The sequence below is a fragment of the Necator americanus genome, chromosome I (genome assembly GCF_031761385.1).
Source record: "Necator americanus strain Aroian chromosome I, whole genome shotgun sequence".
In the NCBI taxonomy this organism is placed as follows: Eukaryota; Metazoa; Nematoda; class Chromadorea; order Rhabditida; family Ancylostomatidae; genus Necator; species Necator americanus.
Genome location: NC_087371.1, coordinates 25,152,591 through 25,215,445, shown reverse-complemented (window position 1 = coordinate 25,215,445; position 62,855 = coordinate 25,152,591). Strand labels below are relative to the sequence as shown.

The 62,855-nt window shown below is 40.9% G+C and overlaps 7 protein-coding genes across 14 annotated transcripts; 4 read left to right on the top strand and 3 right to left on the bottom strand.

Moving 5' to 3' along the window:
• Positions 1 to 5,099: 5,099 nt before the first annotated feature.
• RB195_006796 (uncharacterized protein) lies at positions 5,100 to 14,451 on the top strand (the record flags this gene model as incomplete). Of its 2 annotated transcripts, XM_064180088.1 has the most annotated exons (10): positions 5,100 to 5,246; positions 5,327 to 5,428; positions 5,556 to 5,630; positions 6,221 to 6,263; positions 6,924 to 7,013; positions 7,304 to 7,414; positions 8,238 to 8,389; positions 11,074 to 11,214; positions 12,083 to 12,174; positions 14,364 to 14,451. In XM_064180088.1, the coding sequence occupies 10 exons, from the start codon at positions 5,100 to 5,102 to the stop codon at positions 14,449 to 14,451; spliced, it is 1,041 nt and encodes a 346-aa protein (XP_064036989.1). The 2 variants fall into 2 exon arrangements, with proteins under 2 accessions (XP_064036989.1, XP_064036990.1); XM_064180089.1 differs by lacking the exon at positions 14,364 to 14,451 and having other exon boundaries at positions 12,083 to 12,178.
• Positions 14,452 to 15,417: 966 nt separating this feature from the next.
• Positions 15,418 to 18,390, bottom strand: RB195_006795 (uncharacterized protein; the record flags this gene model as incomplete). Of its 2 annotated transcripts, none has more annotated exons than XM_064180086.1 (1): positions 15,418 to 18,390. In XM_064180086.1, the coding sequence occupies one exon, from the start codon at positions 18,388 to 18,390 to the stop codon at positions 15,418 to 15,420; it is 2,973 nt and encodes a 990-aa protein (XP_064036987.1). The 2 variants fall into 2 exon arrangements, with proteins under 2 accessions (XP_064036987.1, XP_064036988.1); XM_064180087.1 differs by having other exon boundaries at positions 15,418 to 18,318.
• Positions 18,391 to 18,552: 162 nt separating this feature from the next.
• On the top strand, positions 18,553 to 28,124 carry RB195_006794 (uncharacterized protein; the record flags this gene model as incomplete). 3 transcript variants are annotated; one of them, XM_064180083.1, is made up of 7 exons in its annotated part: positions 18,553 to 18,575; positions 18,908 to 19,044; positions 24,900 to 24,985; positions 25,662 to 25,798; positions 27,099 to 27,194; positions 27,486 to 27,627; positions 28,077 to 28,124. In XM_064180083.1, 7 exons carry the CDS (start codon positions 18,553 to 18,555, stop codon positions 28,122 to 28,124), a joined length of 669 nt encoding a protein of 222 aa, XP_064036984.1. The 3 variants fall into 3 exon arrangements, with proteins under 3 accessions (XP_064036984.1, XP_064036986.1, XP_064036985.1); XM_064180085.1 differs by lacking the exons at positions 18,553 to 18,575; positions 27,486 to 27,627; positions 28,077 to 28,124 and adding an exon at positions 25,051 to 25,157 and having other exon boundaries at positions 18,936 to 19,044; positions 24,900 to 24,995; positions 27,099 to 27,198; XM_064180084.1 differs by lacking the exons at positions 18,553 to 18,575; positions 27,486 to 27,627; positions 28,077 to 28,124 and having other exon boundaries at positions 18,936 to 19,044; positions 27,099 to 27,198.
• RB195_006793 (uncharacterized protein) lies at positions 27,491 to 29,217 on the bottom strand (the record flags this gene model as incomplete). Its single annotated transcript, XM_064180082.1, has 3 exons — positions 27,491 to 27,685; positions 28,693 to 28,795; positions 28,859 to 29,217. 3 exons carry the CDS (start codon positions 29,215 to 29,217, stop codon positions 27,491 to 27,493), a joined length of 657 nt encoding a protein of 218 aa, XP_064036983.1.
• A 189-nt stretch (positions 29,218 to 29,406) lies between these two features.
• On the bottom strand, positions 29,407 to 31,855 carry RB195_006792 (uncharacterized protein; the record flags this gene model as incomplete). 4 transcript variants are annotated; one of them, XM_064180081.1, is made up of 4 exons in its annotated part: positions 29,407 to 30,051; positions 30,333 to 30,381; positions 30,483 to 30,968; positions 31,049 to 31,305. In XM_064180081.1, the coding sequence occupies 4 exons, from the start codon at positions 31,303 to 31,305 to the stop codon at positions 29,407 to 29,409; spliced, it is 1,437 nt and encodes a 478-aa protein (XP_064036981.1). The 4 variants fall into 4 exon arrangements, with proteins under 4 accessions (XP_064036981.1, XP_064036982.1, XP_064036979.1 ...); XM_064180078.1 differs by lacking the exons at positions 29,407 to 30,051; positions 30,333 to 30,381; positions 31,049 to 31,305 and adding an exon at positions 31,553 to 31,855 and having other exon boundaries at positions 30,479 to 30,961; XM_064180079.1 differs by lacking the exons at positions 30,333 to 30,381; positions 30,483 to 30,968; positions 31,049 to 31,305 and having other exon boundaries at positions 29,407 to 29,907.
• Positions 31,856 to 32,402: 547 nt separating this feature from the next.
• Positions 32,403 to 33,901, top strand: RB195_006791 (uncharacterized protein; the record flags this gene model as incomplete). The annotated part of the gene is made up of 2 exons (XM_064180077.1): positions 32,403 to 32,605; positions 33,727 to 33,901. The coding sequence occupies 2 exons, from the start codon at positions 32,403 to 32,405 to the stop codon at positions 33,899 to 33,901; spliced, it is 378 nt and encodes a 125-aa protein (XP_064036978.1).
• Positions 33,902 to 56,653: 22,752 nt separating this feature from the next.
• On the top strand, positions 56,654 to 61,364 carry RB195_006790 (uncharacterized protein; the record flags this gene model as incomplete). Its single annotated transcript, XM_064180075.1, has 7 exons — positions 56,654 to 56,757; positions 57,188 to 57,263; positions 58,686 to 58,754; positions 59,714 to 59,871; positions 59,939 to 60,083; positions 61,109 to 61,237; positions 61,296 to 61,364. The coding sequence occupies 7 exons, from the start codon at positions 56,654 to 56,656 to the stop codon at positions 61,362 to 61,364; spliced, it is 750 nt and encodes a 249-aa protein (XP_064036977.1).
• Positions 61,365 to 62,855: the final 1,491 nt, after the last annotated feature.

The window sequence follows — 62,855 nt, the reverse complement described above, 5'->3', positions numbered from 1 at the left end:
ATTGTGTTGATTCGTGTTTTTGAGCTCAGAGTTTTATTCTTTCCTTTATTTTTTTGTTATCCTTTCGTGAATTCTGCCATTTCCATTCGCCAAAATGATTTTTAGAAGTTACCCCGTTAATTGGTTTCTGTGCTCTTGTTTTAGTGGCTCGTCGTTCAATAATAGCAAAAATTGGTGGACCCTCCCGTTTTCCCTCCCTAGAATTTTTGGTTGTGTATTACCTCACTTGACATTTGTGTGATAAAGATTCTGACGATCATACATCCAAGGAATTCAGTGTTGGGAGCATTTTATTCCTCATTTTAATTATGCACCACATTTCCTCCAACTTCCAGTTGAAGAAAAGCACACATTCTTCTTTTGTTCTTCTTCAATATATGATAAATAGTCGACCTGAACGCCATCTTTCTCCGAGGTCAAAATTCTCGTCTTGGTGCAAGACGAATAAATGTTACTTACTTTGGAGTACTGATATATAGTATTTTAAGCTTCAAGCGATAAAGCAAAAAAAGAGGAAACACCTATTAAGCACCTGTTCAGTTCAGATACTTCCGAACAGGAGAATAACAATTAAGCAAGACTGAGTGGGTCGCAAAGCGTAAGAGACCTCCACCCGCATTCTGGTGCCGGGCAAAATCTGTATTATTCGAAAAACGGGAAGGACACAATACTTACGGAAATGCATTGGTTCATGACGGGAATCTCTTCTATGCGTTAGGTTGCTTGCCCAAATCAAACTGGTTGCCACGTGGTTTGACCAACAAGAATAACCCTCAAGCTTGGGTTATTAAACATTTATATATACTAACTAAATTATTACATGTACAATGCAAGAAGAATGCTAAAGCTATACGTTTGAAGTCAGCAACGCGATCTAAGGAAAAATTGGTACAATCACGTGAATGATTGCTTCAAAGCGATTGAGGTACCATTATCATGAGCGATCTAAGGATAGCTGTAGCTAAGCGAGAATGAGCGATCCACATAATGTAAATAGTATGCGAATTCAAAGGAAAGACATTAGACGTGAAAATACACGCACTTCAGACGAACAACCAGAGGCAAAGCAGATCGAGGCCGTGAAAGCCCCCATCTAACAGGTGTGCACTATTCGCGTCGACTATATAAGGACTGACTCTATAAGGAATGCATTTGGTGTCTTTGCAAAAACGTTGCATCTGCTCCCTTCCAAGCGATGATTCCAATCAGCACTGAACATTTGTTACAGATTCTTAATTATTCATGTTGCAAATTTGCAGCATAAAACGATTTAGAACACTAATACTATCGAACAAGACACATCGACATTTGTCATTAGCAGTTCCTCTTATTGTGGGAGCAGTTTTAAAGGTTGAACTCTAGTCTCGTGCAAAGCCATAGGAATATCTTCTCTAACTTGCCACAGCATTTTCCCTCATGTAGGGACACTTTGCTTAGTCAAGGTGATTCAAAGCTGTAGGATCCATCCCACCTCACTCCGTCACAATCTAGCGCCGGCTCACAAAGCGAACTCCTTGGGACCCGCCCACCCCATTTTACCGTTTTCTAACTTCGAGGCACTGATATGAAGCCGAGGGTCACCCATGTTGCTACCCCATTTTACAGATTTCTGCGACGCACCACTTCGACGCAGTTGGACCCGTCAGTTGCTTTCCGGAATTTCGTGACTAACACACACGTGACAGAATGCGCCCGCTATTATATAGCATGACTACATATGTAGCATAATGTTTGTTATATCCTCCAAAACTTGCGAACTGACTATCTTGTGGAGGGAGCAGGAAAAATTTTTGGTGAAAAGAGAGGAACATGGGCGGGATTGCTCCACTTTTTGTTTTTCCGCAGTTTTACATGACATTGAGGAACTGGTTGGGAAAGTTTCAAAAGAAACATACTCCGGTGCTGTAATTCCCTTTGTAGTTGGACGTTCTCCGACAATTCTCGTAGGAGTCGTGTCATCATAGTTTAATCGCAGAAACAGTTCTAAAATACTCAGAAATTCGTCGAATTCGTGCTTTCGTGCGTTTTTACGTTTTAACTGTTTGCTTCTCAACATTTCCATTCCTCTGCTAAGTAATTCAATTTTACTAACAACTTGATTGACGAAGATGTCATTCCTTTCTGCTGAATCTTTTTTTGCGAATACCTTTCCCAATTTTAACAAATCAACATACTGTCACATGCCACATTTATTTGCTATTTAAGTGAATGTCATATGACAAGTGTACCTATTTGAACTCCTAATATAATCAGCCATCTGTAGAAAAATAAAGTCTTAAGTTCATGAGTTTTCCGCTGTTTTTAAGAACAGGATCTTTTCCTATCAAATGTTCCAGTGGTCTTATATAGTACTTCTCTTTTCTTAAATGTATTCCATGTTCCGCTTCTTTAAAAGGATCACAAGTGACTGAAAGTTCGACCTTACCGTTCAACTCGCGGAAAGACGCTGTTAAAAGGTGTCTAAGCGGAAGTATGATGAAAAACTTTTGCAAGCGGAATTTCTTTGCTTCTTGCTTTTTTTCTTTAAAAAAAAGACTGTTGTAGGATTTTGTGGGTAGTCATCCATTGATTTTCCGTAGTTTGCCCTCCAATTATTCCGCCAACAGACATGAAGGGGCAAAACCGGCTGTGGCCATATGAGTTTGAATCCCACATCGCTAGACTATTACTTTCTCATTTTCGACATTTCGAAGGTTCAAAACAAAAAATGCAGATTACCGAGTACCGAGTATTTTGCTCAATCGGCATGTTGGAAAAGCAAAATGACAGCCGGGGTGCATATGTCACGTCAGATTCGTGGTACGCTGCCTCTAATCATCTATATGGTTATTTGTCCTCATATAGGGTTTAATCGTTAGATTAACAAACAGAGACGTTAGAATAATTACACATTCGAAGGTAGCATCAGTTTGTTTAGTACGAGAAGATCTGTGCAAAAAAAGAACCCAAAAACGTATAGATAACGATCGGCATCTGCACAGTAGGACTACATCAATCCTCGCTCTTCACACCTTCTCCCCGATCTTTAACCCCTAATTTTTATCCAGCTCCATTAATACATAGGAGAATTTTCCGGACTGACACAGAAGGTTCGGTAAAATCTGCAACTGCTGGTCGCAATTTTCAGTTGCTTACCATATCAATACTCACAGGGGTGCAACACCGAGAATCACTTCATACAAAAATCCAGAGCGTTGTAGTATTCTCCTCCCATCTACAACGAGCTTTCTGGGAAAACAAAAAAATCTAACTCTAAAAAGGTAATACTTGCCATTATATATAATTTTGCGCATATTTTATACACATATTCGTGATCTGTATTCATAATTAACTTCATGTGCAAAACATTGTCCAACTCCGGAAATACCTATGGCGTTCATATTCAGAGTCGAGAATGCGAAAATGCAAAAAGAACGCAAGATGATCCGTGTTCCTTTGTCGTTCTTAGCCAATTTTCAGGAATAGAAATTCGGAAACTGTTCGTTCTCTTGAAACAACTGTTATATTAGCTGCGTTGGCTGAGATAGTGTTCTACGGACGGCAAGTTCCTTCCAAAACGAGGACGGAAAATTTGCGGCCATCCTTCAACAGTATGATTTTGCTTCAGCCACTGTTAATTTACGCGCGAATACGTTTTTCTTGATATAATAGAGTACGAAGAAAATGCGAACAGCTCGTGCAGCCTTCATAACATCCCTAGAACTAAAGATTCGTCGATTTCTATATTTACGCTCTGTTCGCGAAAGCCACTTCTTTCTAATATGAAGGGTCTCGTTTATACACGCAATTTTCACAACATCACTTTATATTCTGAATGGCTCGCAAAAACTTAAACGGACACCTCCGTTGGTTTGTGTAGTTATGAGTTCTCGAACCAAATTCTTAGAGTAGAAAGTTTCAGAAATCCTGAAATGAACGAAAAAGCGAATATCCGAAAATACTTCCTTGTATTAGATTTTACCACTGACAATTGTTTCTACTCATAGTTCCAACCATCACCGGCTATCTAGAGAGCTGAGGTACCAGTTTTTGCCTCTTTAGGCCTTCGGAACTTCATAAGTGAAAGAATTGAAAATTCCTGGAAGACATGAAAGGAGTAAAATTAGCTTTTCCATACCAGTTTCGTAACTTGGCACTCTACCACGTGGTTTCGTGCGCAAGTGTTCGTACGCGAAATCGGTTGTGCCAAATAGAAAAAACGAGAAGAATGTGGAATTTGCTTGCATTGCTGAAGCTTTTCTTTTCTTAACGTAAGGAATCGGACGGGATTCGGTGTATGATGATGTTGATCAAAATATAATCATAATATCATTACAATTATGAAACACGTAGCAACATTAATGATTCTGATTTACTTTGTTATAGAGGCAGTGGAAATTTGTCGGCTAACGTTTTTACATTTACATATGCCGATCACAACTCTAAATACTTCTAAACATGCCCAGAAACAATGAAACTTTCGAACTTTTTAAAGATAAGGAGGGTAGTTCATGGTTTTTTCTGTATCTTTTAAGCGTTCATCTTTTCACGTTAGTACACTGCTGTGCGTAAGGAGGAGATAAAAACGTAAGGAGGAGATAACTGAAGTAGCATAACATTGTACTGACACCTCATAACATTGTACTTCCACCTACTGGTGGAAATGAATGAAAGTGCGGAAGTATGTTGGCAGAGGTTCCCCTGTTGTACAAAGAAAGTGTACGTCACATCGCGCGACGTCAGCGTGACTAAAGCGCAACCTTAGCGCTCCTCACAAGAACACCTTTCCAACCTTGTGGCCAGCATTGGACCATGTCGGAGAGCATGTTTTGTCGTCCGCCATGATCATACACCCTATTAGAAACCTTTTGTTATATCCAGCAGCCGTCATAAATCGCGGTGGCTTCAGCGTAATCATTGTCTTTAAATAAAATATCAATCTCGTTTCTGTTCGTCTCATTGTGTATTTCTTTCCGTTGGTTTCTGTAGTATTCCGTAGCAGTTCTTCCTAAAGTTTTGCACACCTGTGTAACTATGTCTGGCTCTGCCGGTCGCCTGTTCTGGAGTAATTATTTATATAAAACTACAAGCGTCATACTTGGTACTGTACAGATACGTGAATGATTTCTTTCGTGTTGTGCCTCTTTATTCACTTCCAAGTGTGTGTTGGCTACAAGTTCCTCATCTACTCTCCGTTTCTCGGTCATAGCCACGTCACATTTCTTGGTCGAATTGCGGACGTTCTGACGAACGGAGGACATGATGTGGTAAGATTACGTTAGAGTAATCAGCTGCAGTTTTGTGCCTGCGAAATTCTTACTCGCTTCGCAACTTTCACCTTCCACAGACTGTAGTGATGCCGGAAATTGACACGGGGGAGCTGGAACGCACTGGTGTTCGAGTGACGAAAAAAATTATTCGCACACCCGGTGACATGCGTGCTAGAAAGGTGAGAGGAGACGACCACTGTTCGACCCACGGTTACGTTCCGAATGAAATGCTTCTTCATAGCTTATGAGTGGCTTCGCACCTAACATAAATTATTGACATGCCAACGTATACTTTTGTCTTTCTAGGTGTTCAAAGAAGGACAAGAAAGAGAATATCGCGATATTTGGACGTCTTCAACAAACACGTTAACAATGCTGCAGGTGTAGAGTTATTCCGGAGAACTAAATTTTTTTGTTAACCCTTTGACGACAGTGCGGCTCAACGGTGAGTCGCGCTTTTGTGGTCGCTTGGGACAATGTTTAGGAATAACGGTGGTGGATTTTTCTTTGTGGAATAGAACATTAAAAAGTAATACATCTGCTGTTATATAAATGACAAAAAAACCATTAATCGACCGTATAATATGAAGAGAAGACCGCTCGCTGTTACGATTCCTATTGCGACTGTCATTGCTCGAGATCCTGCCTCCTCCTATGACGCCAAATCCGCGACACTCCATAACTGAGATTTTCGCCTCAGGTGTAATTGCACTTCCAGATTCCCGAGCCACTGACAGCGAAGTCCGTAACTCACAACTGGTTTAGTAGCCTTTAAGATTCTCATCTTATCACAAACTAGAGGTGAATTCTGATGAGGTGATGTTCTGAAGAAGTCTCGTTAAATTTGCAGCGTTAGCACAAAACCCAACTTCTGTTTTCTTTTGCTGAGATAGTGAAATGCTTATTGCATTCAATTGTTTAATACTTATGCTTATGCTTATCAAGGAATTGCTTATTTTTGTTATTTTCAGATTGCAAAAAGCCGTTCAGACATACTGTCGTACCAATGTGAAAGTAAGCTTCTCCTTACTGTTTCGAATTCTAAGTTAGTAGTTGTTACTTGTTCTCGGTTCTATGAGGAGAATGAAGTTTGCAAACTAACACAGTGCCTATCGACAAGTAGGGAAACTTTTTGGTAGGTCATTAGATTAGAATTAACCATAAGTTCAAAATGGGCAAGTTTTTTGAGTTGGTAGAGGTCCAGAGGAACCAGCACTCCCTGTTTCATCTCAACACTTTTTCCTTCGTATCGATGCTCTAGATTTATGTATCAGATTCGTAGTTTCTAAAGTATTTGTCATTTTTTATTTATTTTTATTTTTGTCGGCCGTGTATCTGTTGCTTTTTTAGCCACGTGTACAGCTTGAGCAGACTATCGCTAAAATTGTGCGCTATTTATGCTGAAGTGATCAAAAGCTCTATTTAAGCTCCATTTGAGTTTCGTCGTTAAACTAATATCTATGACGAGGCGTTTACGAAAGTCTTCACCACTCGCAATCGTCCTGTGACTTTTATATTAACAGGGATAAGTCCTATTGCTTTTAACCAGATAGCGTAAACCAGATAAACCTTCAATTTGCATTTCTTAAAAAAAACTATCATACACGTTTTTGAAAGTGTTAGGGACAATGTGCTTCAAATATGTTACGGAATAAAATTATTCAAGTTTTGCAGTACTCATTAATGACGATGCTCTGCTGGAGCAGCTCCGCGAAGAGAAGTTCGACGCAGCTATCGCAGAAGTGTACTACATATGCGGGCTTGGTATGAACACTCAATCCTTTAGAAATCCAATCGCTTCAGAGACAATCCAAGGAAATGAGATTGTTTGAAATCAGCTAAGCTTAAAAGAAATCAAGGAAAAATCAGTTGAGACACTTTTTCAATTATTTGAAGATTCTTCTGAATTGAGCAGGGTATATGTTCTATTCACTAGTAGTAATAGGTAGTTTTTGATTTAGTTTTACCGATTACAAGTTCACGATGTTCAGAAGAAGTTTTCTCTTGTAAGACTTAAGTATGTGCTTCAAAGAAAAGTTCTGAACATTTTCCAGGTCTTTTTGAGGCTCTCAACATAACAACAACCATGGCTGTCACAGCGCTCACGCATCTCGATTCATTATCCTATACAATTGGCGAACCTATTGCGTTGTCTTACGTACCGTGTAAGTGAACACCGAACCACTGATAGCTTCTTAAGACGCGATTTTCTTCTTATTATACGAAGAAATTTCGAAATGACTACTGCTTGCGGTATGCCTTCATGATCGCTTTTGTGCAGACATCAATCCAGAAGATATCACAAAGGGTTGCGTTGTATGCTTACGTTCTGAGCGCAAAATTCCATACAACAAAGGAACTTTAGCCATGCATATATGTGAAGAAGTTGTACTCAGAAAATTATATACGTATGTATCTGGTTGATGCAGAAATGAGAATCCTTTTCGAAGGAAGCGGTGGTTTGCTATATGACTGTATGGTTTTGGTAAACAAATTTGAGGCAACAGCGCCATCCGACAGGCAAAGCCGTCTTCGCAACCTTGAGCTGACGTCCCAGATTACGGAGCTTCGTGGAGAAGCAACACGAATAATCAAACGAGGAAAGAGGAGAGAAGGTAGAGCAATGGTATTGACTAAAAGACGGGAATGAGTATTCGCTACGTACACTTTCACTTTGACAACCACAAGACAAATATGACTAACATCCGGAATTCACGACAACTACTGCTTGAAGGATTGACTTTTGAGGATGAAGAATGCCTCACACGATTTTTAGTCTCCTCAACAACCAAGACCACTTCGTCCTCAACAATCTAATAGGTAGGAAACAAGTCATTAAAAAAAAACTACCTCCTTTGGCTGTGCATCATGAGCAAGAATTTTCTGAAATACAATGTAAGAGGGACTTATTGGTTGTGTTGAAAATTGAAGTTCAAATAACCGCTTTAGCGTAACTTAAATGAATACTTTGATGTTACAGTTTTTCAGGGGACCTGAGCTCAACTAATGATAGAATGACGTTCCTCGAACGCTTTCGCAATTTAGTTGGGTTCTTAATCGGGCAGTGTGTCCTAAATTACATTTACGAAAGCGAATTGGTGCATTTTAGAAAGAAATTCGGAACAATGAGAGATTACAAGGTAAGTCCAATTCCAGTATTTTAGTAATTATCAACTAAATAAACAAGCAAAAAAAAAACTACAAGTTAGCACACATGCCACAGCACACATGCCCCAACTAAAGGGTAGCCCAATGCATTAAGTAGCGGGTTGGAGAACTGAATTATGGTCGGATCAAAACGACATGGACCTTGGTGCGGTTACGTAAAAGGTTGCGTTTGGAGTAGAGCGGTGGAGAGTGGCAGTTAGAATTAAGAGCGGACATTTGCTAGCACCCTCTATCGTTGCAGCTCGCGATAGTCCCACCTCGCTTCCAAGCTCCAGCTCCGCTAGCACTTATGCAACTGGGCCGAGCTTCATGTCCTTTTGGCCTGACTATATTTGAATGAAATACAAAACTTACAAACTTAGAAGGAAATGTAACATTCTGCAGTTTAAAGAGCAACAGAACGCGAAGATTTCATCAAAGTCGTAATCATATAAGGGCAAGACAGGTTTGGTGCAGTAATTACAACCTGGGACTTTTACTTTACTTTCGCAGCTAATTACGTTTGAAATAATTTGTTGTTTTGCAAGAAACTGTATAGCACACTTCGTGTGGCATAAACATTTTATTGCCAAAAATATACTATTTGAATTATATTGCTTGTTCTGCGGACGTTGGACGACGACAAATTTGTCCATGTTCTATCACGTGATAAATTGCAGGTTTGGTAAAGCAGGGTCATACGATGATGTTTCACACGTCCTTCCCTTGGTTACTGAGGGGAAGTGAGTGTGTTGATGCTCATACACATGAACCATACCTCCATTTTCATCTATTCGAGGGAACATCCCATCACGTATTTGGTGATGCGCTGCCTCTAAGAAGCCTTCTGCGAAGAATAATTTATGATAGCATGCAACAGAATGCGAGGAGTAACTGCAACATGCGCCTTTTTTGTGCAGATCCTTTTTGTTTATATTTGCAGAAGTTGGGTTTAGCATGCAAAAGCACAAATACATGTTCAAAACTTCTCTAACCGGAACGTTGTTGTAAAGGGAACTGTAAAGAGGGTCCCGGCGGATTCTCCGCGAATGCCTCGCGGACATTACGTGTCCAGTGGATATGCAAGGGGGATACTCGATCATATCTCGACGAGGTCACGCTCTAGTCGTTCATGGTGGCGCAGACATCCGTCTTAGAAGCTCTTTTAGCCATAGAGACGCAAAGGACTGCACAGTTACAAGAAATGTAAAAAAAAGAAGAGAACAGGTGCGAGTTTTGTCTAGATCTTAATGTAAAAAAGAAGAGAACGGGAGCAAGTTTTTTCATATTTGGAGGTATTAGATGCATCCTTCGCTTATGTTTCACGTGGTTACTTCTCTTGCTTCGCCTACGATTACAAATTTGAGGTCATCTCACATCACGAATTTCTAGTGGAAGTGTATGATCCTCCAAAACTATTAAGTAACTCGTAAATTATATCCTAGCCGGTGATCCAACGTATGAATAGCGACAGGTAAGCAGAGTCAGCTATTTAGGTAGCAACGAAAGTAAACCTCTTTCTCGCAGCAGCGCTAATTGCTCTGCCGAGGCATGATCGAGGCATGGTCGAAAATCTGCCGGGACCCTCTTTATACGCACCCCTTCATTCGTTCTGGCGCACTATTTTCTACAGGGAGTTCGACTGGAGCGCGCCAGCCTTGTGCCGTGTGCCGCATCTTCCGGGCCGTTTTTTACGGCAATTAGGAAGAAATTGACGGAATTACCCCCCTCTCAGTAATCTACTATCCCGTATAAGAATACTCCACCTGAAATCCGTACCACCGCAGATCCGTGGGGTGATGTTTTTAAGGGAAACGACTAGCAACGGCTATCGTTAATTGCTCTGCGCAGCTAATAGCGTCAGCAGAGCATTGAGCTGCGTTCGCCTTGCGCCCCGCCCATCATATCGTCCATCTTCGGCCCTCATCATCTAATGAGGTGCAAACCTGCCTCGCAGGAGCACTTTATCTCTGGAACTGCTTCTGTACGGAGTATCGATCGCTTACATATAGAGAGAGATAGATCGGACGATTGCACACGAAGTTCCAGAAATAATAAATGATCGTGTTTTATTTAAGTAAAACAAACAAATCGAAACTTTTACAAACTACTGCAGTACCTTACATGGTTTAAATAGTCTGTATGAATAGAAATATACATCTATATCTTCTATATAGTTTTTTCAATCACAAATCTACTTCTTTCAAAGCCCATGCTCTCGTTTCTACACCTTTTTAACTTTTGTTTTGGAACATTTTTAATTATTTATGTTTTCTGATGTTGTTTTTTTTTCTTGTACAAATCTTCTACGTTCTTTCTTCATTTTTAGTATTTTCACTTTCTACGTTTTTTCCACTTGCTACGTTGTTACCTTTTCGTTCTTTGAACCTTCCTTGAAATCATCTCTGTTAACTTAATTGCTATACGAACACGGCATATACGAACATGACCTCAATGACGTGGGGCTGGATGGGCGTGGTTTAGTGATCACAGCTAGCCTAAGATGTGCCTGCTCTGGCCTACCGACGGTCTCTTCTGCAGGCACTTATTCGGCTGCAGATAATCGGGTGCGGGTACCTAACGACCGCCCCCGAACAAAAATCTAAAAGATCAGTAAAATCTAGCTAACATAATCAAAAGCTTTGTTTAATGGAATTAAGACTTGGTCCATTTCCAGGATTTGATTGCTCAAACTTCTTTTGTGTTCACCAATGGTAATCCGTACGTTGACTTTCCACATCCTACAATTCATAAGACAGTGATGATAGGAGGAATCTCAGTGGAACAAAACGCATCCAATTATGCGGGAAGTTTGGAGGTAGGGCTTTCCTCGGATGCATTGCTACCAACTTACCCGATTTTGCATGTTCTCTCCGGTAACAAACTTTGAATTACGTTGTAACACACTACACTATTTCATGTTATTTCGTTTCTTGTGAGGCGCTTGCGTTTTGGTTGGTGTCGACGTGAATGATTATGGATGCGTAGTGGTGGCATACCAAAATACAGTATTCCTTCGTTCAAGAGCGCCCATCTTCAGGAAATGAGGGCGCTGTCTTACATGCTTCCTCCGCCTGCTTCTTTAAGAATGCGTGCACGGATTGTCTTGGTTATTTCACAGAGATAAAAAAGTTGAGGAGAACGTCGCTCAAATTCAATTTCCAAATTCATTATTTATCAGGGGTTTTTTTTTTTGGATTTTCCCTTCATGACAACTATTCATGACGACGACACAGGTTGTTTAGTGATAACCCACGGCACACAATCAAAATTTTACCAGAAAACAAATTGTCCGAGAGTGCTGGAATCGTTTCATTTCACTTTTATGGAGACTTCTCTTTCTGTGATTGCTTGAGGTTCTCAAAATGTTAATCCTTTCTCCCAATTTTCAAATGCTACTAGTTTCACTGACTGATTAGTGAAAAAGAAAAACAATGATGCGATTTCTAAGCAGATCTTAATTTGGTGAAATATTGCTAAACCCTGCGTTGAGCAAACATAACTTATTGTGTAATTATGATCTATTAGTTCTCAAGTAGCAGAAAGAGCTTCATGATTTCTATGTTTTTCTCATTTTCAACACAGTTCTGCTTCAGCGGCATGTAGGAGATAACCTTCTGCTTGATAACTGTGGAATCCATCAAAGAATCACAAGAGTTTATGATTCGTGAACGTTCAGCATTCAGAAATGGGACAAAATATTGAATGTTCGTCAACACAATGTGCTTGTCTCGTTTGGATCTATGGCAAAATCTGTCGACATGCCGATACAATACAAGTAATGCTTTTTTGTCTGATAATTATTCAGCATTGTAACCGAAGTGTTTAAAAAATGACCACAGGCCGTCAGAGCTTCTGTGTTACACTGATTAATGAATAGCTTCCACGATATCCCAATAATAAGAACTGGTTGATTCGTGGGGTGATGCCTTTAAAGATAGCGTTTGACGTCGTTGATGTGCACTGAGTGTAGTTTATCAATATCACGTTTAAAAGTGCAACTACCACCATGAATCTAGGGGAGAAATGAACATAGCTCAGAGCCATAAGTTCAGACGACATCTGCGAAAATCACTTTGAACGCGTCGTTTTTTGAATTGACCGAGCCGGCGCCAATGATTCGTCCATTTGTCCCGACCGCGTGCGAGTGGTCCCCAACGGTCCGAAGAGTGACTTTGAATGACATTGTGAGAAAGTTTAACTTGGTGAAGAGCTCGGACCCTCGGTTTGTTGTCCGGCTAAGGCCCGACTTCAGACTTTCTGTGGTGTTCGTTTCGATTTTTTTTTATGAATTCAGACGAAAGATTTCATTGTTTTCTTTCTGAATGCGTCACTTCTACATTTGAAGAACACTTAAACTTCAGTTTCAAACACTTCTTCGATACCAAAATATTATAGACACAAATCGAAATCATTACTCGAAGTATGGGTTTTCCTTCTGGTTGCAGCCAGCAGTTATCACAGAATGATGTTTCAAGATAAAGTGACACGAACGAAATCATCCTAATGATAAAGATAACGTTTCACATCGGATCATGCAAACTGTTCACTACTATTTAAGCAGCCGATTGCATGCGTATTTCCATTTTCCAAAGAAGGCTATCACCTAAGGCAAAATTGCAAGGAAATAGATATGAAACTACTACACCGCAGCACACCAATCCGACGCCGTCGGACAGTCTCGCACCATTTCATTACTTTCTGGCGCTAGCGCAAGAATTCGACGCCGTTGGACTCGTCACACCCCATTTTACCGCTTCTCGACGCCGGCACAAGAATTCGACGCTGTGGGATCCGCCTCAGCCCACTTTATGTCTATCTTGCGCTGTGCACCATTGCGACGCCGCGGAACCTGTCGTATCCTATTTTATAGCTTTGTGGCATCATCGCACCAATCCGACCCGTCACCCTCTCTTTTTGGAATTTCGTTGGATACCGGAAGAACAAGCCTAAAAGAAGATTGAATCAGGAATGTTTAGCCTTCAAAGCTTAGGAGTGCACTAGCAAGCTTTTTTATATTCTAGCAAGTAAAACCACTTGCCTCCCTTAAAGTTAAAGTTGAAAAGGAATCTAGATAACTTGTTGTTGTTTTTTGTCCTTCTGCAAACTACCAACTTTAATCAGCAGCATGTCACATGTATAAAAACGAATATACCTTTCGAAAAACAAAATCGAAAACAAAAGAAAAAAGAAAAACGAAAAGCGAAAAACAGGGATCGTCCTCTCATCAGTATCGCAATAGCTTTGAGCTTGGATCAACGTTGTTGAGATGCACATTTGTACGATTGCGGGATCGTAGAGAACTCAAACTCTGGATAGTAAGTGCTCACGCACCTACGGAGACCGCAGAGAACCACAGCGAGGACGCGTTTTATGATGAACTCAATACGTTGATATCCAAGATACCAAGCCAGCAGACGTGGCGAGGGACAACCCCATTAACGCCATAAGAGCTGATGACGATTCTTAAGCTATGACTAGCTTCTGTCTGATTCTCTTGTATCTTGTGCCTTAAGTATAAATGAAAAGGCTTCATGGATTCTCTGCGCACTATGCAGCTTTCCCTATAAGCAAGGTATTTTCTCGTATAGAGGTCAATGACAGAACATACTTTCTTGTATAGTGGCCTACGCAAGGGGCCGTCTAGCTCATCAAAACGACGTTGCTTCTGAGAGAATAAAGTTTTAAGTCGACGTGGTATATTCAAGCAAAAAGAGCGCGGAAATCGAAAAGGAACAAATTTCAAGAAATCCTCATAAACCTTCCAACGGAATCCGGAATAGATATCCGAACATAACCGCGTATTGATCAAATAGAGTAAATCAATCAAAATCTGAGAAATATTTGTTTAATCGGGAGTAGTCAGACGCGAAAAACTTTTGCATGATAATACCTGGAGCTAACGTAGCGTGTGATCGGATAAGGTTAGAGGTGGAAAAAGCTTGACGTGAATAGTGTAGATGCTAGGTGTAAGGAGAATGTCGAGAATTCAATCATCGTGGATAGGCAGATTCACGTTTTTGGATTGGATATTGGAGAAGAAATCGAAGGATAGCTGAAATTGAGTTAAACGCTACTGAATTGACTTAGTCTGGATTAAGGTTGCTAAGAATGAGTGTATGATGATTTACAACTGCATGACCTCTGAGCGCATCTATAAGTTTTTTATCACCAGCAGCGGAGCTGTTTGGTGGACGGTATACGAGTATGAAACATTATCAGGGCATAAAATTTCAACTGAGAGTAACTCAGCTTTCAGATCATAGTCAAGAGTAACAATATGGACACTAATAATTAACAAGAACATAATCTCGACCTCCTCTTTTATGAATCGCTCAGATTGATGGACATTAGAGGGTAGGTTACCAACGAGCTCAAACTTCAAGATTTTAGTTGTTAGCCAGGTTTCAGTGATAAAAAAATAAAAAATAAAAAATAAAATATGTGTATGAGCAGAGAAACAGTTGCAAATGATGCAGTTTATGGACAAGACTACGTGCGCTGAACAAATATGCCTTCAGTGTTGAAGAGACACCGTGCGGCTTTAGGCGTTTCCTCGCTTAATGTGATTCGCTTAATGTCAGAGATGCGCCAAAGGTCACCGCGATAGACCACCTACTCCCGCTGAGTGAGCATTCACGTAGATAGAAGAGTATCTACTATAGAGTAGAACATCAGTAACGAGCTTATTCTGTCACGTGTGTTTGCGTGAGCAAAGAAATTCCAGAAAGTAGTGAACCAAGCCCAACAGCGCTGGATTGTTGCGCCGACGCCAGAAATGTGGTGAGACGGGTCCCAAGACGCTGTATTTGGTGGGACATGGTGAAGTAGTAGCCCAAAGTAAATTTGTCGAGAAGTGAATGAAGCGTTGGGAGTTGTCTGAGCATGTGAACAGCTCTTAAGTAATAGCTAACAGTTTACGTGATCTGACGTGAATTCTTATCTTTTTCAGTATGATAACGTGAAAAAAACATGTATGTTAACAGGAAATAACGCTCCCATCTTCTTCTTCTTCTTCTTCCTAGCGTTTGTCCCGCGTTGTTGCAGGGTCCACTTTTCTGCTTCTTGTCTTCCATTTGGTTCTATCCATTGCATCAGCCGTACACAAACGTGCATCTATCATATCCAGCTTCACACGGTCTAACCAGCGAATCTTTGGCCTCCCACGCGGCCTCACTCCTGAAACGTCGAGCTTCAGTGCGGTTTGGGCCACAGAATCTTCCTCTCGCCGCAAGACGTGACCGAACCATCTCAGTCGGGCCTCCTTCATCTTCTCAGTTATCGGGACGACGCCGAAGATGGAGCGCACAGTGTCGTTGGATGCTTTCTCTTTTAGCGTTACACCTATTGTCCACCTTAACATCCGCATCTCCATAGCGTGCAGCACCCTTTCCAAAACTTTCGTCGTCGGCCAGCACTCGCATCCGTAAAGGGCAACAGGACGCACAACCGTCCTGTAGATCTTCGACTTCAGTCGAACAGGGACTTTCTTGTCGCACAGTACCCCTGTTGCCATTTTCCACTTCATCCATGCAGCACTAACACGTGCTCGACCTTCTTGATCAATGTCACCTGTGGAAGTCACTTTGGATCCAAGGTACTTGAAACAGTTCACCTTGTTTAATTCGGTGCCATCGACACGAATTGAACCATCCTCTATCCTTGGTCCGCACTCCATGTACTCAGTTTCTGATGTGTTGAGGCGCAATCCATATTGCTGCAGCTGATCCTTCCAAGACTGTACTTGTTTCTGAAGATCATCTCGAGACTCCGCCGAGAGCATGACATCGTCGGCAAAGAGTAGAGTCCACGGATGCTGCTTCTGGATTTCCTTCGTTATCGTGTCCATGCACAGTATGAACAGCAGAGGTGAGAGGGATGAACCCTGATGAACCCCTACTTGTACAGGGAATGGCCCGCTTGTTAAAGCAGCACATCGTACAACGCTGGTAGGCTTTGCATAAAGTAGCTTAGTCCACCGCACATACTCTTCTGGTACTCTATGCGACCTCATGGACATCCATAACAGCTCATGTGAGACACGGTCGAAAGCTTTCTCGAGATCGAGAAAAGCAAGATGCACACAGCGGTTCTTCTCTCGATGTTTCTCCAGGAGGATTCGGACAGCATGGATAGCATCTATAGTGCTGCAGTCCTTCACAAAGCCGCACTGGTTGAGTGAAACGCTAACAATTTTCCTCAGACGAGCTTCCAGGACACGCTCAAAAACCTTCATCGTATGGCAGAGCAGTCGTATAGGCCTGTACGAGGTGCAGTCAGCAATGTCTCCTTTCCCTTTCCAGACAGGCACGGTCACGGAAGTTTGCCAAACGTCTGGAGTCCGTCCTTCTGCAACGATCTTGTTAAATAGAGTTGCGAGCCACATGGACCCTCGATCTCCTGGCAGCTTCCAGACATCAGCAGGTATGTCATCAGGACCGGTTGCCTTGTTCGACTTCATTTTTGCGAGGGCAGCACTGACTTCGACGGCAGTAATTGGTAGAACAGGACCCTCGACGCTGGGAACGGTTGGGATGGGAGGATGACAGAACTCTTCGTTACACAAGTGATTGTAGTACTCTCGCCACCTCTCCAGGATCTGACCAGAGCGGCGCAGAACGGCTCCACCAGCTCCCTTAACGATCTTGGTGTGCTCCATATCCAACGTTGAGCGATGACGCGCTCTGACTAAACGATACACTGCCCGCTCGCCTTCTCTGGTATCAAGCATGTCGCACACCGCCTTGTAGCGGTCCGACTTCGCCTTGGAGACTGCTTTCTTAGCCTCCCTCTTCGCCGCTAGGTAAGCACCCCGATCTTCAGGCTGACGCTTCCTCCACCAGAGCTTATACTTGGACTTCTTCTCACGAATTGCTGCCTGAACTTCCTCGTTCCAAAACCACGTAGCCTTTTGTACCTTTGGCTTACCTAGAGTCGTCTTTCCCAGAGTGTTTTCTGCGGTCAAGCGTATAACGCTGGAAGTAGACGACCACATTTCCTCCACACTACGAGTAGGGTGGGGAAGTGTAGATGGAGCCACGGACGTGAAAAATACCTCCTTTCGATCCTTCAGATTCCACCATTTGATGCGCTGTGTTTCAGTCCTTGCATGTCTCTTCCTTAGACGGGAGATTTTCAAGTCCATAACGAGCAGATGGTGTTGGGCAGCGACATGGTCTGTAGGGATGACTTTTGAATCCTGCAGAAGTCGGCGATCTCCTCGGCGTAACATCCAGAAATCTATTTGTGTTTCACGACCGCCGCTGGTGTACGTGATCAAATGCGATTTTCTTTTCCGATACTGCGTGTTAGCAATGATCAAGTCACTTGCAACAGCATACTCCAGGATTCGCAACCCGTCGTCGTTACGAGCTCCATAGCCGTATCCACCATGACAACTCTCGAATCCGTCTTTCCGGGAACCGACATGTCCGTTGAAGTCTCCTCCGATTAAAAGTACTTCTTCGCTTTCCAGGGATTGGACGTACCGCTCCAGATCCTCCCAAAAGCTTGCCTTCTCTTCTTCACTACAGTCCGCCTGTGGCGCATAAGCAGAGACGACTCGCAATTCCACTTCTCCTGTTTCTACTTTTACAGCCATCAAGCGATCCGATAGTCGATCAACTGCTGTGACGCTATTTCTAAACGACTCGTTCAATATGATACCAACGCCATTGCGATTTGATGTGCCGTGGTAGATCAGCTTGTAGCCATCGCCTAATTCCCTTGACTTTGAGCCTTTCCAGCGAGTCTCCTGTACACAACATATGTCAACACGGCGTTTTCTGAGACTGTCTGCCAGTTCACGACTTCTTCCAGTAACCGTCCCAACGTTAAGTGTTGCCAAGCGCACTGGATGTTGTTGGCGATGGCGGACTAACTTTTTTGGCCGGCTTCGTCCTCTAGCTGGTAGCCCTCGCATATTTGCCACATTGCCCGGGCGAGGACAATGCGCGTCGCTTCTGGGGTACGCCCTAGCTTCTGAAGAACACATAGTAGACATTAGCAGTATGACGCGACGGGGGTGTTGTCCTCGGTCGGCTTGTCGCACTAGCAAGCTAGCAGCCTGGCACCGGAATCGTCGTACTACCTCCTCACTTAGCTAGCCTGTAGCCTTGGCCCAAGGACCAGGCTACTAGCCGGACACCTTTGTGGCATGGTTGAACCTGCCGAGACGAAGTCTCGCCACCATAGCTGCCCGACGGCCGGGGCCACCGCTGCGCCGCTTTGAGGCGTGAGGTAGGATTTGCAGCAGGAAACGCTCCCATCATTTCATGTTAACACACGTTGACATGAAATGAACAAATGAGCGGCATGACATGAATGGGCGAGTGAACGTGAAGTGAACTGAAGTCCGGGGTTATCCCGACCTTCGGGCTTGTTCATTCATAACAGAGTTGCTGTCTTAGATCTTCTGAATAAGAGGATGTTAGAAAAAAATTTAGAGATCACTTCATTTTGTTGTCATTTTTGTTAATGTATTCTGAGATTCTCAACCCACTGTTTTCTAGACACGCATTGCTGAGTACTTTTGCATCAATGCCGAATGTTACATTCATCTGGAAATATGAAAATGAAAATTCAGCTATTGCTATTGAGCATACCAACGTGTATCTGAGTGGATGGATCCCACAAGCTGCACTTCTTAGTGGGTTTTGTTTTCTCATTTCTCTGTGACTACTATAGTGTCGAATATTTCCGGGCATTTAATTGATTGATCAATATAGCTTAAACGCTCAGAAAAAACAGACTCTTATTAATGTTATGTGACCTTCTATATCGTACAACGTACAGTGACTTCTGTTGAACAAGAAAAGTTAGACTGCGAGACTATGGGTTGAACGCGGAAGGGAAGGCAAACAATATAAATGTATAAATATCATGTTATAAAAAACTCGTTTAGCCCGTGTTTGTGTCCGTGTTGATCGAAAATACTCCATAAAGATGAAAAGCTTTGCGACGGCGGCAATCGAATTATTGATGTTCACCTCCAATTCCTGCGCGATGGTGCCAAAATTGCATTGAATCAGTGCAATTATTGGTGCAGCACTGCACTAATAATTGCAAACGAATTTGTGAAAAAGCGCATGAAACGTTATGAGCGTTTGCCTGGTCCTTTGATCATCATCCTTTTTATCCTTTCTTAAGAAATTGGCAACTGCCATACAAACAACTGTGTGAAGAAAAGTGAACAGTTTACGTGATTTGAAGCAAATACAAGCAGTACAATACAAGCAAGCTCAAATGTGAGCGAAGCGGGTGTAGACTCGACGTAGCATCCAAAGGGTTTGGCGGATTTCCACCGACCGATCAGCATCGTGTTAGTGAGATCGATTCCTCTTTGGACTTGTTGCTCTACCTTAGATAGAAGTGCAATGTGAGGTACTGCGTTCGGATTCCTACTTCCATTGTGATTTTCTTGAAGAGTCGTGGACGACTCTTCAAGAAAATCACAATGACTGACTCTTGCTGAAAATAAGCTCTTCTGGCAAGTAACGGGATAGAAGCGGACACAACGTATTCCACAGTTCTTTTCCCATTTTTCTCATTCCGAAGGCAATGGTATGGTTTCCTTTTTGCTCTGTCTTTGATTTTCTAATTGTGATCCACCCTACATCTCCACATTTGCGACTAAGGTCTCCAAGATGTAGCAGAATCACTTCATTGACTCTCAGAAACGCCAAGAGTAACATTAAAATCACTAAAATTTTTTAAAAATTTTTTTTTTTCCAAAAACTTAAATTTAACTCTTCGCCCTCGCTTCCTTGATTGCTAATACAGATGACTCCATAATGACTCAGCCGACCACTTGTTCCATGTCCTATCGCGTTCTTTTTATTTTCGTGGGTGACGTTAACGAGGTCTCTGAGTAGTATCCAGCTGGGCTCTCAGTTGGTCAATCCGTTTTGTGTGTTGTGCTACGTATTGTGCACTGGTTGAACTTCGAAAGACATCTCACCAGTGCAAAAGATGTCAAAAGACATCTCACGAAGGTTGAAGAGGAATCTTCCATCAGAACATATGCCCCTTTCTTCCCAACAAAGTGGTTTCATTATCCATTGCGGAGCAGACGTGAACAGCATCGGCGATATAGTATCGCCTTGTCGTACTCCATTCCCAAAGGTATGGTGAGGGGAGGTGGAGAAACTAAATCATAGTGCAAAAGATGTCAAAAGACATCTCGCGAAGATTGGAGAGGAATCTTCCATCAGCACGTACACCCCTTTCTTTCCAACAGAGTGGTTTCTTTATCCACTATCCTAGTAGTGCATCGATTGGCTGATGCAATTGACTGATGTCCAAACATACAAGTATACACCTAGATGGAGTAGCGCTGACAGTGTTGCATTTGGTTCTACGCTGTAGAAGACTTTCTCATCCATTCATTCTCACGAAGATTAGAACAAGGGGCAGGCGGCAAGCATCTGTGACCCTCGACACGGTCTTTATGAGGTTCAAGCGGCTGAACACTTGATTGAATAAAGTTTTTCTTGAGGCTGGGCTTCATCTGCTGTTGATGTTCTTTTACATCGATCAGAACAACTACAAAAGTATGGTAGTACCGAGACGTCAACTAGACACCACCTCCGGTTGGTCAGTATGGGTCGATCTCCGCACGAGTCGTGCTTTTGGGCGATTCTCATGCCCACCGACGATGATCTTTTTCAATGAAAAGAGAACTTCCATGAAAGAAGCGAGCGGCGGACAACAGCTCTGCGAGACGATTGCTGTTTTCATTCAGGTCCTCTAGTCCAAATCTCCCGATCCTGCATTCCTCATCGGTAGTCTTTCTTAGTTTTGCGTTGAAGTCACCGACAACAAATTTGTAGAAGGACTTCTCATTGCTGACCACCTCCTCCAGCTCATCATAAAATGCGTTCAATCGGGATTCATCAACTGCTGATGTTGGAGAGTGACAGCTGATGATCCTTATGAATTTTTGGCGCAGAGGGCGAAGATGAAGGGTGGCCAGACGAGGTAACAGGATCTCGTGAGAATCGACAAGATGGACGATAGATGGGTGCACAACAAAACCAACACCGCCTAGATTTTGCGACGGAACCTTCTCTCTACGAATGACAAGTGTACCGTCATTCATATGTTGTACGTCGCTACATCCGGTCTTGGTATCTTGCAGAGCGATAACGTGAAATTTCATGCGCTCTGCTGCTTTGAGAGAGCATGCACGTCAGCGTCTATGAACGCTGTTCTTGCATTGGAAGCACACAGTCTGAAACAGTCTCCATAGCAAGTTGTCCATGTGTCACCTTGGTCTAGAATCAAAGACGTCCTGGACAACCTGAGGTTTGATCGCCTCTCAACGATCGCCACACCGTTCGACGTCTGAGAGGGCAGGACCCAGTGTGCAGGGTACTGATGCAGTGAATATGCTGGAGGGGCAAAGAGACTTTTCCCCGAACTAAGCAGCCCTGCTTTGGCGAGCATAGCTTTCACCACAAGTCGTCGTACAAGCTAGATGGATCAGGGAGCAGCTCGATATTTTGTTAAAACAGTAGTGAATCTTAGCAGTGATTTACTCTTAGCTAGGCTTCCGATTCCGAGAAGTCCTAACGTCCGATGTATCGAACTCCTTCTCATTTTGCGAGAGTCTGTCGGAGGACGAACCTCCTCTGAGCACCGCAATTTGATACTCAAAGTCACCTCCACGCCACCATGAGACCGTAAACTGTTGAAGAGGCAATCCTAATATTTAAACAACATTTCAGCCAATTTGATCCTTCTAATACTTGGTGTTTCTTTCCGTCTGTCAGCTATCGAATTTCACGTTGGAGGAAAGATGGGAAGGGGGAGAGGGAGGGTCGTATTCGGGTAGGTCGTATAATAAGTACAGTAAGTACAGTAGGATCGCTAATTTCTCGAAAGAAGACGAAAAAGACGCGGATTCGCGTCTTTTTCGACTTCTTTTCGTAACTCGCCTCAGTTTGATCTTTATCATAAGATCTACACATCAGCAGATTCGTAAGCGCGAGCTCTACCGAATGAATGTAATTAGAACTTTCAAAACCTATCAAGGAAACAGTTCCCGAAAAATTTCTTGCGGGTGCATATTAACAAGGCTGAGTCCGAGATAATTGCGCCCCAAGGATATATGATTTTTGACGTGGACATATTTTTGGAAAAGTGAAATGATAGTTACATATTCGTAATCCACATAATGTTGCGAACAATTTGATATCTCTCACGGCTAACTCCATGACTCTGAAGATTTTGTGAATTTGACTAAAGTGATATGTTTGAACTCCAGGAGGGGCCGACATTACCAGCTTAAAAATTGTTTTCTTACAAAATAAGCAAGAAAACTATTTGTTATAGGAGGATCTCATCTCTTGGTTTTCCAGCTCAACAAGATCTTCTGTTTTTTTTTTGCAGCTAAAGTTGCGACTTCGGTATTTTGCATTTTTTACCTTGATTTTTGACAGTTCATAAATCGCTAACAAACTAGGCTAGCCATCTGTCGGCGCAACACAATAGAGAACACTCTTAGTCCTATGAATTTTTCCGATTTCTTCTTTAATATGTTTCAGCTGCGGTCAGTTTTGAACATGCAAAGATGTAGAACTTTTCATGTGATATTGATTTATCCACTTGATATTTGACGAAACCTCCAATAAATCGCAAAAAATAAGCTTTCTGTAAAAACACATGTCCTCAAATTGACAGGAGACAGTGAATACCGGAAACTCATTTGTTTTGATTCCTTCGCTCATACTCAATATTTTCCATTTTCTTGGTGGGATTTTCCAAAACAGCTCACTTTCAAGGCATCACCCCACGAATCTGACGTGATGTGGATTCCTGATGGTCAAAGCTATACGGGATCGTAGATTGCAGAAAGTGGTGAGATTCCGTTCATTTCCTTCTAATCGCCGTGAAAAAAGGGTCCGGAAGATGCGGACTCGAGCATTCCGGGGCGCTATTTTCTATTACGAGTTCAATTGGAGCGCGCCAGCCTTGTGCACGCGCCGCATGTTCCTGGCCGTTTTTTACAGCAACTAAGAAGAAATGAACGGGATCACCCTCTTCCCCACAATCTACGAAATGTGAAACCTGAAACCCGTATCACCCCAGATTCGTGGGATGATGTTTAAAGCAAGCCCGCAGGGCTTAGTTCAGAACGCATTGTATAATTTACACTCTTTTTCTTGCCTTCATACTCATGATCCCTCGCATTTATTCTGATCTCAATGTGTCTTCAGAACTTCACGCCATCTATTTTTCTAAAACTTTGCATCCCTTAATATGTATTTATTTAGGATCGACTATCCCCTCGTCCTGTTCTTCTTGCTCTTTTCCCCTCTATTGACAAACCTTACGATCCCCTCCTGCCCTGACATCCTTCTTACGATCCCTTGTTAGGAATTTCTCAACGCACGCTTGACCCTGCATAGAGATCTGCCGCAGTCAGTGCAGTTGCGTTTCCTTCACTGACTTTAGGTCCTCTGAACTGAATCTAAATGACAACAGTGCGTCCGTCTTTGAAACGGGTTGTGGGAAGCATAGTAGATAGTACGTCTTAGTGCGTCAAAACTATGTATGAGCTAATGTTATGATTGTCCGTGACATGACATGATTGATAAATTATCTTCGTTTTGAATCTCTGTTTTGAAATGCTAGTGGTAAAAGAGTGGTTAAAAAATATCCAACCAAGTACGTCGACATAGTCCCCTCAAAATATCTCACCGCCCTTTTCCTGATTGATTCTTCTTTTCCTTAGGTGATTTGTCGAACGCATTTGATTTGTTTGAACTTTGGTCATTGGCGCGAACTTTGTTAGTTCATTTTCTCCAACAGAAGCTATGAAATGAATCTGAACATTTTGTTGATTTTCAATTGTTGTTTGATCTCTATTGATCGTTCAACTAAAGAAGGCTAAAATATTCCTATTTTTGCTAAATGCTGTTATCCGAAGACCAGATTTGAGTTAAAGGCATCACCCCACGAATCTGAGGTGGTACGGATTTCAGGTGGAGGATTCGTATACGAGATAGTAGATTATGCAGAGGGGTGTGATTCCGTCCATTCTTTCTTAATTGCCGCAAAAACGGCCCGGAAGATGCGGCGCCGCACAGGGCTGGCGCACTCCAATCGAACTCCTTGTAGAAAGTAGTGCGCCGGAACGCTCGAAGCCCTATCTTCCGCGCCGTTTTCTACGGCAATTAGGAAGAAATGAACGGAATCACCCCCTTCTCCATAATATACGACCTCGTATACGAATACTCCACCGGAAATAAAATCCGTTTACCACTATTCAGATTCGTGGGATGATAACAGCTTTAACAATGAAAAAGTGCTCGTTTAGCGACAGCACTGTTATCTTATTATCATTGTTATCACTGTATCACTGTTATCTTATCTATCTCTTTGAATCAAACTCAAAACTTGAAAAAATGGTGTTGTCATTAAATCCGCCGTCTAGGAAATTCCGATTCTTTGTTTTCACCCCTGCACTTTTCTTTATATCATTGTTGATGGGATTTTTAGGTGATGCTAGATTATCGCTATTCATCACTCATGGAGGGATCGCTAGTACTAACGAGGTGGCATTCATGGGAAAACCAGCTATCGTAGTATGTTTCAGTTTATCTGCACTTTTTCGTATTATCATGATTATCTTTTTCTCTGCACTCTACAGGCGCAGATTGTTCTCGTTTCGATGGTATTCAAAGAATTTGCAATATTTTGAAAGAAATAGATAGGAAAATGTATTGCAAGACGAAAGCAGTTGAAGGCAAGCGAAATGTGAGGATGCTGTAGTGGAACAAGGGAAACCGTAACGTCACTGCCTTTTAGCACCTGAGAATTCATAGTTGAAATATTTTCACCTTAGTACTACATAATTTTGACCCAGCTTCCCTGTGTCTTACAAAATGTACATTTTCCAACCATTCAACAGTGACTTTGCCTTATTCTATCAAAGGTCGCACTTTTTCGATTAGCGACGCCTTGATCCAAACCTTTACTTTCGCCACTTCGGAAATGTAGCGATCCAAGCGAAAGTCAATGGTCAGACACAATTTAGTACTCAGGAGGAATATTTTTTCATAAATTATATTCATTTCATTTTTCATTACTTTTTTTGAAATTTGTTTTCCAAAGAAGTTAAGTGATTTTGATTTGAGTCAAATAGGGAGACTCTTGCGGACTTCATCAAAAAAATCAAGCAGCAGCTGAAGATTTTTATTTCTAAAAACAACATGCTTTCACAATTCGTTTGCTTTCAGACTGTCGGTTATTAATTTTTAGGTGCCGTTATTTGGCGACCAAATGCGTAACGCGCGAATGTTGGTGCGACACGGAGGGGCCATAATGCTGCAGAAGTTCGACATCGCAGACGCGGAAAAACTACGCACTGCAATTGCAACTGTTCTCGAAGATCCAAGGTACAGTTTTTGATATGACATCCCTTATATGAGCCTTTTAGACAAACAGCACAAAAAAGACGACATACAATGTCACTACGGTAAAAAATACAACACCCTTTCCACTTGACCAAAGGTCAATTTCTTTGATATGAACTTTGAAGAAAGTGCTGGTTCTAGAAGTCCTGAAACAACAGAGCCAAGTGTGCATGATACATCTTCTTCCTAATCACATTCATGTTGCAACTTTTCTACTTGACAATTAACTAACAATTAATTAATTAATTGACATTAGAGGAGTGAAATTGCATGAATCACTAATTAAATATTCCGTAGACGTACTAGCGATCAAGGATTCATGTCGCTCGCAGAGGTATGGAAATTCATAATTCCAACTAAACGTCCTTTCAACGGTGAAAAGGTCTGAAATCACCTGAACGAGGAACCGCTAATCTTATGATCGGGTGCAACTTTCTGTAAAGTATGAAATGGATGAAAACTTACGCGACGAGAAAAATAGAAGTAAAAATCCAAACAGAAACGCGTCCAACCGCGTGCATCGAATTTTAGCTTCCCGCCATCCTTGTTCGACCACATTCTTTTGTTCACTAATGTAAAAAAGGACCGTTTTGGAAACAATTGCAATTCTCCTTGAATAACTGTTCAATGACACGCATCCTACGTGAAAAACGTGAAATGAATCACGAGTTAGTCACTTTTTTCAACCCTTCACTGCACATACCATCTTTAGGACTAAGATGAAAATATCGTTCACTGTAGATAAAGGCTTGAACTACAGGCAAAACCAATTGATACTTGATGATCCAATGACATTCATAATGTGAAACAAGAAATCATAGTGAGGGAATTCACCACATGTTCGATCAAAGTGTCCTTTTGCACTTTACAATTTTTGCAGAGTATTTGGAGTTTGACTCGAACGACTAGAGAGGTATTTTGCACTTTGACATCCACTGTATTTGTAATATTTTCATCATTAGAGGAAAACTTTAGGAAGAGATAGGCAAATAGATGAGTGGTGAGAGACACCGCTTAACCTGTTGCTTCAGTGCAAATGCTGCAGAATGAAACTAATGAACACCACCATCTAGAACTGTAACGCCCATCTTCTAGACTTTCAATCGTTTTACATTAAAAAAATGCACAACTGCTTGACAAAAAAGCACTTTTACAGAATCCAAACGTAATTTTTTTCCTTACACTAACGAAGGTCATTTTTCGAATACACCTACGATTCTTTCTACGTTGCAATGAAATTTAAACTCATTTTTTCACATCGACTCAGAAAACAATTTTGTAGTTTCAATGAGAAAGCGCAACGGCTTCGCCAAATGCTTCGGAACCAACCTATTTCTCCACACGAACTTCTGCTGAAGCATGCGGAATTTGCTGCCAGGTAAGCGCAACAGGAAAGATTCGAGAACAAAATAAAAACTAAATAACCTAAAGGGAGAAATATGTTTTAAAAATAAATGTCTGTGTGGAGAAGGTCATTTCCTAGCTTATTAGACGTCAAACGACTTTATGGGGGGCATGCGAGTCTGATTGTGATCTGCTCGCGGTGCTTCTGCTCACACTAAACGCAATCAGGGACTCGAGTGTACGCTTTGGGAGCGTCCGAGCTATTGTTATACACCGTTATATGCCAAAAGCTTCCCACACATCGCAAAAAGGTGTTGTCGTCCAGGACCTCTAAAGGTATGTGCTATAGCCGGTATTGTCAAAGATCATGCCAGAGCCAATATCCTGATGTTGAATACCTGGGGGAAACATGGAATCCTTGGCGTCAAACAGCCGTCTCGCAACATTGTACTGCAATTCGTTGTCAGGTGAAACTCCAACAAGCGGCGCCGTGCAGACTTCTGCGATGCCTCCTTGCACCGTTTCCTATATTGTATGAAACACACGTCAGGAATCGCTCCATCACAGCACTCACAAGCACACCGTCTATTGGACGAAAGGGCTCAAGAAAGGAAAGCAAATGACGGCGCAGTAGCTGTGAGGAACGACTACAACAACCTGGTGGAAATCAACGTCGTCGAGATGTACCTTTGTTCGATTTTGAGATAGCAGAGAACTCAAACTCTGGATCGTAAGTGCTGATGCACCTTCGAAAGAACAAGGTGTACGACACTGACACTTTCACCAAATGCATTAAAGACACTGCGAAGAAAACGTTCCCGGTTCTAGCACCAAGGAAGAGGTTCGCCTTTGCATCTGCGGAGACAATATCCACGTACAACTCTGCATGTAATGCCCGCACTACTGGTGATTTCAGCCAGAAGAAGCATCTGTGAAGGAGGTTGCGTTGTCAGCTGAAACGTGATTGTGTGAACGAGTGGACGTCAAGAGCGAAGGAATTTGAAAAGTGGTGGGAGTACAAAAACCCGGAGAAAGCTTTTCGCATTTGCTGTGATTTGCTCTGTTGTGTTTGCTTATCCTAAACACTTTCCAAGGAATCGCTATCAAGGAGGCAACTCTGCTCATCTGGAGGGAACATTTCAACACTTTGCTGAACCGTCAGGTCCCGTCTGTTTTTGAACTCGTGCACGTCCAACGACCAACATAATCGCGATCAGCGAAGAACCACTGACCAAGTCGGAGGTTCTGGGTTATGCCCAAAAGATGAAAAATGGAAAATCTGGTGGGGACCGTGGAATGGAATTAGCGCAGGAATGCTGAAGTCTCTTCCTCATTCTGGGATTCGTGAGATGACGAGGACCATTCCTTTAATATGGATTGACGAACGAATTGACTCGTGGAAACACGCTATCATAATTCCTCTACACAAGAAACACGAATCCCAGGATTAACCGAAGAATTCTGCTGCTGAGTGACTTGACTTACTTGACTTAATCGGCGGGCTGATGTCATCGCCTGACGCGATTACTCACATCTTCGCCGAGGTGTGCCGTCCTTGAACACAGCTTTGCCCAACCTTCTCGATCTTCTGCGAGAGCTTGCACACAATCAATCCATTCGTCGCTATTCCATATTCTGCGAAACCTTACGTCTCGCCTGAACTGCCTATCCACGCCGTGTCTTCAGGTCCTCTTTCACCGCCTCAGTCCAGAACTTCCGTTTTCGGCCAGGTGGCTTCTTCCAGCTCGAACCCGAGCTCGAACCCCCCCCCCCGAACTCCTCAGAACTCGTTGAAGAAGGCGATCTGCCGGTCTCCTTAATATATGACCAAAGAAGCGAAGAAGATTTACTTTAGCCACTTTCGATGGCGGTGCAAGATGTTGGTGTTTTCCACGTGTCATCCGCCGGTATACCACATCAATTTCTGCGTAAAGATCTTCATTGTGACATACCCTAGACCAAAAGTAGCCAAGTAGCCATCTAAGCAGCTTTCGTTCCGTGCAATCAAGCCCCTCCATAACCGTTGATGGTGCTGCCCAAGTCTCCGACCCGTACATCCGTGATGGGGCGAATTGCGGATAGGTAGACTCGCAGCTTGACTTCGTTGGTGATGGGGGTCGACCACAGGTATTTCGTTAACGAGTTAAATGCAGAAATGGCCTTAGCGCATCTTTGCTGAACATCTCTCTCGTAGCTGCCATTGTTCTTCAGCGTACAGCCTAGGTAACAGGACTCATCGACGAGTTCTATCGGTTGTCCGTCCACCCTGATTCCCGTTCGTGGTCTCGAAGAGATCCACATCTGCTTGCATTTATCAGGGCGTAGGCGTAGTCCATAGGCTGCAGCCAGCTTCGATACAAGATTGACAACATGTTGAAGTTTCGTACTGCTTTCCGCGAATATAACATAACAACATCGTCGGCGTACTCGACGTCAGTCAAGGTGCACCCAGATGGTGCTAAGACAATGTCGGCAGGACACTGGTCGACTGTTCTTCGCATAATGTCGTCGATTGCGAAATTGAACAGGAAAGGTCCTGCCACTGCCCTTTGTCTTACTTCAGTTACAACTTCAAACGGTGTTGTACATCCGGCTGGTGTTCGAACTGCAGCAGTTGTTTGTTGATTCATGTCATCTAGCAAGCGAACGAACTTTCTTGGTACTCCATCGGCGCTCAGCGCGTTGAGAAGACGGCCTCGGTGAGGAGAGTCGAACGCGGCTTCAAAGTCCAGAAACGCTAGTTGCATTGGCTTCGAATACTGCTGCCAGATCTCGATCACTCTCCTGACGATGAACGCCTGGTCAATCGTAGATCGGCCAGGACGAAAGCCAGCTTGCTCGTCGCGCGTTGTTTCTTCGCGATGTTTAATGAGTCGGTCCAGGATAATGCGCTCCAATACATAACACTACTTTGCTGCTTGTACATAACAAGCAGCAAAGAGATTCCTCGATAATTCCTGGGGTCCGTGACGGATAACTTCTTGTGGAGGGGAATTATGATAGCGTGTCTCCACGAATCAAGTATCCTTTTGTCTATCCATATTGAACGGAAGATCTTTGTCATCTCACGAATCCCAGAGGGAGGAAGATATTTAAGCATTTCTAATCTAATCGCTAAGCTAATCCCGTCGTCTCCGCCAGATTTTCCATTCTTCATTTTTTGAATACAGACCAGGACCTCCGACACGGTCGGTGGCTCCTCGTTAACCGCATATATCGGTCTATGAACGTGTTCGAGTTCAGGGGCTGACGGTGCTAGCCGGTTCAGCAAGGTCTTGAAGTGTTCCTTCCAAATTGGAAGGGTTGCTTCACCGACAGCTACCCATTGGCAGTGTTGAGGACAAGGGAACATCTTTTCATTTTGCCGCTATACTGTTTTAGTAGAGCATAGGCTTTCCGCGGGTTCCTGTCCTCCCACGCCTTCTCAAACTCCATCGCTCTTGACGTCCACTCGTTATCGCGGTCTTGTTGCACTTGACGACGCAGCTTCCTTCTAAGACGCTTTTCCTGGTTGAAGTCACCAGCGCTGCGCGCGACACATACAGAATTGTATGTGGATTTTGTTTCCGCAGATGCAAAGGCAAACTTCTTCCGGGGCAATAAAACCGGGAGCGTTTCCCTTGCAGCGTCCTGGATGCACTTTGTGAAGGAATCCGCATCGCTAAGCTTCTTCCTGGTCCGTACTCCAACATGAATAGACACACGTTGGCGGAATTTTCTTCTGCATTCATCGTCTTTCAGACCTGCTATGTCGATTTTCGGTTGAAGAGGAACTCCTCGGTTTCTCTTGTTGAATCGTATCTTGAAGCTGAGAAGAACTAGACTGGTCAGAACTGGTCAGAGTCGAACGCGACGTCCCAAAAAACTCTAGATTTTCGGATATCTGACTGAGGAATTTTCCTCGCCAGAACGTAGTCGAGCTGAAGTTTAAGAGTCCTCATCTTCCGCTTGCGCTGCTCTTTAGGCGTTAAAAGGGTTGACCCCTGCCACGTGAGCTGATGGCGTCGATGATTCCTCTTAAACGTGGAAGCGATGATGAGGCCCGTCTGTTCGCACAACTCGACCAGACGGTCACCGTTGTCCGACGTGCGCTCCGCTGCATAGTACATAGTAGTCGGATTGCTGTTCGAGTCCCATCTTCGCATTTGCGTCGATTCCGACAATGACCACCTGCTGGCTTGGTATTTTAGACATCAACACATTGAGTTCATCATAGAAGGCGTCCTTACTGTTGTCCTCAGCAGTTTCCGTAGTCGCGTGAGCACTTACGATTTAGAGGTTACGTCCTCTGCGATCCTGCAGTCGTAGAAAGGTGCATCTAGACGATGTTGAGTCAAATTCCTCCACCAGGTCCTTGTAATCGTTCCTCACAGCTATCGCGCAGCCACTTACTTTGTTCTCATCAGCATCGCCGCAGTATATGGTGTAATTTTCGATGCTGATGACGGGCCGATCTCTCATGCGTGTTTCCTGCAGTGCAGCAAAAGGCACACAGAGATATCGCAGAAGTCTGGATAGAGCGGCTTGTTGGAGTTCACTCGATAGTGTTCGGCAGTTCAGCGTGACGAAACGAATGGTTGTTGCCAAAGATTCCATGCTCCCTTCAGGCAGTTGACCTTTCAGGTTATGGGCTTTGTACTTTGCGGTGTACTGGACGACAGCACCTTTTTGCAACGTATGGGAAGCTTTCGCCATATATCAGTGCAGGTTATATAGCTCGTACGTTCCCAATGCGTACACTCGAACGCCTGATTGCGTTTAGTTAAAGCAGGACCACCACGTGCAGGTAGCAATCAAACTCGTATACGCGGCCCCAATGTACAATGTTCATTACAATAAACAGATCATCCTAGATCGGCTAATCAAGCATCGCGAAGAAACTACGTGCGACGAACAAGTCGGCCTTTAACCTGGTCGATCGACGATTGGTCAGGTGTTTACTCTGAAGAGAGAAGTTGAATAAGAACGTAAAAAAGTCTCTTCAGTTAGCTTTTTTGGACTTCAAGTCCACCCGGATCGCTGTGGATGAGGGGTTTGAGTTCGACACTTCTCAGAGGCTATCTTCTTGAAGTAATTCGCGCCGATGGAGCTCCGGAAAAATTTGAGTCCCTAATAAATAACGTGAATATAAGAACAACTGCTCCCGTTCAAATATAAGCTGGATATACTACACTGTTCGAAGTGGAGACTGGAGTGAGACAAGGGGCCGAGAGGAGACCCTTTCTGTTCGACTTTGCCGCTGATGACATCATGCGAAGAACAGTTGAGCATTGTCCCCCAGGTGTCGTGTTATCACCACCTGTGTCTATTGGTGGATCTCGAGTTTGCCGAAGATGTAGCAGTAGTCGTTTCTAGCAGTGCCAAGTTACAACATGTGGTTAACCTTGTACCGAAATTAGCTGCACCTCACAGACTGCGACTCTGCCCTGATAAACGCAACCAGAGGTGGGTCTCCTCGAGACTTTCAGCGTAAATCAAGATGAACGGACTACATATTAAATCTGTGGATGAGTTTTGTTATTTGGGCAGTATGCTGAAAAACGGCGGCAGCTACGACAGAGATATTCAGCAAAATGCGCTGCACCATCCCATCGCCAACGAAGTCGAGCTGCGAGTCTACCAATCTCCAATTTGCACTACCATGAAGTACGGATTGGCGACTTGGGCAGTGCCGTCGAAGGTGATGGAGACCTTTGTCTGTATTGAGAGAAAGCTGTTTAGACTATTGCTAAGGTACTTTTTGCTGATGGTGTGCCATAACAGAGTACTTTACTTGGAAGCGAATATGGTGTACCGGCGTATGGCACGCGGAAAACACCAACGTCTTGCTCGGTTTTCTGAATTAGTCACAGAAAACAGCTTACGCTTCTTGGTAACATTATGAGGAGATCGTCTGACCATCTTGTCCAAGTTTTCCTAATAAGACTTCCAGATCCAAACTGGAGAAGATCTTCTGGCGCGTTCTGACTTACTTCGTAGGAACGAAGGTTGTTTTCCATTCCGTTTTTTAAGACGATTAAAATAAAGTAAGCGGAATGAAGCTCACATTCTTAATTTGGTGATCGTGATACCCTGCCATTAAAAATGTGTGCTGGGTTGACAGATGGTTCTCCTGCAATATACAGGACGGTGAAAAATCTTCACGGAAGCCATAAAAAAACGCTATAAGAAAGGAAGTGTTTTAAAAAAACTTCGCTATGAGTTTGAATCAATCAATAACAGAAAGTAGCCGCTGTGAGTTTGTGTTCGCGTCCAAATTTTTTGGACTGCATGAGCAAACCTCGCATCTCATTACTTCGTTATCTAAAACTGCAGAGTCCACATTCTATTAAGATTTTATTGGAAGAGCTGGGCCAAACTGCTGCTGCCATCTTAGTAATGTAACTAAATAAAGTAAGTAACACAAGATATCAAAATTGATATATAACATATCAAAAAAAAAAAATTAATCACGCACATGCGGTGCCACTGCCTCTCAGACAACAATATTTTCTGATCATAATGAATGATCGCATAATAAAGTCGAAATGGTCCAATAACAACGTTTCACTTTTTTGTTTTCAAAGGTTCGGACGTCTGCCAAATCTCGATCCTTACGGAAGAGAATTGTCGTTGGTCCAGTACTACTTCATCGACATCTTTGCCGTCATCATCGGACTCGCTGCTGGATTCCTAGTGATTTTGATATTATTGATAAAGAGGTTTTGTTGTAAGCGTGAACGTAAGTCGAAATCCGAATAATGTAAAGCAGAAATAAGTATATTATACCTAAAGAAATGAAATTGCTTTCGGAAGTAATTATTCTAAATTTTCTTTCTCCACACTTTCACTTACTGTTGAGTAAAACTTGAGTAACCTTCCTCTCTTTTTGTTCCCGTGTCTTTGATCATATGCCTTCGAATTAAGCAGTTCATTCGTCGTTAAGAAGAACCTTGAAGAGAGCACTTAATTTTCCTTGATTATTTTTTCTGTGTACTTATTTAGTAGTAAAGAATCGAATACTTACTCTCAGTCCAGTTTTGACATAAAGCTTCTGGCATGGTGAATTAGAAAGAAATTAATTAAAGAAATGAGTTGCTGAACAAGCGGCGAAATAGTAGAAGAAGAAATAAAAGTAGAGAGCCGAACATAGGGAAAATGCACGACGAGTATGACGTTCATATGTATGCTTGTTGCCCTCACTCCTCATTCCATAGAGCTAAATTGAAAATCATAAATAAATGACTGTTAATTCAATTTTTCTGATGCTTCCCTTTACGCATGTAGGGAAAAGCAATTTGAGAGGCTTCTTGACGAGCTCTTCCGTGATGATGTATCGCTTTTCACCGTATTGACTCCCGAGTCCACGCAGCATTCTCTGTGCCATGCTCTTACGCTGCTTTCTCAATATGACTACAATTATTCCATCAATTTCACTACATACCTCTTTTCTTAGTTAATTTAGTGTTATAAATTCTCAATGCTCGAGAATGTTCTAGATTTTTTCCTTTGAATTTGTGCGTGTCTGTGAGAAATTTGACTCCTGAGATGCGCCATTGGTTTTCGATGCCTTCCTGCATCTGGACAGAAATTTTGTCTATTCCTATGAAGTATTGCAGAAACGATGTTAGAGAAGATCTGAAAAAAAGGCTACCAACCGACTTAACGAATCAATAGCATTTGATAGAAAATAAAACTACTATATAATGCATCGAAGAGAGTTGTAAGTATGTTGTGAAAAGCATTGAAACGAGATCTGTGCTTTTGCAGACTGTGAGAAATTTTGCCTCATTTTTTAAATTTTGATTCTTCACGTATCTCCGCGGTTTTTTTTTGTTTGCTTTTTTTTGATTGAGTTAATAGAAATGAAGTAAAAATGTAGTTAATTATTTACCATTTTGCGCGGATACTCGACACCGATCGACCCAGTGGTTGCTGGTTCCCTATCTATTGAACGAAAATTGTCCTCCAAAAATTGAGAATATTGTGATTTTGCTTGCAATCATGAGCATCTCAAGTGCATTTCAATATTACAGGACCATTAAAAAAACATTTAATGCAGCAAATTTATTACATTATGATGACAAAGAGTTCTTTAAAATATGATTTAAAAGTTGTGATTAGACTTTCCTGCTTCTGACAATGAAGAGTCTGAGAAGCATTTCAATTTCTCTTTCCGCACAAATGTTCTGTTAGCACCAGTCTTATATGCTTTCCCAAAGAAGCCGCTACCATTTGGTAACAACGTTAGGACACCGAAAATTGCTTCACCGTTCTGCACGTGGATGTAAAGAAGTGATAAGAGGTTACCATAACGTTTACACGGCCGATGGTTCGATTCCGCCAAAGGCCAACCAAACCATTCAAGTCAAAGTCAAAGTCGCAAACATTTTTATTATCCTCTACGATTCTGGATTGGTGAAATAGATCGAATCAAACAGTGTCGTCTTTTCTTTTGTCGTACTGCATAGGTGAGTTAAAGGAATTATGAACTTTTCAATCCTTCGCTTTTGCCTTCAATAGGACCCTGACTGAGGCACGTTTCTTCAGAATTCTTGAGGTATCTAAGAATCCTAGTTAGCACTTGTTTGAAAAATGGAATTTTTAACGAAACACATAGAGTTCCGGCTTGGGCAGCGTGTTTGCATGAATTCTCAGGAGGATACTTGTCACCGCGATGCCTTCGACTTTCGTTATTCATCCATGTCGCTGCCATTGTTTGAAATCCCCCAATGCGTTCGGCTCACTGCTCGTACTTAGCTGCATCAAGCAGAATGATGCTCTTCTGCTCTGTTGACAGCTGTTTTGGCTAAACTACGACGAGATTATGGATTGCTGTTAACGACTGGATCTTCACGGATTTAAATAAGCTTATAAACCAAAACAACAAGAAATGCCTTCAAAGTGATATCAAACCGTGGAGAAAAAAGTCTGCATCTTATCGTGTGGGAGGGTGTGGCGCAGTCGGTAGTAGGTTCAGCTGTGACCGCACGATCGACCTGTGCTTCGAAACCGCCCTAGTGCTAGCCAATACTTTCAGACTTGTCTGGAATTGTGAAAAGGACTGGTTTGGCACATCGGCTCGCTTCCGCAAGTTATTGTAAGGCTGTACAAGCGTTCATAAACCTCAAACGAACCTGTGAATCTGAGTTGAAAGAGAACGCGTAAGCGCATCTCCATAAGAGTTGATCAATACGGAACACTTTATCCTTTTTATGTTTTTATTTATCGAAGTGCTTATTTCTAAATATTATATATTAGATATTAGCCCCATAAGTGGCACGAAACGTGATATTATCATCCGAAACCTAAATAGATGTGCAAATTTTTTCAGCGTCAGTTCCTCTTGGATTAGCCAGGTCTAGAGGCGACAGATAACTGTTCACAAATTTTTTCTATCATTTCGTTCTTCCAAAGAAGATGGTTATTACATCATGACAGTTTTGTATATCACAATAATAATAATAATAATAATAATAATAATAATAATAATAATAATAATAATAATAACAATAATAATAATAATAATGACAATAATAATAATAATAATAATAATAATAATAATAATAATAATATAATGATGACAATAATAATAATATATAATAATGACAATAATAATAATAATAATGGTAGTAAAAACAGAGTAATATTTTCATCTTACCCGAATGCTTCAGCTTTTAAAATGTGTTCTTCCTCAAAGCAACATTAGTTCTTCGAAGGTTGCAGTTCTTCATTATACTCTATAAAAGTGGATGGGAGCATAACATGAAGAAAATATGGGGAATGACGCTGTCCGACTGCAGACATCCCAACGACGTCTTGCATAAGAGGGTTTTTCGGAGCAAGACACTTCACAAAATCGCTTTTCCCACATTCCTTTCAAGGCTTTAAAACAAAAGTTACATATGAATGATGTTTTCTGAAGAGGAGGTGATTTTTTTTCTCAAGTGAATCGAATATTTTTTTCGTGAAAAGAGTGGAAAAGCATCCTCGAAATCAGAACGAATTCAAAAAAGTCGTGAAAAATCCTGGTCGAGCGGGCGCCAGTAATTCTTCCATTTGTCCCGAAAACATCACTTTAACAAAGCATGCCATAGTAGCCCAGTGGTTCCTCCAATTATCGCAGTGGACACGCATCCCCATATTTTCTTCATGTTATGCTCCCATCCACTTTTAAATATAATGAAGAACTGCAACCTTCGAAGAACTAATTTCTTTGAAGAACATTTAAAAGCTGAAGCATTCGGGTAAGGAAAATTTACCTGTTTTACACCATTATTATATTATGTCATTATTATATATTATTATTATTGTCACCATTATATTATGCTAGTGATGACAATATATACGTAGTTTCCTCCTTAGTGTTGAAACACTTGAGAGTGATTTCGTTTTTAGGAATATGGTAAAGGAAAAAGGAAAACAAAACAAAACAGTTTTTATTAAGATAAATGAATTGAGTTCAATGGGTTAATCGCTGAACAATCTTCTGACACCTGATGTACAATTTTTTCAATTTTGGACTTACATAGAACATCAGGCGATTTTTGCATTCAAAAAACAATAGGCCGATATTTTTATAAACGATGTTCTGTAAATTTTGGAATTGGCAAAGTTCTGTCATTTTTTTTTCTCGTGAACATGTCGAAATACTAAGGTTTAACGGTATTAATCTGAGCGACACTACAGGGATACGGTGTACAGTATGTTTTCAGTCATCATTTACTTTCTACATTCTTATACTACCTGGTAGCGAATAGCGAAAGAAAGTAGCCCTTGTAAAGCTATCGGTTTGATCTGTTTGATCTACTTCCACTATTGAAATTCAAATTCAAGTCTTCTTTTCTGGTCGTTCATCCTCGAAACTGTGTCATGTTTAAAGGCAGCATATCATAAATGTGGAGTGGTACGGATTTTAGGTGGAGTATCCGTATACGGGGTCGTAGATTATGGAGACCGGAATGGTTCCGCTCATCTCTTCCTGCATCACTGCAAACAACCGCCTCCAGAATGCTGTATTGTACAATGCCTTCTATCGCAGCGCGCCACCCTTGCACGTGTAGCGTCCATTACTGCCTATCGGGGCAGTTCGAATTGATTTTCGACGAATCGAAGGGCGGAGGCGGCGCAGAGGGTGGAGCGCTGCAATAGATGGCGTCGTACAAAACAGCATCCTGGAGGCAGCTGTTTACAGTGATGCAGGGAGAGGTGAGCGGAACTACCCCCGTCTCCATAATCTACGACCCCGTATACAAACACTCCACCTGAAATCCGCGCCACCTCGGATTCGTTGTATGCTCCCTTTCACGCAATCACCGCACGAATCTGGGGTGGTGCGGGTTTCATGTGGATTGTGCCTATACGGGGTCATAGATTATGGGGAAGAAGGTGATTCCGATCGTCTCTTCTCTTCTAAAAAAACGGCCCAGGAGATGTGAGGGTTCGAGCGTTCCGCAGCGAAGTGTTATCTGCGAAGAGTTGTAGCGCGCCAGCCTTGCACACCTCGTGCTTCAGGGTCATTTTTTACGGCAGTTATATTTTTACTTTATTATTAGTATTATTTCATCCAATTTTATTTTATTTACGGCAATTCGAAAGAAATGGACGAAATTACCCTCCTTCCCACAATCTACGACCCCTTGTAGGCATAACTCATCTGAAACCTGCACCACCCCGGATTTTTGGGGTGATGCCTTTAACACAGGACACCCTATTAAATCCCTAACCGTTCAACGGTGCCCATGTCGTGCTTCAGAAGAACCCTGCATCTGCGGAAATTGACGAGTATCCCAGCGAAGATGAGTGTGAAACTGTTTTGTTTTGATATATCTACATTATCTATCCATTTACATAGAACTTATTAGCCTGATGTATGCTTTTCGCCGTCTTCGGAGGCTTAAATAGGGATTGATTTGAGCGTTTATTCCACGAAGTGCCATCCTACCCTGGATCAGTGCTTCCATCATTGTTGAAGATGTGAAATTATTTCTCGGTGTGATTTGTAGATGACATCATCGCTGACAAAATCGTCGTCATTTTTTCATAGCCACGCGAGACTGAGAAGACTCATCATACTTGAGCATATTAAAATTGTTGTGTGATATCTTGTCCGAAAACGTCCTATATACATCTTTCCTGGATTTCCGCATTTTCAGAGCTGACACAAAACCATATTCACTTCCCTATATCTCTTTGTATGCAGCATACATCCCTAATCGTTCTTGATAGCAAAGGTTTTCTTTTCCGTTTCATCAGGATATTGTCGAAATTTTGCCCTCTTTTCCTATGCTCAACATTTGTTTGGTAGAAACCAGTAAACGAGTTTAGCTGCTAGAATTTTCAACACTTAACATGCGTCAGATGTTGAATATATCAGAAGGACGTCCTCAACACACGTTTTTGCTGCTCACCGATGCACACATATGCACGAATTTGCAATAATCTGCACCAGAAATACATCTCACAAAAATGCACTTCTGTAATCAATTTCCAATTCACTAGTGAATTCAAGCTTTAGTTTTTAGTTCAGTCTTAATATAGAAAAGTGTTTAGCTTCTTTCTGCACCGCTTTGTTCTCGGAATATGGCAAGATTATCAAGCAGAGTCCGTTTGAAGAACAAAAATTCTAAAAGTTCTGAGGAAAGAAAAAGTGTGGATTATTAAAGAGCATTTAGAGATAATTTATTCTTGATTATTATTATTATTATTATTATTATTATTATTATTATTATTATTATTATTATTATTATTATTATTATTAACTTTATATTCAATTATTAAAAACATTATCCATTATTCTTATTTCTATTCATATCTCATAATAAGTATCTTATTATAAGATATGATTAGAAATAAGTTGCTCATTATTATTAAGTGATTTTTGTTTATTAGTAGAGTAAAACGAATGTGTAATCGAAATAGTATCGGATCTTTCCCAAATCACTGGTGCTTTCTACTCAATCCAGCGTTTTGTGAAGCGGCTCGTGCAAATTCACCATGGCGGTGAACGGACCCAACCGTAGTACGCCGGGATTACCTTGGAATACCAGAGGCCAAATGTCGACTTTTACATTTTTGAGTTTAATTTTAATCACAATTAAAAACCATTTTCAGATTTTTAGAGATGTAGAGTGGAAAATTTGTGTACGACATCACAATCGCCCAAAAGATCAATGCTAATTAAGGTGTTCACCTCATTGGCTGAGAATAAACATACATAAGGAATTATTTTGTTTCAATTCGACAAAACAAAAACATTGTTTTTCTGAGTCCTTCAAAGAGTTTGAGGGATAAGGCGCTACTCGCTCCCTAATTAAGGTTGCTTTTTGATTGCACTAGTCATCTCACCAAGAATATTTACTTGCGCGGAAAAAAATTCTCCAAAGTAGGACTTATACTTCCGCTTGTAATTGTAAGATCCGGCGGCAAACTTAGGATTTTCTTTGTCGAGCGGATAGAGTGTTTTAGACTTTCACCATTTCAGGCACTGAAGAAGACGATTTCGTCGAAACGTTACCCAATAATAAAGGATCGGGACAACCTCGCGTACCCGGGTCAAGTTAAGAACACACAGAGCGAATCCTCATCATGCAGAGATACATGGAAGGTCGTGGATGCTACCATTTTACGATCTGAAAATCTTTCTCACACAAACTCTACTTTATGTAATCCTCTTCAGCCCTTTAAACTCTTCATCCTTCTCATCTGTTCCTATCGTTAAACTCCTCAGATACTCATAAATTAAATTAACAGCATCCTGCTGAGACGACAGACCGAGGAATAAGAGATGGGGTGGGCAGATCGCAGTAAACTGTAGTGCCTAAATGTCTCCACTAACCACTTTTTGAGAGTAATTGTACTGTTTTTTTTTATTTTACAAAAAACGTTTCACCCCACTTCCAAAAGTTTAATCCCCTTTTAAGTGTAGCCTCACCATCATGGCATATCTGCCCCACACGCGAAAAGCTTGTTTCGTCTTGATCGATTACTCTCAGGAGGAATAACATGGAGAAGGATAAGGTTGAGCATGAAGATCCGTCAAAATCAAAATAGTCTTCCAACCGCACAGTTTGTTAGTAAAAAAATGAATGGAATATAAAAGCTTTACAATTACTTCGCAGCTTAAGAAGCAATTTTTTTCGGAGTCAAATAACATTTTTTCACATCTCCTTATATTACTTACTTGCATTTCTTATATTATTCGCATTTGCAGCATTCCCTCAATCCAGATGGAGGTTCTCTTCACGCTCCGAACTTGCAGCTTTACGACTTCGAGTTGTTTCAATATGATAATTGAATTTTGACCATGAAATGCTCCTTAAAATCCGATTTACTGCGCCGTCTGAAAGGAGCTGACGTCAGAAGCCATCAGTCATCGTCGTTTAACGAAAGACGGTTCTATTTTCGGAGGATTTTCTTCTGCGAGAACTTCTGGACGGATATCTGAAATATTCCAACTTTTCACATTCATAACGGATGCTGAACGCATCTTGTGATATATGGGAAATTTTTATGACATCATTCGCGATTTCCTTCAATCCACGTTCGTGCATGGTCCAGCGGTAGCTCAGATCACCACGCAAATGTGTTCCGATTTCCTCAGCGACGAGAGGTGGATTTTTGTAGAGTTCTCTGTACAATTGCTATGAGTCAAATATAGGTTACCTCACTACACCGACCGTGCTTCATGTCCTTTTTACCCTAATTATAATCGTACGATGTTACAACTGTTCGCGTATGTTTCACATGCCTAACCTTGATAGCCTCAACAATAGCCCTTAAACTGACAGTGATCAGGTAATGGAATGAAAGGATAAAAGAATAAAGGACAAAGTTTCTGGCGTTAATCAATCCGCTTGGGATGCGCCCCCGCGTTCACTTCAGTTCAGAATCGTTTGAGGTTTACGAACGTGTAACTGGCCATACCATGACTTGTGGTTGCTAGCCGATGTGTCTAGTCAGTGTTTTTATCCTCCCAGACACGTCTGGTACCAATTTATCGGCCCCGGAGGGATGAAAGGCTTGGTGAGCACTAAGGCGTATTCGAACCTCCGATCGTACAGGAAGCGGAACCTCTAACCGCTACATTACACCCGCCCTAATGAAATGAAAGAGTGAAGTAAAATTGGGAGAAAATGTGGTCGAAATCCATTCTTTGCGCTGTTTTAATACGTTATACTATGGATTCACAACACAATTATAATTTAAACGTGAGACGCGCTTTTTGGCCACGTCTTATGTGAGGTCAACTAAGACCTACAAGTCCGGCACTACTATTTTAAACCATCTACATCAAAGTTTTCCTGTTGGAACAATTTTTAGATGGCAGCTCCATACTTTTCAGAAAAAAAGCTGCTATTACCGAGTGGTCTTTAATTTCTTCGTAATTGAAGGTACAGGAGCTTTTTTAGAACTAGTTCCTCAAAAATCTATTTTTCGGAAATTTTCCTCGAGAAAAATTTGCATCTTACTAGGACACATTATTTTTCGAAGGATTCCTGTGATAAAAAACTCGAGATTTTATTTCAAGTTTTCTAAAAGCTTATAGATAGTCTACAAATGCTTTATCGTAACCTTCTCACAGTCATGGTATCCGAACCCTCACGGACGCTTGTTCGTGCAAGACTCCTTTTAATCGAAATTTTCTTGAAAGCAAGAATGGCGTCATTGGACAGCAGATTTCAGATTCCACGCTGATAAACTTGCAGCCTTCTTGAAATGTTTTTCACCTTCTTCTGCAGAATTTTAAATAAAAACTAGGGATGCTGTTGCTCCATTTCGAATATCTGAAACTTTTTGGCTCATTTCACTTTTTGATATAAACTGAGAAACAATTATATATTTAGCACATCTTTAATTTATTTTATTTTTATTTCCCTATTTTTTTCTGAACTAAGCAACTAAGCAGAGCAAAACAGTTGTATTCCACTCAACAGCATCACACATTTCGTATTTTCGCAAGGCGTCTGTATAATTGGAGTCGCTCGCTTCTTTCACGTTACGCCTCCTCAATCCCTGCTTAATACCTCGTATCTGATTTTCAGGCGCAATTGATTCTGAGCTGTCTTTGCACCGTTTTAAAACAAAAAAAGATCTCCCATCAATGAAATTTAAAAACTCTAGCTCAAAAAAGGAAAGTCTCGCTTCAAAAGAAAAGTTTTGCTCTAAGCTAGAAAAAAAAAACAAATTATGTACTTTGATGTGAATGTGACAGGCACAAAAGGGAATTTCTTTTTTTATGTTGTAATATCACTCTATAGACATAATTTCCACGTAAAAAGATGGAATTATTGTTTCCGTTTCGGTAATTTATTGTGTGTATGAGAGATTTTTCCGGTTAGATGGAAATTCTGAGCATAAAAAAGAAAAAAAAACTGAGCTCGAAAGTGATTCCTCGTTGTTCAGAAGTGGCTATAAACCCTAGAGGCTCACAAATCCCCGAGCAGTTTTTCTTTTTTATCCACTTTTTTTTCGAAATCAATATTTTTTCTAATCTTGAATTTTTTTTTTGATTTTTTTGAATCAATATTTTTTTATTTTTGAAAATTTCGAAATCATATTGAATTTTGCTTGCATTTTGCTTCATGTCCATGTGAAGTAGTTATGGATATAGTGCGGTTTATCGCCCACTACTAATTGTCTTATGCAGTTACGGTCCAAGGGCTAATTAGAGGAAAATTCTCAAATCTAAATTGCTTAAATTTAACCATATCGAGCCATGTTTTAAGAACATTTCGAGACACGTTCGTTCTAATGCAGTAACAGAAAAATACTGTTCAATAGGCCTTTCTTATATGTTTTTCCTTCAAATATCTCGGTTTTTTAGCCGCACTCGCTGTGCGGCGAAGAGGACCTCCACTGCGACTAAACGGTCGATGGTTCGATCACGTCCAGTGCGGTCTAAGCCTTGCACGTTCATGAAACTCAAACGAATTTCTAAAATGATGTGTTGGCGCATCCCTGTAGGGACTGATTGGTGCTTAACACTTTGTCCTTTAACCATTTCTGCATACAGTGCGAGGAATACTGTCCATGTATACTTCTGGAACAAAACGACAGACATAAAAGAATGACAATTGCCATTCCAAAGAACTAATCATTAAGCATTAGTCTGAACCGGAATTCTCCACTTAATTGGAGCGCGATTAGAAACGTTCATACCTGCAAAAAAAACTTCGGTTGTCAAAATCCCAAATTTTCAATAATCTCCACCATGAATACTTTCCAAAAGTATGTTCTAGTTCCATTTAAATTCTATTAAATTCCCAACTCAGGTTGGTTTAGTTTTGTAGTCAACTCTTTGTAGACTTTAGTATCTTGTCTTTACATTCATTATTTTGTGCTCGAAATGTACGCAGATTTCCTCCAAAAGTGCGATTAGGAAAAAAATTGTAGTTTTTGAAAAAAGAAAACTGCGGCTTGTTAAACTTTCATCTTCTTGTAGTTTCTTACAGAAAATCCGGTGTCCTAGCAAAATGTTCTCAAAGATTCTTCAAATCGCGGGATCCACTTCCTGTCTCAGGATCGAGGGCGGTGTGAGGCGATTAGCCATTAATCTTCAGGTCCTCTCTTTTTGAAATCCCAACATTGTGATTTTTTTCAAGGAACTTTTTTTTAAGCTTTATTTTTCTTGCTTGAAGTTTCAGCACCTTCGTCTTTATTAAAGGCATAGGAACTTTTTGAGGTTTCTGATGCTATGTATATCCCATCAAACTTCTTCTCTACCCTTCCCAAGCCTCGATATTAGGACCACTTGATCTCCACACAAGGATACCAACTGACCAGTCTCACCAACGAGCGGACCTGAACCACTCCCGTTCTCGTAGAATTACTACTAGTGGTGACTTTATGCTTTTCTATCACCCTGAGAGCTGTAAGATTGTCCTACACGCTGTTCCTTAACACTATCCGAACACCAGTACATAAGGATACTGCATAGTGTGCAGATTCCACTCGCTTCGGATGACAGTCTATAAGAACGCGGTGTTTCATCAGATCCGCTGGTTGGTGAGACTGGTCAGTTTGTTTTCGTGTTTAGAATTCTAGCGTGGAGTGCTTAGAACGATATCGAGGCTTGGCAAGGAGAAAGGAGGAGTTAGATGAGATATGCATTGCAAAGGCAAACATCGAGCAATTCTCAGGTCTTCGAAAAACACGTTTCGGCGATCTTGTATTTAATAAAGACCTGAAAATAGCTCGAGGTTTCTGACACTATTGACGCCCATCAAAAATTCGTTGCACAGGAAGAAAACATAAATGCAACCAGCCATTATTGCTAACTCCATCCCTTGAAAGCGGTACGGTAAAAAAATTATGAGGTTTTTCGAAAGAAGCGCATATTTTTTGTTCCATTAGTTTCAACACTATTTTATGGCAATAAACTAGTACTTACTTACTTACTATGGAAAGTTGTTTTATGTCTTTTCTAATTATATATAATTTAAATCAAGTCGCTTTCTCCAGAATAATCGACTTTTATTTACAGGCGTCCAATCATAGTTTTTGTTATATCTACTTCTGGCAGTTCAAACCTGCCCGAACTCCCGCTCAAAACGCTCAAAACGCTCGATGCAGCAACACAGCATGGAACCTTGTAAAGTGAGCGAATGAAAGTCAACGAATGAACAGTATAACGTGCCCAATTGATCGTTATTGATTGTTGGTGAACGCCTACCAAGTGGTTCAACTTCAAGAGGACGATGTTGTCGACACGACATTTTTGGAACCAACGTTGTACTGTGCATTCGTTTACACTTCTCTGGCCCAGTACTGTGTTGTTGCGGGCGGTTGGAGCGGCAATTCGGCGGCAAGTATGAACCCGTCGAAGTTGATATGGCGGGACTTCTCGTTGAACATCTGGAAATTAAAATCAAATGATTATAGAAAGGCGACTTAGTTTAAAATTCATATATATATATATATTCAAAAAAGGCACAAAACAAGCTTACGAGCAAAGATAACATTTTGCACAAAAATTCTACTCCAGTGCTATAAAACAGTGTTGAAAATGGTGGAGCAAAAAAGCGAAAAACTTGCTTTTTTCCATCGACCTAATATAATAGCGGGCTGATTTTGTTCTCGATATTCTTCGCTTTTCCCATATTTTCTTTTCTGAGCCAATCTGTATATGTTTGTAATGAAAAATAAAGCAGAACAATAAGAGAAAGAAGTGAAAGGATACACATTAATTCTCCAAATTTGGTTAGTGGTAGTTTATACTTCATTGAGAAAAGTCGTTGTGCTGCACACAAGTGTGCTTGTGCACTTCTTCATTTCTTGATGATTTTTGCTTGTGCACACTTGTGTGCAGCAGAACAATTCTATTTCATTCACCAACGCTAACCACGTGTTCGTAAACCTCAAACGATTTCGAATTGAAGCGTTGGTGCATCCCGAACGGATTGATTAATGCCAGGACACTTAATCCTTTCATCTGCCCCTGTATTTTACAGAAGTACTAAGTTTTAGCTCCTTCATAATTACTTATAGAAATTAACTTCTACATAATTTACAATAATTGAAAAGGGTTATCACCCAAAAAACAGCTCTGCGAATAAGAGGAACCTATACGCTTCAAATTGAACAGCCTAAGTATCCAGGCTTGTCAATGTGCTGATTTTTTTTCATATCAGTTCATATTTTATCAAGTTTCGTACCGTTGTTGAATGCCTTATAACGATTTGAGCAGTCTGCCTTAAATGGCTTGGAGTGTCTTTTAATTTCAGAATATTATTTAAAAGTTAGTGTATACAGTTACAGTTATTTATTTTCGTTGTGTTTCTTTAACAACTTCTCGTTTCTTTATGATTTCTTGACGCTTTTTTTCTTCTTTCGCGATTTTATTGGTTGCACCGTAGCTACTAAATTTTCGTCCAAAACAAAGTAACTCTGTACAGCTCTAACCATTTCACGTCACTAAGAACGCGTATTCCTTTCAATCTGAAACAAAACCATATGTTTTGAGAAATTCCCATCGGATAAAATTGCAACGTGTTCTTGTTTCAATTTTTCCTCTGAAGATCACCCTGACAACGGAGCAGTTGAGCGAGGCATGGAATTTCAGCGCTTTCTCTCTATTCTCTGGACAACGTTTGTTTTGTGTGATAGCTGGTTTTTTCATTGTGATCCTTGGGAATTTCCTCATTTATGAATGGACGTGATCGCCTGTTTTTTTTCATTCTGATTGAGTTCTGATAATGCACTGAACACGGGGCACTTGTGTTTTTGCAACATACGCCACTGCCTTAATCGCAATCATCCTTCTCAGAAAAATAAAGCCATGTGAGAAGATTAGATAAATCCGAGCAAAATTTCAAACGTTCCAAGGAACGTGATTATTTTTTGTAGTCGTGGGCGAGGTGATGACTACGTTTTTTCTCCGCTTTACCCCTCAAAGTTTCTTGTTCGGTAGAAGAATATGTGCATGAGGATAAGTCATCAAATCCGTCAGAAAGGTCCGAAAGGTAGCTTGAAACATTTGAGTTCTTGAGCAGAAATGTGCTGCAGCTACGGTATGGTGTAGGCACTTTTTATTATATTTTATTAATTTTTCATTACTATACATATTACAGTTCTTTGTTATTATACATGTTACAGTTTTTTTTTTCGGCAAATTGCAATTGCAGAATTTTTCTTAAGCAAATGATGACGCTCAAAATTGATTAAGATTTTCAAGGTGGGAAAAAGAGCAAGGCAGACAGCCTTTAAGTATACTCCGAATTTTTTTAGTTTTATCCAACCTAATTTCCAATTTATCAGGTTTTTTTTTCTAAATGAACGTTCTTTGCTTTCCTTTCTTCTCGCACTCTTTTATGTCTCTCAAAGTGCTAGTACTAGTGTCTCTTCTTCTACGAAACACAACTAACACGCTAAGAATGTTTAAAAATCAAAAAATTATTTGTTAGATAGACGTTGCATTGAGTGTACTCTGCAGTTTATACATCCACACCTCCGAGCTGAGTGCTCGGCAGCGTTTTTGCTGGAAACACCTCATATGACAACTTGTTCACGTCGGCTCATATTCTCAAGAATACGAAGGGAGACGAAAGATTTTTACGAATATCTCCGCCTCTGCCTTTATTCTCTCCATGTCCTTTGAAGCAAATCCATGAGCACAGAGATAGGATTATGGTTGAGATTACTGAGAGCGACAAGGCACAAAAAAACGGCTCTGCAAAAGTATTCTGTTGCCGGTCCCTATTACTAAGTAGCGTGTCTTGAAAAAATGTTGAATAAATAGAAATACGAGCCAGGTGCGCTGTTCGTATTCGTGGCTGTTCTCGCATTTCTGCAGTGCCGATCATCCTGACCTACCCAACAAGCCCACCAAGAACGTTCTTGGTCAGCAATCATCTCTAAAAGATGTCCTGAAGACGAACAACGTTCTAGGAATTCGGTCGATTCCAGGAAAGTCGCAAAGTGAATACAAGTAAATGGTCTATTTAAAAAACATAAGGTATACGTTATCGAAAAAGAAGAACCTCAAAAAATTGGAAATGGACGAGTTCAAGTTTTCGCTCAGCTACAGAATGCTACGCTGATTATTCCGTCGTCGTTTGGTGGGGGAAATGGAAAAATGGTTTTTCAACTACGCTCCTCTGACATCTCCTTTGTTTTCTAGGAATATTGGGACTCCTTAACATTTGACAGAAATCTGGAACACCTCAAACGGTATTCGCATGTTTCTAAGTAAAATATGGAAGTTTTTTAGAAGTCCACACGTGTTTTACATGATTGTTTCAACTAAATAAAATACGTTGTTGATTTTTCAAAAATATATTGACAATTTTTAAAGTTTGTTTATGAAAAAGAATGAAAAAGAAGAGACCTTTACCTTTCGAAACGAGGACAAGGAAAAATCCTAAATACCTCAAACTAACGCTGCGGAATAGTATTTACGGTTAAAAAAAGAAGTGAAAAAACTAAGGATAAAAACTAAAAAAACCTTTACATGAGGAACTACTGAGGGAGCGTTTTTTTAACGCGAAATTGGGAGAAACATCGAAAGGCTTACGAACTTGCAGCTAATTATACATTTGCGTTTATGGGGAAAAAGTGAGTTCTGCTCGAGTTTCATGTGTCATATTACATATTTTATTTATATCATATTTTCATATATTATGTTCTTACGCAAATTCTTGCGAAACGGCATTCATATATGAGGTTATATATATTGATGTATGCATGAATAATAAAACATATAATAGTGCTGATGATCAAGTTGTCCACCTATGTAGAAGTCCCTATTCTCTACTCCAGACATAGGTGAATGTTAGAAATCTCAAACTAATGACTTACTGACTTTTTTAAGCCATCCCAATTTTCTGGACCCGTTATGATGTGAGTTCATTGGCTCGTAACTCGGACTTCTTGCTGCCTCATCACGTCATGCCCGCTGCTCGCTTCTCTTTCATTCAAACAATTGTGACTTCTCCAAGCGAGGAAAAGAATCGTCGTCGAAGAAGTCTGATTCGGAATCTTTCCTCTAGGAAGGAATTTTCGACTTGAAATAATGGCAGTCGTGCAACCTTCCCCTCGTTTGAACCACTTTTCGCTAAGTTTTGCAAGTTTTTTATTTTGCTTTTTCGCTGTGATGACTCCTTTTCATTCGTTCTCCCTCCGCAACCGAATCGCACTCGTGGGAGCCGCTGCTCTTGTCCGAGTGGCAGCTCCTTCTCACGTTACAATCTCAGCATCATCACGTCATCCGTCCCACCTTTCCATGCTCCATGCAATTTTTTGAATCTTTCATTTAAAAAAAAATTCACTGCAATAACGTCGAACCGGAACCGTACCCCTCCAGACACTGAGCGGAGTATGTCGTTGATAATAACTTCCTCACTAAATCTGCAATGAAGCACGTTTTTCAGAACTAACCTGCAGACTTTCCATCGATGGCCAGCTCAGTTATGCTTGGCCAGATTTAAGAGCGTGGGCGACGTGTTCCTCGCATATGCCCGCCCCTCATGGAATATTCACTTTGGAGCGCAGCTCGCTTCATTCTTTACACGGGAACTCAAAAAACTTCGCTTTTGCTTGTAGCTTCGCCTTCGATTCTTTTCATACCTCTCTCATTTTTAACGAAGTGATTGAAATATAAGTGACTGACTTGAATGTAGGAAGCTGTGTAGCAATAAGTACCCCTTAGACTCGAAGAATTTTGTAAATCCAGCAGATCGACTGCTTAAAAATCACAGTTAAGTTAGCGGAAAACTACCGTGTCGTTAAATTAACTTCTAACCTCTCGAATCTTCCTCTCAGACATCTAATTGGCTTGCTTTGAGTATCTCGAAGTAGAAGAGCACTTCTAGAGTGCATCTCGAGACATTCCAATTACTTCTCGTGCAAGTCACTCTTTTTCGGACAAGCTACTCATGTGAAGTTGAGAACAGAGCTCAGAAACTTCTGAGAATTCTTCAAAAGGTAATAAACAAGCCTTTAATAATAACTAACTAAAGGTTAACTTTAATGTCTCATAAGTCATTAAACTTTAATAAACGATAGCTTTAATGATAGTTCTTTAATAATAGCAGATAGCCATTTTCCACAAAACCTTGAAACATTGTGAATTTTATTGCCAAATGATAGGGGGAACAAATAAAACGAAAAATGACGTAAAAGAAGGCGAAAACATATTTTTACGAATTACAGTAGTATTTTCACTTAGCAGTTAATGATTTTTCTAAATTTTTCTCTAGAAGATTTTTCTAGAAGTCACTTGGACAATTTTTTCTCATTGCTGCGTAATTTTTCGAAGAAGCGGCCTCACCTTGTGGAGTGATACCGTTCCGATTTGTCCATCACAGCGCATCCTGCGCACCTCTCCTAATGTTACTAGAGCTATACTCTGATCTACCCTCTTGGACTCCGTAAAACCTGCTGGGCTCATTTTTGAACTTCCGGGGAGGATGACGTAAAACGTTTCGGATAAATAAGAGTGCTTAATGGGATATTTGAGCTAAAATGCGGGAACCTAGACTGATATAAGCTGTGGGATACGTAAAGTATAAGTTACGGATATAGGCAATTATCCAGGGCGTCAACCCTACAGAATCTCACCGCTGACACTACAATTTTATACGATCGTATGGAAGGAAAATGAAATGTGATTGGCGAAGTCAAGTCCTTTTCGCTCTCAAACAACTATGCAGTAGAAATATAGCTGACTAAAAATCAAATTTCACAAAAACGGATATTTTTGAGCGATCCTTGCATGTGGATTTTTAGAACTATTCCTACATAAAACTAAACTAACTATCTCTTTCCTGAGTTTTTCTCAAACATGGGTTTTTGATATCTGTATCTGTGTTTCCGATTATGATTATGATTACTTTAAGTTCTGATCAAACATCTGAAATATTCATTACACGTGTGAGACTTTAAGAGCATTTCGTGGGAGAAAAATTGTTCAAAGCTATCCAAATTAGTTTTTCTTTCACTCCAGCCGATCCGGAAATGCGTAGTGGGATGAAAGGGCGACACCATGCGCACGACGTGCTCTTCACAGAGGAAGAGCGAGGATACTGTATTTAACTATTAGAGTAACTCCAATAACTACTCTGCAATGTTGTTAGAACGGTTTCAAACTATATTCGCCACCAACAACCTCATACAAATTCTATGATGAGAGAGAGCCCGAAATATGTCGGGATGACTGGTTTATTTAATATCCAGAAAGAGATCTCCTTTCTTTTATTTTGTTCTGTAGATCACCCGGTACTGTTCCGATCGTCCTGAGCTTGGAAGTTCTCTGCTGATACGAGAACTTTTTCATGTTTTGGAACGATTCTGTGGTAAAATCTCCGAAACCCAGAACTTTACTCGAGTAATTGAAAATTCACAAACAACTTGGCGTGATTAAACAATTCTTGACCGGGTACCACTCACCAAGGCTGTAAATCCAGCAACCGTGATTTCAGTTTGAAAAAAAAACTTGTTTAAAATAAAAAAGGTGTGCGTGGAGAACATCTTACATCTTCGCTTAACTATCTTTTCTAAATGGATGCTCTGTTCCGCTTCTTCGTTCTCTAATCTTCCTTGCTTTGCCGGGTGATCCCTGCTATCTTTTCCTGCCTTAAGGACCCAGGAAGTGGTGTGTTTGGGGATCTGAAAGGAGCAATTTGGCTGCCTCCGCGATTTTGAGGACTCACTTCGGTGCTTCTCGTCTCTATCCATCATTTGAAAATGAGTTATCATCGAACTTCCTGCATTGACATCGTTTCGTTGGATTGGATATCTCCCATAATTCTTTGTATTAGCATCCATATCTTGACCACATCATATACTGTTAATTCTATCCCTTGAAGAGGTACAGAGTTCAAATATATATATATATATATATATATATATATATATATATATAAAGTTTTATTCTTGAGTCTCTTAACTTCCGTTTTCTACTATCTCTTAGGCAAAGTTTTTCATGTTCTTTCTAATTATGTCATATAGCGTGTACTTAAATTAATGAGTAGGTAATTTCTTATTTCCATGTGCTTGCTTGACGTATGTACCTCACACCAACAACATATGTGACGCTTTTTTTTTGCTAGAGTTGTTGCTTGATTCATCACACATAATAACCAGAAAAATGCTCAGCTGCTCACCAGATGGTAATTTAACATCCTGGAAAAAGAGGAAATATAGAGGAATTAGACAAGAATAGCCGCTGTCAGGAACAATGTTCTATAGTTAGTCAGTTTTGTAGTGATTTTCAGTCAGTTTTTCAGTTCTCTAATGCAAACTTTCTGTCACAATCAAAGAAATTGCAAAAGATTAAAGTCGCAAGAGCAAATGTAATGTTCAGGTCCCATTGTGAATGAAGTTGACGCAAGGAAGTCAATCATCCTCGATTTTTACAGTGATCTGCTTCGCATACACATATATTTGAGGTCCCCCATATAAAGACTACAGTCTCTTTCTGGGAGTCTTGTGATGTAAACCTATATAAAACCACACCATGGCAATGAGGAGTTGGTGTATGCACTTATCAGCCGGCGGAATAAGGGAGAAGTAGAAGTTTCCAGACGAATTCTGGATCGACTTCAACTGTGTGACCGTTGTCAGCGTGTGGAGGTATTCGCATCTGGCAACTTTATGATATTATAATAAAAAGTGCAGATAAAAGACAAAATGAAGAGGAATGTGCCTCCACTCTGTGGACGATGAAACGTCGCTTCGATACAGTAACACCAATCATACCCGACCAATCACGATTGAACAAATGTTCCGTGATGGATGAGGAGGACTGTCACACTATTTATAATAATATCGGTTTCTATTCTTCTTGATATTTGAACGCTTTTACGTACACCATAAAATCTAAATGGAGAGTTTCTTCTCCGCTATTTTCCCTATTTTTAGCTGCTCTTATCCAAAGGTTATTTCTAATGGAACAAACAGAAACTTATGGCTGAAATGGTTAAAAGAATAAGTGAAAAGGGAGAATTTCAGCGTTTCTAATGAATCGAACTCTTCATGAACTTCACACATTACATGATAGTTAGGCAGGAAATTTGAGGTGTGAAACCATGTAATTTAGTGCTCTAATAGTTTCTTTTCCTTTTTTTCTTTTCCTGGACGATGCAGACATGGTCTGGACAGGTCCAGAAAATTTTGTCAGTTTACTTTTAACTTAATTTAGGAATGTTTTTTTTGTTTCAAATTCCTTTCTGTCCGGGCCTTTTCAAGTATGATTTCCAGAAAAGAATTGTATATGTGAATGATCGGAGAGATTGCTGTTGTCATACTGCACTAGAGGTTTTTATTGGGTCAGAGTACTGGTAAAAAAAGAAGGGAAAAAATGTTGTCAATAACTTTGGCTCCTAATATATGGAATAATTCGATTAAAGTGCAGTTAACAATATCATAGCATATAGAATTCGTGCACGCTACATTTCCTTTTTTCTTATTTTTATTGTTCTGTCCTCATAGCCAATTTTCTGGATAGATATGAAGAAGAGGTCCGCACCGCGCGAATGCTTTTGATCTCATTGTGTTTACAGTGTCCACTGGCACTATAGCTGTAAGTTCGAATAATGATTTCATCAGATGGGAAAAGGATGGAAGCCAGAAAAATCCTCACAAGCCCCGACGATGACCGTTACTGGTTAAATTGAAAATAACGCGAAAAAGCAACCATACGTAGCTATCGTTCATCAGATATTTCTCTTCCAATTTTCTGGATAGATATGACTCATGACCGATTCTCTTTGAATTATGTAATGAAGAACGTCTCCTTTTTTTGCGCAGGGATATTTGAGCGTCTTAGCATCTTGATTCCAGCGATAATGGTTCTCCTGCACATTCGCATTGACTATATTCATGCGCATGCGAAAGCGTTTACGACGTTAATTTCATATGTTCCTCGATTTCCAAGTTTTATGGAAGATGGGTGGGCCGACGTTGAGATTTACCGGGAAGGCCCGTTCCACGCATTTGCCGTCCGATCATCCTTAACGAGAGAAAAAAAATATTTTTGTTTGGTCACTCACCATTACTTCTTTTCCACAGGGCAACAGTATAAAAATCTACCACACGGGTCCTTTTATGATCATCTTTCTGTCTTCCTTACTCTCCTGAGACTGATTATGCTTTTTTTCTTCGTTCTGCTTCTGCGAATTCGTTGAGAAGGGCGTAACCCTCTTTGAAATTCGGGAGTGGCAAGCCACCGGAGAAGGGAGATTTGATTTCGCGCTCGGCCTCAGCTTCGACGACTGCCAGCTCGCGATTAGCTCAAACGATGACGCAAGCTCGGACTTCGTTTATTTAGTTTCGTGTGTTTTCTTCCGAAAAAATACATCTCTTGAGATGCGGCGACCTTCAGTGTTTAATGCAGGCGCTAAGGATCTGCCGTCGTAGAATGTTCTCTGGACAACTTTTTCTTGTTAGGGTTTGCGTAAAATTTTAGTGAGGCTATTTTCTTCAATCCAATTGAGTAACTGCCGTAAGTTCCTTGAACATCTCGTAAATCAATCATAGTTACGCCGATTTGGCTAATAATGAGTCTTCGTTACCTTGTAGTTCTTTTCTCATTGCTTCCTCAAAATAATTATGGATGCCGCGCATCAACGTCACCTTAGCCTTCTTTCAAAGCTTTTGATTTCGATGAATGCGTGGTTCTTCACCTTTCCATGACCCTGTTCTCTTCAGCTTATTGTCAGGATAATGGTTTTTTTCATGTTTCTCCATCTTATATCCCTTGATTCGTTTTTCTTTCTAGTAGAAAACCAGACATACAACCGAAAATACTACTTGAATGCATTTTCCGGGCTAGATACCATTACTGAACACTAGTACGAAGCAGTAAATAAAACAAGCTAGACGAAACCCGTTGCAGATCCTCATTTCATGAAAGTTAATAGAGTTTACGTGAACATGTCACAACCACTACGTGAAATGAAATTGTAGAACTTGCTGACAACGAGTATATCAAATTTTGTCGGCATCTTCCTGGATCTACTAACCGGTCGGTCTTTGAATTTTCCTTTTCAATGTACGTATTTCAAGTGTCGGTTGGATGTGAATAATCGCTTCCCATCGATTCTTTAAATAATTCCTTCGCATTTTTTGTTTTCTTTTACCGCATCCACTCTGTGAACATCGAAGAAACGAAACGTGTACAAGGAAGCTGTGACTGGAAACCATAGTATGGTCGGGTCAGAACGAAGTGAAGGATGGTGCAGTTGCGCGGGCGGTGAAGACAGGGGTTGAAGTCGAGATGGGACCATCTCGAACTGCAGCGAGGAATGGTTTTAGTGAGGATCCGGCTCGATCCTGACCGCTATGCTCCACCGCACCGCTTCCAGCGAAGCTGCTTACGCATCTGCTCCAAGATTCGCCCTGACCCACCTATATGGGGTGGATGGAGCGCTTAGCTCCAATCAGTTTGTGAACACTTGAACTGAGCATAGAATACATGTCAAATGTTCAGTTTGTGCCTGAATTACTACTGTAATTAGTGTCCCTCTTCCATAGAGCTAAAACTGTGCCCTACAACATCAGTGCACAGTTGTTTCCAGGCAGCAAAATGACCATGTAATATATTTCCGAAAGGAAAAATCCAACACGATTCCCAGTTGAGTGAAAAATCCTGGTGCCTAACAAACGTATTCGTAATGCTGTACTGATGCACATGAGCCAATGCTTAAGTCAAATAGAAAGGTTGAAATCGTCTTCATCCAGGCTCTAACTTCCAAAACTCTTATGAAGAAACGAACAAATATCCCACTATTTAAAAAATACATACTCTAAAGTGCATTTTTCCCGAATTATAATAAAAACATAGAGTGGAACAGTGATATTATTTTATAAAATGTCTGGGTATTCTTTCGAAGACTGTGATAATTTTGCCCAGTAACGTGAGGTTAAAAAACGAGTAATATATCTTCCTTCTGAATTGTAATCTCTGACTTGTTCCTGGAACTGGTAATGAACATTTCGAGTGCTTATTTTGTTCGTAGTTTATTGTTGTTTCGAACTTCTCCTGTTCCGTGTAATTATTTTCCAACTTTCTTGCAGATGACGGCCGATACCGGAGTGAAGCTCGTGATCTTCGACAAGGACGGCACATTGGTCGATTTTCATCGAATGTGGCTTCCATGGGCAGCAAACACTGTGCAACTGTGCGTTATGATTTATATTTACCAGGATAGTGCAGTAATTCTCTCAGAACTCAAGTCTATGTAAAAAAAATAAGCAAAAGTACATAATCCTGCACTAGTTGTACTCTCTAAAACATATTTTTTTATCTTTATGGCGTAATTACAAAAGTACAGACCTATGACCCATGACTTATAACCTATTCTTCGAAGCTGAGAGAGTTTAAAATAATTTTAAGCAGGCATAAAACTGAACACTATCTTGGGATCTCCATTCGTATCAGCTATTTTCTCGAAATTTCTGACAATTTCTGACTTTTTGCACCAGTGTAACAGGAAACGAAGAACAGTAGACCTATTTGCTGCGCGAATAACCCAAAACTTACTAGTTATCATCAGTTGCACAGTTCATCTTTGTTCTATTCGTCTTCGTAACGTCTTATCACATTTTCAGACTCGAGCACGCAACTGGAAGACCCGTTGGTCCGGCAGTGTACAAAACGCTTGGCGTGGATCCCATACAGGGAAAGGTAGGGAATTTATAGATAAAAATTCTTTATTCATAAAAAAAAAAGTTGATTTCTTAGTAAAAACAACTGAAAAAAAACAATCAGAACAGTATAGACCAGTGTAAAAATTTTAATGATTGTTCACCTGTGCAATAACGTTCCGATAGTTTTAAAATTATCGTCATTAAAAATGACAAAATTATTTGGGAAAAATCGAACAAATTCTTTGAAAACTGGCAAAATTTTTAATAATTTGATATCTAACTCTATGCTTTTTATCTTCAAACCAGTTCTCTAATTCGAACCAAGTTTCCCTCTCCAATTTTCTCAGGTGATTGGAACTTTTCTTTGAACTTTTCTTTGCTGTGTGTGTGGTGTGGAGAAAGGAACTATAAAGAAATTATATGTGTGAATGGAGGAAGGAAAAGTAACTATTTCAAAGAACTGTAGCAAAAAATGTGGAATGTTCCAGAATGAATTGTTGTAATAAACTAACTTTATTTATAAAACTTTTTATTATTTCGTGAATTTCCTGACTCACATCCCTCACATACATAACATTTATTTAATAAATTCACATTTCATAAATTATATGTATCAGCACGTAAGACTACGTAGTATGTACTTCACAACAGTTATAATTTTCTGAGCTCAGGAACTTAGCTACATTTAGACTGGGCACTTTTCTTAGCAGTTTTATAAAAAGTCTTTCCATTTCAATAAATTAATAAATGACAAAAATGAAAACAATTCCTCCTTTGTTTTAACTCTTTTTAATTAGCCCTTAACTGACAGCTTTTGTTTAAACCTCGACAATCAATTTTTTCCATTCATCCCCAGAAAAATCAAGCTCGGACATTTTTTCACTTAAATAATGCCATCTGCAGGAAGCGGATCCTCCCATGAAAAGTCAGGAAATGAAAAAGAATGCAATGTAATATCCTTTAAAATGTGCGAAACGTCTATCTTCTAGGATATGCTCCACGTAGCATCAACGTTTACACATGGGAATTGGAACGTCTGGGTCCTCAGAGAATTTCAAAAAAATCGTGGCCTGGTTTAGTGACGTAGTGCGCAGCCCTGACAATCCTTCCTTGGGGATTTCATAGAGCTATCGACTTCACCGCAGTGTGGTACTCCGGAATGATGCCATTTAAATCTAAGGGAAAGGCGGAATAATTACAGCAAGATTATAGCCCCGACTGAAAATAAACCCAGCTATTAAATGTCAATCTAAGACGTTAATCGCACCATATCTTCCGCTTTAATTTTTATGTGTTGAGCTATAATCGACTCACATAGTGAGCTGAGGCAGCTCCTCCTGTATCTGAAAAAAACAATTAAGAGCAAACACCTTCTTACAAAGAATATTATATTATTTATATTGTATCTACCGTATTTGTCTCCTTGAAAATTACAGAATTCTATCATTATTTTCTTAAGGTTTCAATGGGTGCACTGGCCGAAAAAACTCTCACTGGAATACGCGCTGATGTGTCAGCCACACTTCAGGTGAGCTTGTGGAATCCTCTTAAAGGCATCAATCCACGAATCTGAGGTGGTACGGATTTCAAGTGGAGTATTCGTATACGGGATGGGAGACTATGGAGATTCCGTCCGTTTCTTCCTCATTGCTGTAAAAAATGGCCCGGAAGATGCGGCGCCGCACAAGGCTGGCGCGCTCCAGTCGAACTCCCTGTAGAAAATAGTGCCCCAGTACGCCTGAAACCGTATCTTCCAGGCCTTTTTTTTACGGCAATTAGGAAAAAATGGACGGAATCACCCTCCTCTCCATAGTCTCCCATCCCCTATACGAATACTCCACCTGAAATCTGCACCACCTCAGATTCGTGGGATGATGCCTCTAAGGACGAACGATTTCTCTCCTTTGATTAGGTTCTTTGATGTCGAGTTATATGCAAAGTTTAACGAAATTGACGATATATTGGGGTCCCCCACGAATGGATAGGGATAGAGGTGAAATCCATGACCGTGATCATACTCAATATCTTCTAGTAATTCTGAAAGAAGGCTCGTAAAACAGCCTTCGTGATCTGTCTCTCCAACGAAGCAACTTATTACGAGTTATAGACGAGGGCAATATGCAACGAGCCTTTGAATGAGCTGTGGCAGCTTCTCCTGTTCAATTGGGACATTTTGGTTGGATTGCGCACGTTGGACTACGACAGAGTTGCCCACGTTTTATCGTGTAATAAGTTTGCTTCGTTGGGAAAAAGGATCAATTAGAGCGGTTTCTGGTTTCTTTTACGCATTTCTAGCACTATTAGGGGAAACTGTGACTGGTGTCCTGAGCTACAGTACTACCCCTGTCTATTCGTGGACAAATCCCAACACTGTCCGTTTCCTAATACGCTGATTTTGACATTACTATCGGCAACTCAAAGATGAACCAAGAGTTTCTATCCATTTTTTCACCTGAAAAATCGATAGAAGAATAAGTGGACTTTCAGACTTTCGGAATAAGTGCTACCGATGCAGATGCGATAGTGGAAAGAGGAGTTCCAGAAGCGTCAAACGGTGTAACCGCACCAGTATGCGACTTACCGAAGCTGTTCCGCGAACTACGAGCTCTTGGGTGCAAAACAGCACTGTGCACCGCCGACAGCAGGCACGGCATTTTCGTCCATACTTCTCCTCATACTAAGTGAAGTTTATGTCAATTGATTCCTTTTCAGGGCTGCTACGGAAGAGCAGATGCGTGTACTCGGAATCTCTTCAATGCTTGATGATACTGTATGCGGTAATGATGTCGGGATTATTCCAAAACCTAGCCCTCATTGTGCGATCCAAATATGCAAAAGGGCTGGTGTTCCATTGAACGTACGTTTTTTGGACAATATTGGAAGAGTTGAAAAGTTCGACTTTCAATGAACCTCGGCATAGTTGAATGTAGTACTGAGTTTGATAAGCTGCACACGAGGTTGTTAAATAAATTTATTGGCTAACGTTTCGGCAATATCGCCTTCTTCAGAGCCTGAAAAAGGCGATTCAATCTACATATTAAACGACCAGCCTCTCCACAACCAAACTGATAACCAGGAAACTACTTGAGATCCGGGGTAATCTACCTGATTTTTCGCACAAACTGTGGCGACGAGTATGTCGGTGAAACGGTACGACCGCTGTATGTCCGCATCAAAGAGCACGTGAACGGCAAGAATAGGTTACGAGAATGGACACCTTTAGGTGCCCATAGAACACAAAAACACGACGGAGCCGATTTTGAAATTAGGGTCCAAATCTTAGCGCACGAATCTAAAACGTTGGCTCGAAAATCGCTGGAGGCATTTTGGATCCAAGCCAAAAACCCTAAAATGAGCCGCAAGGACGAATGTCTGTCGATAACGCGGGAACTCGCGCCATATCTCGAATGGTTCTTCCGATCCGAATGTGACATTCGAACCATTCGCCCTCGTGATCGACCAGTCAGCAGTCCATGCTAGGCGTCTCTGATCTGAGGTCATTCAGTGTAGTCGCTAAATTGGTGATTGAAAGTAGGCGTGGAATTTATCAGTTTAGTTGTGGAGAGGTTGGTCGTTTAAATTATAGATTGAATCGCCCTATTCAGGCTCTGAAGAAGGCGATATTGCCGAAACGTTAGCTAATAAATTTATTTAACAACTTCGTATACAGCTTATCAAACTCAATACTACAATATTGGAACATTAGCATCGCAAACGAAAAAAAGAGTTACTTTTACTACTGAAGATTTATTGCTTATTTTTTGTAAGGAAATCTGCTGAAACAGATATATTGAGTCTTCATTCCTCTCATTCAGGGACAGGGATGAAAAATAAATTGTTATGCGGAGTTGACCCTTTTTTTTCCAATGATTCACTTTTCAGCAAGCAATAATGGTTGGTGACACGGTCGCTGATTTGAAGATGGGTCGCGTTGCTGGTTTGCGAGCCAGCGTTGGTGTGTTGACTGGTGTAGGCACGAAGGAAACGCTAAAAGAATACACTGATTATTTCGTGAGTCCAAGCAAACAATTTTCTTCCTCTTCAACAAATAACCAGAAATGTTTTCCAGTTGGACAACGTAAGCGAGCTCCCGTGGCTGATTGCGACGAAGATCAACGAAAACATGAAAAGAGGCTGAAACACTCCCGGTTCCCGTCATTCTCTTATCTCAATGCTGTCTCCACTGATTCTTACCACTGACCGAATAATTTAACCCCGTGCCCAAATACTGACCATAATCCACCAGCCGTGATGGTGGGTATGCAGGACTCCACATGAAAATCCATTGTTGATTTTGAAAATCGGTCAAGATCCAGTGATACCATACGTACTCTTACTGGATTTGAAAAGCGCTTCGCTAACACCGCACCATTCTACGCAGTGATCTCATTTATACACTATATCCTACAGTAAAATACTAGTCTCGGACCTCTCCAACAACAACTCCTGACCGAATTAAATTAGCGTATTTCGCGTGTTGTACCCAGTGGATGTCGACCTCTCGCATTTGCCATTTTTAGTCCACACTCCTTCTACTCTAGTTTGACAGTGTGAATTTCTACTTGTTCATATGCACGTGTTGTGGCGGTAGCAGCATTGCAGATCTCTCTCGACTATTAGCGCGCACCATTGTATAGCTGAAATTGTATGTTAATTGGTGCCCTAGTGTGCATTTACATCGCCCTATGTACATATTAATATAGTGTGCCATTGAAAGCAATATAAAGATTCCATTCATTCGAATATGACGACAATGATGACTTTACTCTAATTTTGAAAAACGAAAAATGCGGGTAAAACCGAAAAAATAAAGGGAACAAGAAAAGGAATAAAACGGACAGCTTTGAAGAATGTCGCTCTGCAGGAATAGCGTTCTTCTCTATAGTTTTTCTATTCTTTTCAAGTGCAGTAAACATCGCGGTAACACGGCCGTAGCACGATGTGTGGCCTAGGATGGATCTGGTGGGTCAGCGTTCCTGGATGGTAACGCCCTTCTACAGAGGTTGACGGGGATTGTGGTGAAAATTCGAATGATACAGAATTTTTTGAAATCAGCACCGTTCAATAGGTCTCCTCCTCCAGAAAAACCATATCCACTTGATGTTTGAAGAAGTTCTCAATAGATCGCAAAAAAAACAAGCTCTTTGTAAAACACCATTAAAAATTTTCATTTTCACAGGTTCAAAACTGACCGTATCTGAGACATTTCATGGAAAAATTGAAATAATTCATAGTAGAGCTTTGCATTATTCATTGTGATTCTTGAATGAACATTCAAGAATCACAATGAATAATGCAAAACATCAAAGTTGTAACTTTAGCTGCAAAAAAAAAAAAACAAGAAATTGTGTGGAACTAGAAAGTCGAGAGGTATGGGTACCCCACAACAAATAGTTCTCTTGCTAATTCTGTAAGAAAAAATTTCAAGCTACTCATGTCGCTCGTTTATGCAGCTGAAACATGTTACTTTAGTCAAATTTTCAAAATCCTCACAGCCATGGTAATATAGCTGTTGGAGATACCAGAATGTTTGAAATAATATGTAGATTACGAATATATAACTCTCAGTCAACTTTTCAAACTTTTTTATTTATGTCTAAAATCATGTATTTTCGGGACGCAATTTAAG